Source organism: Papaver somniferum, chromosome 8 (genome assembly GCF_003573695.1).
Source record: "Papaver somniferum cultivar HN1 chromosome 8, ASM357369v1, whole genome shotgun sequence".
NCBI lineage: Eukaryota > Viridiplantae > Streptophyta > Magnoliopsida > Ranunculales > Papaveraceae > Papaver > Papaver somniferum.
The window spans coordinates 43,411,631-43,483,719 of NC_039365.1; the positions used below are offsets into that span (position 1 = coordinate 43,411,631).

Consider the following 72,089-nt stretch of genomic DNA (forward strand, 5'->3'; position numbering starts at 1 on the left):
TGTTTTATTATAATTAAAGTAAATTACACAAACGTTAATTCATATTTACTTGATAAGCAATCCTATTGTGTTTGGTTAAACCCGAACCTTTGTATGAAGTAAACATACTTCGTTGTTGTATTGTCTTGATCTTGTATCTATAGACGATCACACGAAGTGTGAACCGATTAGTTGTATTGTCTCGACTTAGTCCATAGACAATCACTTTCGGAGAAAGGACTTATAGGTAGGAAAAGTTTTAGCTTGAGGTATATTTGGGTACCCTCGCCTTTTCAATTGGTATCAGAGCAGGAAAACACGAAAAGATCTAACAATCTGTGTTTGGTGTGATCCAACCTATAAGAATGAATCCAAAGTCTGATTCAATTAATGTAGTTGCAGGATTTGATTTATTTATAAGATCGTGGTGGAAATCACGTATAAAGTATGTAATACTCCTATTCCTAAATCTGTTAGGAATCATGCTTATGTATGTCTTGAGTGACTTACATGTTCCGGTGATTAACATAGGATTATATATCATTTTGTTGAGTAACAATGATACTAATACCTATTTAACAGGTTGTATCTTGAAAATGCATAAGATTTCTCTTATGATTTGAGTGCACCATGGATATTGTGTTCCTATTAAATCTGGAACCTTAAATATACTTTGGTCGGCCTACCAAAGTATATACGTGTACATTTTCAGATATAATTTTGTCAATGATTCGCCATCTAGGATGTGATATTGGAAAGTATGTATTCCCTCAAGGAATAAGTTTTCAGTTAATAGTTTTATTAACAATGGATTGCTTCATGCACCTCACAACTGTTTTAATGAAGCAAGTGATCTTTTCAAATATTATATGGTTTTTGATTCTGAAGATATTAACAAATATCATATTTTGCTCAACTTTTTCTCTGCATACTCTAGTAAATTCTTGAATAAATCTCAAGTGATATTATCATACTCTGGTAGAGTACACATATGTTTGAACAAAGACATATAATCAACCCAAATTAAATATCCAGTCCATAGAAAACCAGTTTTCCAAAAGAAAGACCTAGATGAAAATCAGAATTGTTTCCTCACAAGTCACGGTTTCCGATTTTGAGTGTATTTCCTAAAACTAGTTATTTCCGATTTTTGTTGACCAATCTTCCTATAAAAGATAATCTCTTGCTATGTATTCGAACATATTGGGGAAGATTGCTCAAAACCGTAACTAGGGTTTCTCATATTTTCGCAAGTATGGGAAAGAGGAAAACAAGAGAAGAGATCTCTGAAATAGACAAGTTTGTCTTGAATCAACTTTTATCTCCTGAAGAAGTTGAGAACATCAAGAATCCACACTTGATCAAAGGAAAGCATGATTTTAAAAACTTTGTAGATAGTACATGCTTTGGAAGATATTAATCCCTGAAGGGAGTTAGCTTCACTGAAGAAAAACGTTTCAATCTGGATGTTTCAGAAACTAGCTATGTGAACTTTGTTCGAAGTCAAATTTGGGGAAATATGTTCGGTTTTGAAAAATACTCTCCTGATACTGTAAGAATATTATATGATAATATTCACAATATAAATCATAAAAATCTTACTTTTAGCACCTTGGTTGGAAGTTCGGTTCTTCATGTTGACAGAAAGATGATATCAGAAGTCATCAACTATAAGGTGAAAGGCCATATGATCACGGGTTCTGAAATTGAGCACGATAACATTTCAAAACTCATTACTGGTAAGAATGTTGAATGGAAAAAGGGAAGAATGATAACCAAAGACGTTCCCTTATACCTAAGGATTTTCGGTAAACTGGTCGTACCAACTCTCTATGCTTTCTCAAGAGATTCTTCTCAATGGAATAGAGATTTTGCTGAATTGGTTTTTTACCTCCTTGAAGGCAAGAAACAAATTGATATCTGTGGAATGATTATCAATCAAATATTTAAAATCATTGAATTTCTCAATGTTACAGGATTCCATAGAAATCTTGGATATCCTTGTCTCATCACCAAGTTGTGTGAAAAAACAATGGGGGAACAACTGTGGAGATGAGAAAGTTATCAAAACTATCTCTCAAGGAGTCATTAACCGGATGTATGGTGCTCAAAAGAAATCGAGTATCTCACATGATCAAATCTACAGTAATGGAGATCTCATGTTTCACATTTTGCGTCTTGAAAGACAATTAGACTGTATTCAGAGACAATTGATGTTTGTATACAGAAATGATCCAGAAACTCTGGAAGGAATCATAGCAATCAATGATGAGTTCCTAAAATAAGAACAAGAAATTGTGTCTGAAGAAGACTCTAATGAGCAAATAAAAGAAGATTAAATCTCTTCTAGAAAAATAGAAAATAGCTTTGATTTACTTCAATAAAGTCTGTTATGAATAAAACTATCTTATTATGAATAAAATTATTTGATTAGTAATTTTTCTTGTGATAGCTTTCGGTTTACATAGCCTGTGCTTAATTGCTTTTACCTTATTGCTATGTATGTTTATGGGATGTTTGATTTCGGTTTTACTACCTTAATATTCGATCTCATATATTGTGAACCCTTATGGTTTGGGTGATTTTTTGATTTAGCGGGATTAAGTTCTATCCCTAGTAGGTAGGATTTATCAAAGGATCATGAGGGGTTATGTTAGAAACAATATGTGAAAAAGTCACAATATGTTGAACCGGTTTTGGTTTAGCATAAAAGCATATGTGTTTCGACGGTTTTCAACTTTTGCTTGCAATTGTTAAAACCAGTTTTCAACCTTTCTCTGGTAAAGGTTGAGGTATGTTGTTATTCTTTTGTTTATGCATAAGGATGACAACGTGGTGATATTTCGATATCAATTCTCCTTGGACGAAGACGCTATCATATTGGAGAATTGGATGCGAAATTTGAGGTAACAATCTTGTTAGTTAATTGTTTTCCTTCACCTGAGTTTATATTATATATATATTTGTTGCTTTTGCTTAACAAAATTTCGGTTCAATTGATATTTATTCCATGATGTGTGTGTGGATGTGTGTTTCAATTGGTTCTGGTTAAGAAAAAATATTGTTATCCTGCTTTATTATATGGTATCAATTTTTTAGGCTTACAAAATTTCGGTACAATTGATGTGTGTGTGATTCAATTGGTCCCGGTTAAGAAAAACCATTGTTATCTTGCTTTTGTATGGTATCAATTGTTTAGGCTTACAAAATTACGGTGCAATTCCGGTGCTTTTATTGTCTATGTAGTTTTAATTGCTTCCGGTTGAGGTGAATAATTATGCAAGTTGATTTATTTTGGTTTGTATGAATTATTTATGGATTAACGAAATAATTTGTGTACGGGATGATTCGTTTAGTCCAATTCGATTCCGGATAAGAAACTAAGTTAATTATGATCTTAGTTTGTCTTATCAAAGTGAGGTTTCGGTTATTCAAGTCTAATCGAATGCCTAAACAAGATATGCTAGTTAACTAACCTAGTACTTGTCTTGTTTAAAACTGAAAGGTCTAAGTTTATGGATAATTAGAAGGGATATTTTGACTTTGGGTCACATAAAAGTGATCACAGTTGTGTTTGGATCACCTGAAAATTTTAATTAGAGTTTGGGTCACAGGACCCTGGTTGACCGTGTTGACCGTTAAGAAACTGGTTAAAATTTTAAATGACAAAATACTATTACGTTTTCAGCTTATTTACTAAATCTTCCTTCCGTTTCTATTTTCCACATGTGTGATTATGTCCAAGAACAAAGGGCGGAGATAAACACACAATCCACCCAAACCTAAATCATTCTCTTCGTTTCTCCTTCCCTGCAACTCTTTCTCTTTTATTCATGTCTAGGCTTCGGTGAATGCATATGATACTGCAAATGGTAGTTCTATTGACTAGGGTACTGAAGCAGGGATCGAGGAAAATTTTGCATTCAATTTTGTTTAGAGAGATTAGAAGAATACAGAACGCGTTTGAGAAATTTTGCGGCTAGGTAGGGTTTCAGTTTGTTTGATCGAGAAGGAATCAGAGAATCTGTGAAGAAGAAGAAGAAGGGGTTTTAAGAGTTGGAAAAACGGGATTTGTTTGCGTTTGGATTACCTGAGTTGGAAGATGCTGATGGTGTTAGGTTAGGGTTGGTTTTCAATGTTTTCTGTTGATGTCGATTGAGGATGAATGAAAGGATTGGTGAAGATTAATGGCGATTTAGGGTTTGTAAAGGATAGCAGAGATGGGGGTTCTGATGAATTTACTTCTAAGAGCAGTTTATGAAGAAAGTATTAATCTGTGTTGAATAATTATGAAATTAGGGTTTGTCTAAAATGAATTCGAGGAAATTGATTGTGTCTGCTTGAATAAGAAACAACAGAAGTTGGTTGAGGATTTGAAGCTGAAGTTAGGGTTTTTCTGGAATTTCTCTGGAATTGAAACAAGTTAAAAGAATGGGTTCGAGATTTGGGTATTCACATTAAGATACAAGTAAGAAGACTGTAAAGAACAGTAAGAGTGGCGGTCTTAGTTGTAATTTGTAAAGCAGATGAAATAGAAATTGGTGGTGACTGGTGTAGATATCTGGCTCTGGGTCAAGTTCATTTAGATGCAGTGGAGGTAGTGGAGTCTGCAGCTGCAGAGAATTGGTTGATTTTTGTTTCGAATTTGGTCCACTAAATCGACTTCGGAATGGAAGTGATGATGTAGATATCTGTTAACATCAACTAACGGAGTTAAATAAATTGAAAGTAATTTAAAAAAAAAATTATTTCCTAACTGTCAAGACGGTCAACCAAGGTCCTGTGACCCAAACTCTAATTAAAATTTTATCGTGACCCAAACGCAACTTTGGTCACTTTTATGTGACTCAAAGTCAAAATATCCATAATTAGAACCTGATGAAAAAAAATGGAGTTTATCTTTATTTTGGTCTTATCGAATCAAGCGGTTGTTTTTGAACAATCGGTTTAGCAAAGGAAATAATGTGCTTAGTTGTTTTTGGTTTGCTAAACTAAATTGGAAAAATTATTTCGGACAATTGTTTCCTTGGTAACTGATAGACACATTTTTGTGACTGAATTGTTCTCAATTTTCAGTATTGTTGGTACTCGATTTTCTACTTATTATGGTGTTTTATGTGTTTGTAGGTATTTTTGGAAAATTCGGCTCGAAAAGTTGGTATAGGTACCCGGAGGACACATGTTATTCGGACTCTCAATTTTGGATAAGGGGAACCCCAGGGAGCCAACTGCTAATCGCACCCCATCACTGGTTAAGGGGACTCCATCTTCTTCCTTGATTTGAAAAGAAAAATTGGCGGGAAATTTGGTGTCAACGGTAAAGGATTTATTATCTTTAAGATAAGAATATCTTCTTGCCTTATAAACATGAAGTTTTAAAGAAAAAGGAAGTTATCTTGTATTAAACAAGAAAGATATCCCTAGAAGATTTTATCTTGGATTTTATTCTGCGAACTAAAGAAGATATGGGTTTAGTAAAGAAATATATAAAATAAAGAGAAGGAAAAATTCTGAAGATATTTTTAACTAAAAAGAAGAAGATTTTGGAGTTATGGAAGAATATATTTGAGTAATGTGTATTTGTGTGTATAAATAGAGAGCTAGAGAGCACATTTGGGGAGGCGGGTATTCCGGAGCCAAGAGCGTTATTTCATTTGGAGTTTAATATTTTAAATTCTATTTTCTACTGTTTCTGATTATTATTATTTTAGAAAAAGAATTGTACGATTTATTGTGAGAACTCCAATGGTGATTAATAAAATAAATTTATTTAATCATATTATCGTCTCTGGTATTATCATGAGGAGCTAGACCCCATTTCTGGGACGACGGAGGAAACCAAATCTCATGAATGCGGTAATTATATTAATTTTATTATAACTATTTGCACTGTTATTTAATTGATTTATGATTTTCGTTGAATGGTTGTCATTTCAATTGATGGGTTATGCTTTCCTAAATGTTTTGATATCCCATGCTTTAGATCTACATCCATTATTTTCGAAATCTACTTTAGGAAATGAATTAGAGTTAATGAATTTTTATGAGCTATTACTGTTTAGAATCGATATTTGAACCACATAAAATTGTTGTTTGGTGAAATCCTGAGTCCCATTGTCCCTCCATCTTGTTACTCATATTTTTTATATTTTTGCTAGTTTTATTATTTTCTTTAATTCAACCTTAAAAATCAATCTCATCAAGTTCGAGTGAACGACAACTCTATTTACCACTATATAAAAATACGATCAGTAACATATCTTGTTACTTGTAGTTTCGGTTTTGATATTGGTTATCAGAAAGTGATGTTTGGAACCCTCGTGCCTAACTCTACGGGTTTGCAAGTCTATTAGATTTGTAAGATTCTTTTCGTGTTGACCTTTATTTTTTTCGTTTCTTTGTCATTTTTGTGACAAAAAGGGGGATAAATATATGGAGTAAACAGGTGATGTCGGCATTGATTTTATATTGATTGGCATTGCTAGGGAAAAGAACATTGGTGCTTGAATGTTTTATCTAACGAAAGAGTGAAAGCACAAACTAAGGGGGAGTAACATGTAATATAAATTGGTATAACAAAGATGTGCGGATTGAATATCTACCTATCTTCCTTAGAGGGGGTATTAAATCTGTTATAATAATGTCAACAACGACATTTTAAGCATTGAATGTAAGCAGTTTTACTGTGCTGTTGAATCGGGAACAAGCGGATTGTAATGAATTATTGTAATTTGTTTATCCATATGATGTAAGAGTTTTGTCACTAAAATTGACAAAGGGGGAGATTGTTATAGCATTGCTCGGTTGAACCCACCAAGCGGTGGTATGTCAAGTTAGGTTTTCATATTTTAGTGAATCAAAACTCATGTTAAGAGTCGCTTGATTATGTACTAGAGTCAACTTCGTATAGGTTAGATTGAAAGTATTAGGATATGAGACATTACAAGTATTGCGAAGTCTTGAAGATGTGAATAAGCAAGTATCTACAACGACAACAATCATCCTCCACTTGAGGTTAGTGATATTTGACTTGAATTGTTTCATTCCTTAACGTATCTTTCAAGTCATGCATATTGAAAACATAACTGCGAAGCATATGTGAACTCTAGATAGACATAGTATTAAGGAATACAATACGAGGTTTATTGCTTAACTATTAAACTTTGTAGATAAGACATCGCCATAATCATTTGGATGCTATTGTGATTATGTATGGCTATGAGGTGAGGATTTCATCCTAGGGAACAATGTTTACATGTGTTCCAAGGAAGTAAGTTCATAAACTTGTTTGTGAACCGAAAAAGAAATTTCTAGGTGTTATTGGTTTTGTTATTCATTGCATATCTTATGAACAACCAATATATGTGATAGAGTATAACCGTTCACAACTTGTTTTGTTCTTGGTAGAACTATTCACAAAGGCCTGACTTATGTATTGGTATAACTTTTATTAGTAAAACCAATCTTAAGTAATCACTTGTGGTATGATCGGATTTTGTATGTCTGACCAATTAAAAGGAACGGGGGAACCGATCCTTGTAAGGGGTGCAGTACATCAAAGGGAACCGATCCTTGTATGGGGTGCAACAAGGTTTATAGCAGAAAGGGGAACCGATCCTATGGACATGTGCAACATGTTTTTAGGCAAAGGGGAACCGATCCTATGGACATGTGAAACACATATAATCTAGATACCATATATATGTGGGGAACCGATCCTAGTACCTATTCAACCGAATTTTTGGAAAGCTAGTGTGACTATGCACAATACTCATATGGAGGTAGAACCGAAACTTGTTTTGGTAGAACCGTAAACCCATGATTGTGATTGAATGTTGGTTTGATCAATCACATAGTTCTTGAAAGTCATATGAACCAATTATAAACTTGTTTGGAAGTGTGGCAAATAGGTTTCAAGGTTGTAAGTGTGAAAGAGGACTTACAAAGTTAAGATGTCGACAAACTTTGAACAAGTGCTGTGAATGTTTATTTCTTTAATTGTTCAAAGATATTCCTTAATGGATAAGGAAAGAGAATCCTAGGATCGAAACATAAGTAAGTTAAGAATCTTTTAATTAAGGTTATTAATTTTATTTTGTAGGGAAATTACAGAATTAGTAATGTGCATTTACTAATTAGATTTTCCGAGAGATTTCGATCGTTATTTTTGGACAGAGCATTTCCAGGAACTATGGAAACCGAATTTGTGATTTAATGAATATCTTGAGAATATTTTCGGTTTTGGAAATTCGTTGGTGTCCAAACTTTCTTGTCTATAAATACTTGAAGTTTGCCTTTTTAGCAAACTAATCCTTCGTAACAACAGATTTACTCTTTTGTTGTTGTTACTGGTGTATCCGCCTATTCGAAGAGGAGAGTAACCTAATTAGGCAAAATCTCTTACGACCGCTCAGTTTAAAGTCTTCTTTGGGATTGAGAAGCTCTAGCGCGACCCGTTGGTGGGAAACTAGATAATTGCGGTTTATCTTTTGTTTTCGATTGATTTGATTGACTAATGGTGGTTGAAATATGATTGCACCTAGTTTGTTTATTCTTGAGAATCTTTTCTTCTGATATAAGATTCACTCAAACTAGTTCAGAGTTTCGACAGGGATCTTTAGATTGTTGTTAGTTCTAAAGACGATCTTGTGATAATCCATTGTTAACAGACTTCGTTCTGTGCATGATTGATCACAAGAGATTACAGTGATTGTGTGCAGGTTTTTATTGAAGATTTAAGAAGATTTGAAGACAAAGAAGATGTTGAAGATCTGTCTTGGGTTTTATAATCTTTGGTGTGCACAATACTTGAAAAAGCGGGGGCCTAACAACACCACCCAATATTTCGCTTAGCAATCTGTATGGACTAACTCCGATATACTTTCTAAAGAATCAACTAGACATTCAGACTCAATCTAGGTAAAAGTATCTCAAGGAGTTAATATCTCTCTCTTGATTTTATTTACTCAAGCTAATAGAAATCAGCGAGTCTTTAATCAAATACAAGGAATAACTTTGATTGTACCAAAGACCAATATCCAAGTGTCAATCAATGTAAATCGACAACCAAAAGGTCGGATATTATAATTTATTGAACTTCAACGCACAACCTATATTATTTCAATTATAAAGATAAATAATATAATGCGGAAATAGAAATAACACAGACACCAGAATTTTGTTAATGAGAAAACCGCAAATGCAGAAAAACCCCGGGACCTAGTCCAGGTTGAATACACACTGTATTAAACCGCTACAGACACTAGCCTACTCCAAGCTAACTTCGGACTGGACTGTAGTTTAACCCTAATCAGTCTCCCACTGATCCAAGGTACAGTTGTACTCCCTACGCCTCTGATCCCAGCAGGATACTACGCACTTGATTCCCTTAGATGATCTCACCCACAACTAAGAGTTGCTACGACCCAAAATCGCAGGCTTTGACAATAAACAAATCTGTCTCCCATAGACAAGTCTATCAAAGGATCAATTTGTCTCTCACAGATAAACCCTAAAGGTTTTGTTCCGTCTTTTGATGATAATCAAGGTGAACAGGAACCAACTGATAATCCGGTCTTATATTCCCGAAGAACAACCTAGAGTTATCAATCACCTCACAACAATCTTAATCGTACGGTAGCGAAAAAAGATGTTGCGGAATCAAAAAAAATGAGGCAAAGATGTTTGTGATTACTTTTTATATCTTGCCTATCGGAGATATCAATCTCAAGCCAAACAATTTGATTGTACTCGTACGATAGAAGATGCAAGATCAGATCACCCAACTACGATAAAAGTAGTATCGGTCTGGCTTCACAATCCCAATAAAGTCTTTAAGTCGTTAACCTGGTTTTAGAAGAAGAAAACCAAAGGTTAAGGAGAAACGACTCTAGCATGCAAATTAGTATCACATGTAAGGTGTGGGGATTAGTTTTGCACAATACTAGATGTCTCCTTTATATAGTCTTTAAATCAGGGTTTGCAATTATGTTACCTTGGTAATAAAGCAATCAATATCCACCGTTAGATGAAAACCTTATTTAATCAAGCTAATATTTCTCAACCGTTAGATCGAAAACTTAGCTTGTTATACACACTTGACAATGCACGCTTCTAGGTTTGTTAACCGTACCCAAACGTATGCACTTGTTGGTTCAACAATAGTTAACCAAAGGTTAGCCATATGAGAATTTCATATCAACCATGTTCTTCTTCACCATAACTAGTTCAAATGACTTCAAATAAACTAGTTAGAGAGTTGTTCAATTGCAAGGAAATCTCATGTACTACACAAGACACAATTGAAGCAAAGATGATTTGATTCACTCGAATCGGTTCATGAACTTTTATAGCCACGGTTTGCAAACTGTATTCCTTAGTCCTTTTAAGTTTAAGTTCATAAATTATCTTCAGATATATAACCTTCTCGAGTTCGCAGACTAGGTTCGCGGACTTAAGTTACCGGGCAGAGTTTACAAACTCCAACAGAAATTCTCGGGTTTGAGAACTTCGCCGGTTCGCGAACTGGGTTCGTGGACTGAGTTCGTGGACTTAGCTTCATGCAAGTAGTTTGTCAACTCCAACAGAAATTCTCGGGTTTGAGAACTTCGACAGTTCGCGGACTTGGCTCATGCCATTCTTCCGGTTCTCTTGATCAACAAAGTTCGCAAACTTTGGTTCAAGGAATAATACTTATACATAAATGTGTTTCCACAACAATGCTTATGTCCACCATTGGTTATATAATCTAAACTCTCATTTCAATCATTGAAACATTATTAGAGGACGTTATATAGTTGCTACACCATTTCTCGTCAAATCAATTTTCAAGATGATTGAAACATATCATGACTTTCGTCACATGGTAAAGATAAACTTGACCGAAGTGAAAAGCTTACCAACACATATTTCGAGATATAGATAGGCAAGGTATAATCGTCTCGCAATACCAAATGTGTATAATCCAAGTCTATATATATATAGCATATGACTTCTTGTCTCAAAGAGTAGGAGATAGAGTAGATATACTTTTGAGTGACAGATAAGTTCAAGTCTTCACATACCTTTTTTCCGAAAAGTTCCACCAGTTCCTTGAGTAGTTCTTCTACTTGTATGATGAATCACCATGAAGTCCTTGAGCTCAACTACACTTTCTATCCTAGTCCGAGACTTATATATAATAGACTAGAAATCAAGACTTATAGTTTTGATCACTAACATTGACAAACATTCTTGAGATAACAACACATGCGAGTTCGACCGAGCAATGCTCTAACAATCTCCCCCTTGTCAATTTTAGTGACAAAACTATCAATACATATGGAATACAAAAAAGATAAAGAAACTTTAGTAGCTCCTATTCCACATGTCTAATCTTCAACATTCCTCGAAATCTTCGTCACTTCCAAGTACTCCAATGATCCCAAAGGTTGTAAGTTTAGCATCACCGCTGTTGAAGATCCGCAGCTATAACAATGAGAAAACATAGTTCTCGATCATTGTTATACAGTGTCATAGTATTATTACACAGTGTCAAAGTCCAATTGTATCACAACTTCAACAATAATACTATGGTGATATGTATCACTCCCCCTTAATAAATACTCCATCTCACATGGAAACCACTCCCTCTTACACAATGATACGAAAACCATATGTATTTGTAGTGTGAACTACATATTAATTCTCCCCCTTTTTGTCAATAAAATTGGCAAAGGTACAAGAACGGGATCATAATGAAAAATTCCAAAATAGATATTTCATAACTAAAAGAAGAAATACATACCAACTAATTTAGATGCAATCATAAAGCCGAAGCTAAATGCATTCATCAAGGAGTTTAGAGATACAAGATAACCCCTCTAAAATTCCACATCCGCACACCCCTCAGTATATGACCATTAAGAACAAGTTCAAAAGAACTCTCCCCCATTTGATGTCATTCCCGAAAGAACAACAACGAGCGACCTTAATTTCAAAAGAAAAGAAGGATTTTATTGGACACTAAAAACCATAAGGAATGATTTTCCATATCCAGAAAAAAAAACTCAATCAAATTGATCACAAGTAAACCCATGATTAGTTTAATCAGAATACACAATCAAATTAAACACAAAAGTGATCAATTTAATTGATTATGCTCGACAAAATTAAACTTACGGAGCTACGACTAAGTTAACCACACGAGAATGATTAGCTTAATCGTCCATATACTCAACACAAGAAAAACTTATGGAGTATTGCAGTATACACATAAAATATGGATCAGGGAAGATCAATACTGCGGAATATACAAGGATTTGTTCTATCTTACATCACTATTTGCATAACGACAATTAATAGACATAATCCTTGTTCACAAAAGATTTTAACCTATCTTCCATCAAGAATTGACATAATAGGCTTAACTTTTGTGTTTGTCAAAATTCCATTCATTCTTTTATCAATATGTGAATATCGACAACATACGACTTTACTTTTTACGAAGTATGGGACAAACATAGTTCACTGACGTAGACACAAATATCCCATAACAAATTGCAATATATAAAATCATAAAGATTAATACTGCAAAAATCAATCTTTGTCCTTAGAAGGTAAAATCAATCTTTTTCTCACGGATTTACACCAATAGTGGTTACCAAAAGCGTATAAAAAGATTTTCTTAACAAAGAAGAACATACAAAGTCATTAAAGACCATGCATCATAGTTCACATAAGATGATTGTGAACATTCAAGAATCCCATAGCAATGCGTACTACTGCCCATTATTGAACTTCCTTCTTTGTGATTCACCAACATCATTCTTGTAAAATCTACAAATGAGCTTAGAATAGAATTACTCCAAGAATCCAAGTGCCCAAGTCCAGTAGAAAAAGTGCGACTAAACAGAGCAAAACACTCAAAAACAAGATACAGGACAAAGACCAACCTCAATTCATTCAAATTTAGGATTTCTCATCACCATTTTGAAAATAATTCAAAGAGGAAGAGAATGCAAAAATAATAAGGTCATTCCGAGTTCGAACGAAGAAGTTACGGCGAAAACAAATTTACCGAATATCGACTTCAAATATGCATACGGTTTTGCAAACGAATTTTCAAGTACGCGAACTTAAACCCCTGGATTTTGATTTTCAAAGATGTTATGCATACCTGGTAGGTGTACCATGAAGTCCAAACATCACGAACTACTATTTTCAAACCTAAACGTTTAAGAACCTTAAACACAGATCAAGTTAGGTAGAAAATAACGATAAGAAAGGTACGTGAATCATTATAAGTTCTCTAAACAAATAAAATCACAAATCTTACTCAAGTTTATAGACATACCTTTTTAAATGAATCCAATTGAATTTTACAGCCTTACCGAACATAATCTGTGTGCCCCAATTTTCGTGTTTCCCTCACCGTATACATAGCAGGGCATTCCTTGGTGAGGATGCACTTACAACACAATCAAGTTGTGTTTGGGTCAAGAATGTCTTATTCACCACAATTGACCTTTGGATTATCATTAAAGGGATCACTTTTAGAGCCTTTCACATCCAATTCCATTTTCCCAAAAAACTTGTTAAGTTCCAACATCATGGATACCGCCTTCTCCATAGTCATGGAATTTTCTGGAAGATCATTCCTTTTCACACTCAAAGCATAATTAGATTTCTTTGCTACCCACTTCTGAGTGCGTTTAGGAAAAACCAGAACCTTCTTCCCATTACTCTCTTCAAGATTTCTCGGAAGAGAATTGGATTGACTATTCTTTTGCAAGTTAGTCTTTCTCCAATTGGGAGCATAGGATCTTGTATTCGTCTTTATGAAGTTATCCTTTTGATAACCATTACGATTATGAAAAGGCTTTGTATAACGTTTATAGGCAAATATAGGTTTATCATAGCAATAATTCCTTTGCCTAAAGGTTGGAAAGTTATAACCTGTAATGTTAAAGGGATTAGCCTTAGCATATGATCTTGGTTTCACAACTTATTGTGATTCCCAAACAAGAATATCAGGAAGTTTCTTATTCCTTATACGAAAACGACATCTCCTTTCCAGGTGACCTTTATTTCCGCAATGGTGGAAAACATAAGGAATGTTCTTACCTCGATCCGTATGCGCTGACTTTGGAGGTTGATATTCTTTGCTCTTTCGAACCTTAATTGCCGGTGAAGGTATTTCACTTTTTCCATCAATGGAAACCTTTTAGTGAGAAGAATCACTAGACTTGACAAATTTTACCTCTTTGCTAATACTTGGAGCATATATTCCCTTATAGCCCAATCCTCGTGTATCACGATAATTTTTACTTGCTCCTAGCATAGTGGTTAATTTGCTTGAACTAGTATTGAACTTTTTCAAGTCATCTTCCAACATCTTGATTTTATCAAGAGCAGCGACTAAATCAGCCTCAAGGCGTTTTTCTCGAGCGAGACAAGCACTTTCTCTGTTATCAAAACTAATTTGTTGAAAGTTAAACCTTGCTTCAGATTCTGCAAGTTTCTCTTCCAACAAAAAGTACTTTTGATAAAGATTATCACATTCATGTGACTTCATACGTAGGTTTTCCTCAGAATCCTTGAGGATCGATTCGTTAGAATGATTCGAAAAATAAACACTTGCGTAACATCTTCTCAATTTCTTGTTTTCTCGACAGAGAGGAGTCAGAAGAGGTGAGACATGAGAAGTTGTAATCTGCTTCATCTTCCACGAATCCAAAAACTTAACATACTCTGAGACTTCCTCATCAACATCTCTATCAATATCTGAATCACCTTCATTAGAAAGTTCGTCCAACTGTGCTTCTAGGAGAGTTTCCCAATAAACAGTTTTTACATCAAGAGAATGTTTAGATATTGACTTAGATGTGATAGTTCTCTCAGGTGAATCCAAGCTTTTAGAATCATCTGGTAATTTCTGAACTGGTACATTATTAGAGATAGACTCGTCCATAACCATATCACTACAAACACAAACTTATAAGGTCTTTAACGTGTTTCCCTTCTCTGATACCAATTGAAAAAGCGGGGGTCTAACAACACCACCCAATATTTCGCTTAGCAATCTGTATGGACTAACTCCTATATATTTTCTATATAATCAACTAGACATTCAGACTCAATCTAGGTAAAAGTATCTCAAGGAGTTAATATCTCTCTCTTGATTTGATTTACTCAAGCTAATAGAAATCAGCGAGTCTTTAATCAAATACAAGGAATAACTTGGATGGTACCAAAGACCAATATCCAAGTGTCAATCAACAACCAAAAGGTCGGATATTCTAATTGATTGAACTTCAACGCACAACCTATATTATTTCAATTATAAAGATAAACAATACAATGCAGAAATAAAAATAACACAGACACCGGAATTTTGTTAACGAGAAAACCGCAAATGCAGAAAACCCCCGGGACCTAGTCCAGATTGAACACATACTGTAGCCGCCACAGACACTAGCCTACTCCAAGCTAACTTCGGACTGGACTGTAGTTGAACCCCAATCAGACTCCCACTGATCCAAGGTACAGTTGTACTACCTACGCCTCTGATCCCAGCAGGATACTGCGCACTTGATTCCCTTAGCTGATCTCACCCACAACTAAGAGTTTCTACGACCCAAAATCGCAGGCTTTGACAATAAACAAATCTGTCTCCCACAGACAAGTCTATCAAAAGATCAATCTGTCTCCCACAGATAAACCCTAAAGGTTTTGTTCCGTCTTTTGATGATAATAAAGGTGAACAGGAACCAATTGATAATCTGGTCTTATATTCCCGAAGAACAACCTAGAGTTATCTATCACCTCACAACAATCTTAATTGTATGGTAGCGAAACAAGATGTTGCGGAATCACAAAAAATGAGATGAAGATGTTTGTCATTACTTTTTATATCTTGCATATCGGATATATCAATCTCAATCCAATCAATCTGATTGTACTTGTACGATAGAAGATGCAAGATCAGATCACACAACTACGATAAAAGTAGTATCGGTCTGGCTTCACAATACCAATGAAGTATTTAAGTCGTTAACCTGGTTTTAGAAGAAGAAAACCAAAGTTTAAAGGAGAAATGACTCAAGCACGCAAACTAGTATCACACGTAAGGTGTGGGGATTAGTTTTGTACAATATTAGATGTCTCCTTTATATAGTCTTTCAAATCAGGGTTTGCAATTAGGTTACCTTGGTAACAAAGCAATCAATATCCACCGTTATATGAAAACCTGATTTAGATTCAAGCTAATATTTCTCAACCGTTAGATCGAAAACTTAGATTGTTATACACACTTTACAATGCACGCTTCTAGGTTTGTTAATCGTACCCAAACGTATGCACTTGTTGGTTCAACAATAGTTAACCAAAGGTTAGCCATATGAGCATTTCATATCAACCATGTGCTTCTTCACCATGACTAGTTCAAATGAATTCAAATAAACTAGTTAGAGAGTTGTTCAATTGCAAGGAAATCTCATGTACTACACAAGACACAATTGAAGCAAAGATGATTTGATTCATTCGAATCGGTTCATGAACTTTTATAGCCACGGTTTGCAAACTGCATTCCTTAGTCTTTTTAAGTTTAAGTTCAGAAATCATCTTCAGATATATAACTTTTTCAAGTTCGCGGACTTAAGTTAGCGGGCATAGTTTACAAACTCCTGCAGAAATTCTCGGGTTTGAGAACTTCGACAGTTCGCGGACTTGGCTCACGCCATTCTTCCGGTTCTCTTGATCAACAAAGTTCGCAAACTTTGGTTCAAGGAATAGGAATTATACATAAATGTGTTTCCACAATAATGCTTATGTCCATCATTGGTTATATAATCTAAACTCTCATTTCAATCACTGAAACATTCTTAGAGGACGTTATATAGTTGTTACGCCATTTCTCGTCAAAGCAATTTTCAAGATGATTGAAACATATCATGACTTTCGTCACATGGTAAAGATAAACTTGATTGAATCGGAAAGCTTACCAACACATATTTCGATATATAGATATGCGAGGTATACTCTGCTCGAAATACCAAATGTTTATAATCCAAGTCTATATATATAGCATACGACTTCTTATCTCAAAGAGTAGGAGATAGAGTAGATATACTTTTGAGTGACAGATAAGTTCAAGTCTTCACATAACTTTTTGTCGAGAAGTTCCACCGGTTCCTTGAGTAGTTCTTATACTTGTATGATGAATCGCAATGAAGTCCTTGAGCTCAACTACACTTTCTATCCTAGTCCGAGACTTAGCTATAATAGACTAGAAATCAAGACTTATAGTTTTGATCACTAACATTGACAAACATGCTTGAGATAGCAACGCATGTGAGTTCGACCGAGCAATGCTCTAACAATACTTGTTTCAGTAAAAGAGGATCCAGTTAATAATCGGTTTATCCTTGTGGTAGATTGGATTGATTAATTGAGTAGATCGGCATCAACACGGTTATTCAGATTAAAGGTGTTGTTGGCTTAATCTTAATCGATTACCTTTGGGTGATTGAACATAAGATAGATCCAAGGACCTGACGAAGGAGTTTATGTTGAGATAAAGGGAAGATCCTTTGTCCGACTCATATCACTTGGTTGAATAGAGTTGATACCAAAAAGATTTGTTGCTCCTTTACTGTTTGGAATACGAACCAAAGGAATTGTTCCAAGTACGTGACTTATTTATAAGTTGGAGGCGTGGGAATACATAAGGAACTAGGTGAAATATAGGTTTAGTTACTTGGTCTCAACTATACGAAGTTAGTATAATTTTGTGTAGCGGCTTAATCCTGAGAGTATTCAATTCTGGACTAGGTCCGGGGTTTTTCTACATTTGCGGTTTCCTCGTTAACAAAATCTTGCTGTATCATTTACTTTTATATTCCGCATTATAATTGTTTTATTATAATTAAAGTAAATTACACAAAATTTAATTCATATTTACTTGATAAGCAATCCTATTGTGTTTGGTTAAGTCCGAACCTTTGTATCAAGTAAATATACTTCGTTGTTGTACTGTCTCGATCTCGTATCCATAGACGATCACATGAAGTGTGAACCGATTAGTTGTATTGTCGACTCAGACCATAGACAATCACTTTCGGAGAAAGGACTTATAGGTAGGAAAAGTTTTAGCTTGAGGTACATTTGGTTACCCTCGCCTTTCCACAGTTAAAGGCTTTTATAAGCTTAATTTTGATGCAGCTTTTTTGAAAGCAAATAACTGTACGGGCATAGGTATGATGGTTTTTTCTGATGCAGAGGAGCCCAATCACCCTCGCGGATAGCTCAAGATGAAGAGCAAGCCGAAGCTCTAGCAGCACTGGCAACAATTAAGTGGGAAAAAGCTTCAGCTGTGGAAAAACTACATTTGGAGGGTGACTGCCAGAATGCAGTAAAAGCTATAAATGGTGATGTAGCAAGTGCTAGATGGACTAATAATAATGTTATTCAAGACTGTCGATGTCTTTTAATAAGTTTTACGGATTGGAAGTGCACTTTTGTGCGTAGAGAATCGAATGAAGTTGCTAATAGCCTAGCTAAGAAAGCTAGGATTGATAGGATAAATCAATGTTGGATTTCTGATTATCTTCCTTGGTTAAAATCTCTAGTCAGAGAAGTGAAAATGCGGGGGTCTAACAACCACACCCAACAATTCTTTTTGGAAATTTGAGAGGACTTACTCCAATACACTTTCTAGAGAATAAACTAGACAGTCAGACTCAATCTAGAATAAAGTATATCAAAGAGTTTAATATCTCTAACTCTTAATTCAATCCGCAATCAGTAAATAGAAATCTGCGAGCCCGATTGAATAAGAGGAGTAACTTGAACGGTACCAAAGACTAATGTTCAAGTATGAATAAATGTAAATCAACAACCCAAGGTTGGATATTCTAATTGATTGATCTTAACGCACAACCTATGATATTTCAATTATATAACAAAATATAATGCGAAAAAGAAATAACAAAGACACCAGAATTTTGTTGACGAGGAAAACGCAAATGCAGAAAAACCCCGGGACCTAGTCCAGAGTGAAAACCACAATGTATTAAGCAGCTACAGACACTAGCCTATTACCAATTAACTTCGGACTGGACTGTAGTTCAACCCTAATCAATATCACACTGATTCAAGGTACAGTTGTGCTCCTTATGTCTCTGATCCCAGCAGGATACTACGCACTTGATTCCCTTAGTTGATCTCACCCATAACTAAGATTTGCTACGGCCCAAAGTCGAAGACTTGATAGACAAATATGTGTCACACAGAAAAGTCTATAGGATTGAATAAATCTGTCTCCCACAGAAATACCCAAGAGTTTTTGTTCCGTCTTTTGATAAATCAAGGTGAACTGTAACCAATTGATAACACGGACTTATATTCCTGAAGAACAACCTAGAATTATCAATCACCTCACAATAAACTTAATGGACTAGCGAAACAAGTTATTGTGGAATCACAAATGATGAGACGAAGGTGTTTGTGATTAATTTTATATCTTGCCTATCGGAGATATAAAATCTCGAGCCAATTATTTCAATTGTACTCAACACGATAGAAACAGTAAGATCAGATCACTCAACTACAAAGATAATAGTTGGGTCTCGCTTCACAATCCCAATGAAGTCTTCAAGTCGTTAACCTACAGGGTGTCTATAAGAAACCTAAGGTTAAAGGAGAATCGACTCTAGTTATGTAACTAGTAACACACAGGAGGTGTAGGGATTAGGTTTCCCAGTTGCTAGTGTTCTCCTTTATATAGTTTTCAAATCAGGGTTTGCAATCCAAGTTACCCTGGTAACAAATCATTCAATATTCACCGTTACATGAAAAACCTGATTCAACCAAGCTAATATCTTTCAACCGTTAGATCGAACTTAGCTTGTTACACACAAATGAAATATACCCTCATTTAGGTTTATGTAACTGTACCTAAATGTGTACATTATGTTGGTTCACAAATAGTTAACCAAGGTTAGCCATATGATTACTCTCATATCAACCTTATTCATCTCAACCATAACTAGTTCAAATAACTCAAATGAAACTAGTTAAAGAGTTGTTCAATTGCTATAGAAAACTCAATTGAAACCGAATCGCTTTTATTCACTTGAATCAATCATGAACATTATAGCCATGGTTTGCAAAGATTGCATTCTTTATGATTTAAATGTTTAAGCTCATGAACTGGCCGATTTGAGAAATTAACCAGCTTAAGTATGCGTACTTAAGCAACCAGATTTGAGTTTGTTTAGTTTCCAAACTCAGCAGAAATTTTCGGTTCTAAAACTTCCGCCAGTATGCGTACGCATGCTTAACCTGTATCCTTCACCAATTTCGTATACACACATATGCATACACTTGGCTCCCGGTTTATGGATTTATACACTAATGTGCGAACACACTATATATGCTTATGTCCAATCATGGTTACATTCTCAACTCTTTATTTCAATCACTGAAACATTCTTCTATAATGACAATAGCCGTTTTCACACACTATTAGCATCAAAGCAATTTTCAAGATATTGAAATAATCATTATCGAAACATTCAAAGCCTACATCAAATGATTGTATCATAGAAACCATGTAAGATGTTACTCGGCAATTTTATCATGATATAAGATGAACTTGGTCGAAGCGAAAGCTTACCAACACATATTTCGAGAAATATGTAAGCGAGATATACTCAGCTCGAAATCTCAAATGTGTATAGAGAAAACTATATCTTAACACGACTTATGTCTCAATATAGGAGATAGTAGAAATAGACTTTCCAAGTGATAGATGAGTTCAAGTCTCCACATACCTTTTATCGAAGAAGTTCCACAAGATCCGCTTAGTAGTTCTTCGTCTTCAAATGATGAACTCTGTGAAATCTAAGCTCAACTACACTATCCATGTCTTAGTCCGAGACATCTATAAATAGGCTAGAAATCAAGACTTATAATTTTGATCACTAACTTTGACAAACATGCTTGAGATAGCAACGCATGCGAGTTCGACCGAGCAGTGCTCTAACAATCTCACCCTTTGTCAATTTTGACAAAACTATCAATACATATGGATTACAAAATAGATAGAAATTGTAGCTTCTCATCCAAATGCTTGATCTCCTTGGCATCTTCAACACGACTCGAAATCTTCGTCACTTCCAAGTACTCCATGATCCTAAAGGTTGTAAGTTCACCATCACAGTTGTTGAAGAGCCGTAGCGACAACAATGAGAAAACAAAATGCTCTCAATCATTGTTATACAGTGTCATAGTATTATCACACAACATCAAAGTCCAATTGTATCATGACTTTGACAACAATACTATGGTGATATGTATCACTTCCCCTTAGTCAATACTTCATCTCAACATGAAAACTACTCCCCCTTACATAATGATCCGTAAACCATATGTACTTGTAGTATCACACTACACATTAATTCTCCCCCTTTTGTCAATATAAATTGGCAAAGGTACGAAAACTAGTGGGATCCTCATGAAATTTTTACAGAGATACTTCATGACCAAAAGAGAATACCATATCAACTTATTTAGATGTCATCATAAAGCCGAAGCTAAATGCATTCATCAGGGAGTTTATAAAGATACAAGATAACCCCTATTATTCCACATCCGCACTCCCCACAAAGATTTGACAATTAAGCACAAGTTCAAAATGAACTCTCCCCCATAAAATGTCATTCCCGAATGAATAAGAAAGGCAACCTTACTTTCACAAGAAAGGAAGGATTTCTTTGGACAAAATAAAATCACATGAAAACATGAATTTGAATCCAAAGTATTCAATTGAATTAACCACAAGAGAACCCGTGATTAATGCAATTGAAAAAATACAACCAAATTAATCACAAGAAAACCCACGATTAATTTAATTGGAATACACAACCAAATCAACCACAACGTGATCAATTCAATTGGTCATGCTAGACATAAGAGAACTTACGAAGCAACAACTAAAATAACCAAAAGAGAATGATCAATTTAGTTGGTCATGCTCAAACATAAGGAACCTTACGGAGCAACACTGTATATGCACAAAGATGTGGATCGGAGATCGACCAATACTGCGGAATAAACAAGGATTCATTCTATTTTCCATCACTATTTGCACATAGGCTTAATCCCTGTAAACACAAGTTTTATCCTTTATTTTATCAAACAATGACATAAAAGGATTTAACTTTTGTAATGTCAAAAGTTCATTCTATCTTCTATCAATACATTCATACTGACATAATAGAGATAACTTTTGAACAAGTATGGGACAGTCACAGGTTCACGGACGTAAACAACATATCCCATAACAGTTTGCAATATATAAAATCATAAAGAATAAAATTGAAAAAATCATCTTCCAAAAACTTAGAATTTAAATAAATAAATCTAAAAACACTGAAGATAAAAATCGTTGGACATAGCTATGTGTACTCACAATAATGGCTATTCCAAACCCTAGTTATTCTTCCAAAAACATAAAGAGAAGATTTACTAGACATTGAGACCTCTGAAGAATTCTTTTATCATCCCCGAACTCCTTGTCGTCAACAGCCATGGGAACATAAGGTTCATGGAGAAAGGAGTCAATTCCAACAAACCTTTTAGGCTGATGATGTCGAACCATGGCCTTCTTAATTTCGAGATTTCTCATAACAAAAGCCTTTATTTGCTGAATCTCCTTCATTGTTTCCTTCAACTCTTCAAGAACATCAGAAAACTTCTGAGAATTTGAAGGAACAACTCTTGGCTTCATCACATTCCTTCTTTTTATTTTCAAAGTTGGAGGTATCAAAGATTTATCTTTTTCCTTCATGATTGATGGCTTAACAATCATATTAACTTCTTTTCTATCAGACCACGTGATGCTTGGAGTTTCCATACGTGTATGGGTTTGTGATAGGAAATCACAATTTGAACTCAACAGGCAGTCTTAAGATGAAAAGAGTTTCAGAGAGGAAAAAGGAATGTAGGGTTACATAACCTTTTAACCACATAGGTTCACGCATACTCAACTCACGACCCTAAAGAGAGTGGAATTGACGAGAATAACCCTCTTTTTATTGAATACACAGGGAAGTCCCTTCCAATATCAATTAGATATGAAAGAATTCTAAAACATACAACAAAACTAAGAAAACAAAAACAAAAAGTTTTTTTTAAGCCTGAGGTGTGCACGGTCTTGTCTCTTTTAATCAGGCACATGAGACAAGATGCACTAAAACAACACAATCAAGTTGTACTGCGATGAACCACAATTTTCCCACCATAACCTCTTTGAAAGGAATTCATAGAGCCCTGTCTATCAAATTGTTTAGACCATACTCTTTTTTCTAGTGGTCTTGATCTATCTTTAGAAACCAACTTCTTTGAAGAGGATAAAATCTTACATACCTCAATGGTTTTTTGAACAAGCTTGAGCTTGTTTGCTAGGAGATTTTCTCTTCGTTGAAGTCTCTTGACATGTCTAATCTTGTGTTTATACTTGTAAAACTTCGAAAGTTCATGACCCTTGAGTGAAAAATAAGAACATGTCCCTGGATAAGATGATTCAGACATACAAGATGTGCAAGCTGCTAGGCACAGAGTGGAACCTGAAAAATCGGACATAGAATTTTCAACAGAAAGGTTAATTTTTTCTTCCAGATTGGTTGAGTCTTCTTCTGGAACAATATCAAGATTGATATATGTAATTCTACAATTATCAAAATCAATATCTCCACAAAGAAGTGAAATACTCGATTTTTCGTCTTCATTGGAATCATAGTGATCAGACATTTCATCAAGAGTTGCAGCAAGACCTTTGTTTCCAGTGTATTTTCTACGATTCAGACATTCATTTGCAAAATGACCAAAACCTTTACACTTAAAGCACTGAGGCATATCCTCGTCATCAGCCTCGTCAGCATCCTTGTTTTTCGGAGGAATGCGGTTGTGAGGTTTAACTGATGACCTGAGTTTGTCTCTATAAAACCGTTTACTTCTCTTCAATAGAAGATCCATAAACTGTATTGTGATCAAATAGACTGATTTGTCAAGATCTTCATCCGATGAATCAGCCTCAAAAAGATCATCCTCAAAGACATAAACACTTTTACTTTTGTCAAGTAATTTAGTGTTCTTTTGTGCTTTCAAGGAAACATCCTTTCCAATTTTGGATGTATGTTCATGATCAAAGATCTTTAGCTTTCTAACCAACGTGTTTCTGGAGAGAGCATCAAGGTTATTTGAAAAGACGAGGGTACCCAAATATACCTCAATCTAAAACTTTTCCACCTATAAGTCCTTTCTCCGAAAGTGATTGTCTATGGACTGAGTCGAGACAATACAACTAATCGGTTCATACTTCCTGTGATCGTCTATGGATACGAGATCGAGATATCACAGTGTGAAAGCTAATTCAGCTGAAGAGTCTGCCCCTAGTAGTTAGTTTGGGTGCCTTACTTATTTTCTGCTGTTATTTGATTTGTTAGTAGTTAGTCAGCCAGATTGTGACACGTGTATCCAATCCGTTGGGCCTTATCCGAGTTCGATCATTGGTATTTATGTTGTAAGAGAAGAGTATTATCTTCTCAGCGTTGTTCGGTCACGGCATGATAGCCACAATCTAAGGAATTTATAGTATTCGGACGTATCCGGACCAAGCGGTTTGGAATTTGTTGGATCAATGTAGGGAAAAATCTAAGGAATAAATGAAAAGAAAATTGAATTAGTTCACAAAATAAATAAATTACTATACTAGTTCCGGCATGCTCGACGACACTTCCGCAAAAATAACCAAAGCCGGAAACAAGTGCCGACCTTCAAGAATAATGTTCCGGCATTTCGTAAATAAACTTGAAAAAGAGGACCTAATTTTAAAAACTACCGGCATTGTATTTTCACGAATATTAATGCCGCAAAAGATAATACCGGCATGCACGATCCACAAGGATTGAAGCCGGAACATGGAGCCGGCATGCTCGATAAATTTAACACCAAGCCGGAAAACTACTACCAAAGTGACTAATTTCTCGATGTTTTTTTAGTGGTACCGGCATTCTTGAATATGTAAGGTCCCAAGCCGGTAGTCATTTCCGGCATGGTACTTAATTTTCAAACCATGCCGGGATTTAGTGCCGGCGTGATCGATAAATTTTATACCACGCAGGTACCTATGTTCAAAATTCAATTAACTCCTGGATGTTTTTCTTGTGGTACCAGAATGGAAAGTTAGGAGAGAACCATGCCGGTTTGAATATTCCAGGGAATATTCGGTGGTAGTTTAAAAGTTAACTGCGTGCCGGCATGGTTTTTTTGGTTGAAGACAATGCCGAAAATTGTTTCAAAATGGGGGATAAGAGGTGCCGGCATGCAAATAGTATGAATACCATGCCGGTTTTGGTAGTTCCGGCGTAGTATTCATACTACGTGTATGCCGACACCAAGCTTTTTCATAGAAAAAATGGCGGTTTCAAAAAAAAAAATCAAATTTTCGACCTCTTAGCAGCATTACCTATGTGTTGGGTTGCTTGTTGTAGATGGTGGATTTTCAACAAAGGGCAAAAACCGTAAAATCATGAGGCATGTTTTTGATACGGCTTTCAGGCATGCAACGATTCATATTTTACGAAGCCATGATGAATATGTTTTCGAAAATCCTCCACCAGCTGAGCGTTCGATCCCTGGCATTTCGTCGTGACCTCTATGCAGAATAAAGTATTTGGGAGGTTCTCCGTAGATTGAGAGCTTAACGCCTTCAGGACGTCGATGATACTCACGGTTCACTGACTGCAGGAGAGAGAACCACCTCCACATAGAAGAATAATTGGGCGGCGGACGCCTTCAGGACGTCGGTGACACTCATCGTTCCCTGATTATGTGGAGAGACTCTGCATAGATTCAGGCGGTTCTCCGTAGTTTTAGAACACTAACGCCTTCAGGTCGTAAACAACATCGTGACTCCCTGACTATGCACCATTCATAATAGATGTGATGCTTTAACTGGCTAATATCTTTTCTGCAATAGATTAATCCTGCCGTGACATTCACTACTGAATTCCCAGAATAATCTATTATTGCTCCTATTCCATGGTCGAATCCACGGCCTGATCCCATGGAATGGCAATAACAATAGCTCATATTCCATGGTCGAATCCATGGCATGATCCCATGGAATGGCAATAACAATTTCTCTTATTCCATCGTCGAATCCACAGCTTGATCTCATAGAATGGCAATAAAACAACTGTGTTATCTCATTACTCCGATTTCATGATCGAATCCACTGATCTCATGAAATGGTAATAGATAATCTTAATTACTCTGATTCTATGGTCGAATCCAAGATCTCATAGGATGGTAATGCTTGTTTTATTATTCTGAATTCGTAGTCGAATCCACAGCTGATCCTTCGAATTAATAATGAACAACTATTTATTTTTATTACTTAGTTTCATGGATTATTCTCCACTGAATTCATAGATTAGTAATAGATACTCAAGAACCGGGCATCTGGACCATCACTGAGTAAGCCCCACAAAAATAGTGCGAGTGTACTCGACAATGATGCACGACTGAGCACCCCGATGCATGAACGATTGTCCAAAAATATGAAATAATGAGGAATCCTTCGAAAAACAGGAGAAAACAATAAATATTAATAAAATAATAAGAGGCTCCAAGGCCGGGCCCACCAGCCGTTCGGTCGGCCGTGCCCTATCCATGGTCGTTCCGTGCCTCTCCCATTATTTTCCTTATTTTTTGTTATTTCGTGAACTTACGAAAACTCCTTGGTTTTAGCAACTTTCCTTGTTCTTGCAAAACCCGTGAATTCTCCATAACTTCGTGGATTCACAGAATAATATTATAAAATAAGGAGAGGTGTGCGGGACCGAGAAGCCTAGCCGACCGGCCATGCCTGAGCCGTGGTCGGTCCCATACCTCACAATCCTTACCTTTCATAATTATTATTCCTTAATCTCACGAAACTACTCTGTTTCAACAAAAACTCATGGATTCTCCATAACTTCAAGGATTCTCCATAACTTCAAGGATTCATGAAAAATAATAAAATAGGGAAAGGTGCGTGGGACCAGACAACCTAGCCGGCCGGCCATGCCCTAGCCATGGTCGGTCCCACACCTTGCAATCCCTAATCTTTCATAATTATTATTTTCCTTAATTCATGAAACTCCTGGGGTTTGAGCAAAATTCATGATTTCTCCATATTTTTTCGAATATTGCTCAAATCACGAAAAATCAAAAGCCAACATAGTCACACGACTGGATAGCCTCTAACGGAAATTTTAAATATTAAAACACTTTTATTTTAATATTCTCAAAATATTGATGAAGTGAGCATACATGCTCATTCCAACAAAAATCGAGAATTCTCAGTCAAGATGAAACTTTTCGGAAAATTCACTATGTTGCTCGAACGCGCATCAGAAAATACTGAAACTCTCAGTATGGAAATAATGACACCACGACAACATGTGCATGCCTTTATGACCGACCAGAGTCATTCCTAGGTCTTGCACAAAGTCGGTCTCATAGGTTTTCATAATTCTGACCTAATTTGCTCAATTGCTCATACTGGGCCCGAACTCTCTCCAACCAACTGGGGGATTCTCCAAATGACGAACAACTGGTCTTGTGACCACCAAGAGCCGGTCCCATGATCTCTTGGTCGGTCGTCATCTCTCATACCTAGGTTTTATCACCTAATGCTGAATCCAGCAATATTTCAATAAATAATGAATCTTGCATTTAATCATCGTTTTTTCACCAACTCTCGAACTGAGAACCCTGGTGCGTGCTCACTCGAGCACTGGGAACCCATGGAATCTCATCATTCCATGTGGTCGGTCTCTCCTCACTCATGACCAATTTTCAGCAATTCACCAATGGATGAAGGATTGATAAAATTAGGGTTTCGAATAAACGCTTCACGAATCACCATTCTGAGCAAGTTCAAACACAAAATAATGTTGATTCAGCAATCAACATCCAAATTAATAATATTTGGTAATTCACCAATACTTTTGATTAATATTTTATTGGGTCACGGCACCAGTAAATAATTCGTCGAATTGAGCAATACTTGCTCAGTTTCTCGAATATTGATCCAACCATCAATGTTCAGTAATTCATCAGTAGTTTGTCGAATTGAGCAACACTTGCTCAATTGCACGTCAAATTATCAATATTCAGTATTTTTGTGAATTGAGCAACACTTGCTCAGTTGCACGCCAAAATTATCAAATTCGTCGAATTGAGCAATAAATTGCTCGACAAACTCTCAATATTCAGCAATTCGTCGAGTTGAGCAATACTTGATCAGTCGCTCTAGTCAGTAATTCATTGACATCTTAGAGAACTACATGTTCAATCCATGAATCACTGAGCATTCACCACTTATGCTCGATTCAAAAAAACTAGACTCACAGTCTAAATCAGTCAACAACTGACTAACTAATACACGTATGCCTTGCAGACTCCACGGTTCGTGAAATATCAATCACGTCACAAATGGGGGGATATCACTTAGGGTTTTGGTCTGGCGGTCTACGGCACGTGGATTCATCCACAACGAGAAATGTGCGTAAGTTGTGTAAACGGTTGAATGAGTTAGCAAAGTAGCGGGTGCACGATCAGTCAAGTCTCTGCACGACATGGAACTGACTTTACCACGATCTCCCACTTTCCCACTCTTTCACTCAAGAAACCGTCACACTTACAGGGATCAGTGGAACATCATTCTTGCAATATAAATAAGTCTAAATCGAGGACATCAGAATATCATCAATCATCGATTATTATCATTATCCGTCAACAACTCGATATAAACTTATTCACAGAACTCAACTTCAGCAGTTCAGCAACATTGCAGAAACCTTCAACACACCCACAATCCTTGATCATCACTGATCCCACACAACTCTCAGCTTCCCTCCTACAGATCAACCCATCTTCCTCTTTGCGACCGAATTGAATCTAGAACGGCCATTGTATTGGTTTAGTCCGGAGTCATACAGATTGATTTCCCGAATCTAAGCACCCCTTTTGCAGCGGTGCATCTGTGTGAGGTTCAGCAGTTTGATCGGTTGAGGAGTCTCGACAGCACGCTCGACTCCCCACTTTCCTATAAAACCATCAAACCGTTTTTCCCCATTTACAAATTGGCGACCACAGTGGGAGATTAATCTCTCGGTTGAAATCTCACATTTTCGCAAAATGATTGATCTTAGGTCAGGTTCTGTTACAAATCCTAACGCGAACATCGCTAGCACTAGCAACAACGGTGGTATTCCAGAAACCATTCCTGCTTACAGCAATAGTGGTGATAATACTCCTCCTCACACCAACAACAAAAATCAACCTCTCTTCGGCCGACGTCCTGAGGAAGTCAGGGAGAATCCACCTACCGTAGCTGATCTCATGAAGGTGCAAGAGACTCTCGCCAAAAATCAGATTGACATGGCCACCACTCAGAAAGATTTGTGCAATTATCTCAAAACTCCCACTGACAAGATGTCAGGGAAAGCTCAGGAGAAAGGAGAATCCAAAGAAACATCTCCGTCCGCTGGTCCTGAAGTCATTCTGATCCATGTAGTAGATGATGATGAAGTACACAAGGCTGCAAATAACCCACCAACAAAGAAACCTGCAGGCTTCATCACTCGTGAGGACATGAAACACTTCATGGAAGATCGAGGAAAAGAAAAGACATCATCTGTCCACCGTCATCAATCTCCATATCCTGCTGCTACTCAAATAATTCCTCTCCCAAAGATCTACACTTCCCCAACGTCCACACTATACAACGGAACAGGGAACGCTCGAGAACATGTGATTCATGGGCACTAGGAGAGCATGAACACATCGGAATAATCCAATCTATAGAGCCTTTATGGAGAATCTGCGATTCCGGACTTTCTCAGAACTCCATGGAGCAGCCAAGCAATCAGCAATACTTTAGTAGAAAGAGCAAAGTCTGCAAGGTCGAGGAATCTCGAAGCATCCGGCGCCTAGTCAATAATCAGTACAATCTCCATCCTTCCACAAATGTTGTTGCAAAAGGAGCAAACATAAATTCGAATCACAGCGCAAGCACGCTTCTCTAGCTCCTCCGAAATCACCAAAAAAGGGGTAGTCAAATCCGGGATGCACAAGCTCCAACTCAAAATGCAGATCCAGCAGAACCTGATTTCCCTTTCTCCATCGAAGAGGTGATCGAACTACTGGATGTCTGGATCCAGGATGGTGCAATCAAGCTGCCATATGTCAGAAAAGAACCAACTGAAGAAGAAATGGAGAACCCTCGGTACTGCGGTTTCCATAGGTTCGTCAATCATCCCACCAGAGATTGCAGGATCTTGAAACGCATACTCAAGGAAAAAGTCGGATCTGGGGAACTTAACTTTGGGACTGAAAGAGTACACAAAGACTCTCTTCCAGTCAGAACTTTCACAATCTCTGAACAACCAGTCAAAGAAGCAGTTCAGTCAGGCATGTATGCGAATTTCTTTATCTGTCAAAGGCTCAAAAGGGAGACATGTTCACGTCTTTGAACCATATTCTAGAAGTGCCTCCAGAACCTCCCGCCACAGACAAGGAGATGCATGATTGGGGACTTCTTACCACAGCCCATCTTAGAAGAAATGAATTCAGAAGAATGTTGATCGATGCTGACACCGCCATCAACATCATTCCACTAAAATCCCTCAGAATCACAGGCATCAGTCGACAAGAAGCTACTCATGCACCCATCTCAATCGGAGACCATGAGGGAATGCTAAGAGATGCTTATGTCTACATCACTCTCTAGGTGAAAATACGTTCAACCTGAACATATAACAAGTTTCACATAATCAGGAAAATCCAAGATATGACGCGATAGCATGGACCCATGCTGAAAACATGACTACAAATAAAGCGTCTTTTGTTGCACATCTCTCCAACAAAGAAATTTTTGATCTAGAAGATTTGGCGGACGTTCCATCATCAGAGCACTTGGAGAAAATCCGCACTCTGACGAGGTTGAAACAAAAACCTGCAAATGATACATAGAAATTCATCAAGAGGTTTCGCATTCAGGCAAGTCTCATTCTTTCCATGTTTATGTCTTTAATTCCCTTACATGTTATTCTAGCATGGGGACTCAATTCATCTAGCATCTCTGCTATTACAAGACGCTATGAGTGGGTAATATCACTCCAGCAATATTTTACCAAGTGGTTGAACCTGACACCGCTTCGAATCGAGCATCTCACCGTGACATTAACCACTGAGAGATGACGGAAGCATGGCCAAGAACACTTTGGGAATTTATCCATAGACTTGCAGGAATGTCCACGAGTGCCACGAAATCAGAAATCTCTGATGTTTGCACAAGTGTTGAATCCCTCGCAGCGGAATGCTGAATCGACAGAAGATACACGGAGCCGAGATGATCAAGCATAATACATTCGACGCTTCAGCGCTCAAGCACATAAGAAGCCTTCGAATTGTACGCCCAATCAAAGAGTACACCTTCAATAATAACGCCTCTAGCTTCAGCACAATATCTCGACGTGACACACCGGTTCAACACCGACACGAACAAAGTATAGATGAATTACAATCGATAAGCCTTCATTATCCCATGATAAGACTTCTGAAGTAGATGCAACACCGTTCATCAATGGATGCTACAAACTCCTTCAACTCTGTAAGTGAATGAGGGATGCACTGGGGACTTGATTTTATTGGAAATATCAATTCAATATATTTCAAAAAATGTTATCCACATAAGAAGTCATTGCAACCTAATGTGATTCCATGAAACGTCGTCAAACGGAACCTCTCTACATCGAAAGCCCCTGCACGACTGGGGAACTTCCTCTCTTCACCAATCATATCCAGAATGAATATTGCTGCTGCTATCTACCGCGAAACAACATCGATTCCATGATGAATCCATTTCACAGTAAAGTCATAACAAGAGGATTTAGGTTGAAATCCTAATACACCTTCATCTTAGGAATGCTCAACTCACCAATTAGTTCGTGCATGCTCACTGGACGGGAGAGCAAAGACTATCATCTTCGGTCTCTGTATCAACTCCAATCATAGTATCGGCATCAGCATGTGGAGGAACTCTATTCATGGTCTCAGCATCAACAAGAATTTATGGAGAACTTCTAGTTGTAATCTCAACATCACTCTGGGCGCAACATCCGGCTTCATCAACTATCCATTCTCTATGGATCATACTTCTTCAATCCCTAATGATTCATATCAAGATGTGTAAACATGAAAACATGCTAACATGAGCGTCTTCCCAAAGCTTTCCCGGCAGACGGGCACAAAACCAAAATCTTCTACAAGATGTTCTCATCGCCTCTACAAGTGAGATACGACATGCTCCAGGCCATGGGTTTACAAAAACGTACCAATGGGTGAGGAATGGGATAATACTTCCTCAACTAAATATATTCTTCTATGTTTCTTCTACAACATACGAAAAGGGCGCATCAATCGGGCATACGAGCTGAAAGATATGGCCTTTACCGTCAGGTCTACGACATCTGAAAAATTTGTACGGGATTACAAATTACAAATGTGCACGCTTAGTTGGATGACCTCTGCAACTCCAAATTGAGTGATTATTTTCACATGTGATAACTCAGTCTCTTATCTTCAAAATTTGGGGTCAAGCATCGAATTTCGACGTCGTATGAGGTTCCTACAGCTTCCAGAGCATACAACATGCAAGCAGCAATTCTTAGACGGGATTCATAACCTCCACAGTCGATCGATTTCCACCAGGTCCTTCCGCTAAATCCTTCATCAAGGTACCTCCAACTTCGACCACCTAGGTCTTTACATCAATTTTTCTACCTGGGTCCTCTATCTAGGTCTCACCAGAAGAAGGGAAAACGAAAGTGAGAGACTTAACAAAATACTGGGGACTGGCGGTCTTATGGTCAAGACGATCGATTTCACAATCCAAAACCAATCAAGAAATCAAAACCAAAATAAAACCTCGCATCTCTCAGAAGTCCAAGGTTCAAGATATCATGGAAAGAAAACTAAATAAAGTCAGCAAAATAGAATTTCTGCTTTTCTGCATCCTCCAAGACTTGCAAAGCAGCTTTCTCCGCCTCCAGCTTCTTGGTCAGCTCAGCAGTTTCATCCATCTTCTTCAACACGGCATCACTGGTGGTGAAAGGAGTGTCACCTTCCACTGCTTTCCTGATAGCATCAATCTTTTGATGATGCCACTTCAGATTGAAGCCAAGTTCTTCAGCTTTCTTCAAGTTGTACTCCCAATCAAAGAGTACATCCCGGGTGACAGTATTTCTAGTTGTGATACGGATATCATTTATAACACGCAAGATGACTTCTACTTGCCTCGTCAAGAAATAGCTATGCTCTGGATCCTTGGTAACAACGATGTGCCCATACATCTTCCACGATTTCTTGTACATAGCAGCATATCCAATGGGAACGCTAAATCCACCAAGAAACCTATGATATGGGAGTATCTCACCAAATGGAGGAGTAAAAGAAGTCCCTCCGTTGGGATACTCATGCACCATTATCCGGTTCTCAGTCGCTGGAACATCATCAACAATCATAGGAACAACTTCGGTTGGAGCAGCTTCTTCCATTCTCGATTCGGATTCCACCATCTCACACACAATTGGAGTTTCGGTCACCTCCACGGCATCAACAACAAGTGTTACATGACCTTGAGGTACAGGGATGGAGGTCTCATGTTGGATCCATTATTCCTAACTTCAGCATTTGGCACCTAATGTGAAGATTACATGGGATTAGAATGATTCAAGCGTGGAAACCCAACACAACTATAAAATCCAGCATGTAAGTGAACTAACATCATCTAAGTTCTTTACTATTCATCTAAAACATGAGAAAATAGTGTAGAAGCCATGAAACACACGTTTTTCAGACAAGCTCATCTGAAGAGACTCTACACTGCCCTATATTAAACGACGAATTGGGAGCAATTTGTAAGGAATTTAAGGTTGGGTCATATACAATTCTCTTCATATTTATGTTGACTACAACATATAAAAATTTCATAGCAATCGGATGAACGAGCTAACAGATATGGCCAAAACATCGGACAACATGCAACCTGGAAAAATTCTGAAGGTCTCCTGGAAGTTCACTATTTCGCCTTTTTCAGGCTATAAAAATGCTCAAAATTCAAAAATCTTCTTTGATAAAGCTTGGAAATTTCCTGGTCTTGAAGATACATAAGCAGACCGCGAAAATGCGACTTCGGACGAGGATTCTACAGCGTTTCTAGTAAAATCTGAAGTTTGAAAATTTCTGGTGACGTATTTCGGCAAAGTTATCCATAAATTTACATGGATTCTCATTCATTCATTCACAAATCAACAATTTCATACTTCTATGAAGAAATTACAGGATATATACTTACTAAGGGAGTCTCTAAATTATTTGAAGGCTCGGCAATACCGGGATCTCCATTGGCAACGCCGTTATCTCCATTCGGTTCGGGATTTCGGGAATTCTCCATATTCCCATGTCCCAAAGAAGAGCACGCTTCATCAACATGCTGCTTATCTACAATGATTTCTTCCCGGATTCATCAACAACAATTATTATTATTTCATTCAAGGAGATGCGCACAAAAAATATACTTACATCGACTTCTTCAGCAGTGCTGGATTCCTGAATTTTGCCCGGGAACAAGTTGAAGACCGTCAATCGATGGAGCAAAAGTCTGAAAAGAAATAACAAACCTTGGTCTCGTGATCCTAATTGCACGGTCAAATTCATGACACAAGAAGCGCTAACAACTCACCAAAGAAACGGCTGGGGACTGCACGTCATTTGCTAACCTCTTGTAGTCCTTACTTCTGGGTTCTCTGCTCCCGTAGACTTTCTTCCATTTTCGTGGAGTCTACATTGATCCAGGATTTCACTATAAGATCATCCTGCGGTAAAGCTAATAAAATAACCAGAAGTACAATTCGGTATGAAGGATATCTCACCATCACTCAGAGGTCCCAGGAGTACCATTTCTTAAAGTTTCATCCGTAGAGATGTCATCCCTGGAAACATCGTCTTTCAAAGTGTCATCATGGGAATCAGTCATTCTTGCAAAGTGGCTGTGACAGATGCATAACATTCAGCGCATCATTCATACAAAGCGCAGGATTCAACAAAACAATGAATCATGGAATAGAGATGCTCACATCAGCGTCTGCAAAAATGGTAATCCCCAACTCTTACCTATTTTATGATTTCACTAGACTTTAGTGATGACACGAAACTTCGATACTTTCTCACTCCTTCAAACCTGCGAAGACGAGCAAAACTTATCATTCTAGAGTCAACACTGACTTTTCACAAAACTATGAATAGTACACATAACCTTTCATGTGAACATTCGCTGATTTTCTACATGTGTGCATACACTATAAAATCACCAAACTCATACATACATTATTTCATCACATATACAATTGTTTTCTTTCAGCAATTGCTCAAAAATCATAAATTGATTTTGATAAAACCGTGAACAACCCACGTAAATTTTACTGTGTGAACATCCACTAATTTTCCAAAATTGGACAAACGTCCATTATATAATTGTGAAAACTCAGACATTATTTCACCATGTATGATTCTCTACTTTCAACAAGTTTTTCAAAATCAAAACATTGATTTTACATAAAATATTTTTAACGTGAAACTAACGTAAATTTGAAAAAATATATTTTTCTCCCTTGTGCGGGCATCCGTCTTTGAAACAAGAGCATATTTTCAAAAATAAAAAATTTCATGAAAGCTCATAGACAAAATTTTATGTCATTAGACTCAGGTCTATTTTGTTTGTTTCTTAAACTAACGAACGAACGTCTGTTCCTAAAACAAGGATTTCCTTTTTTTGGCCGAGCCCATAAACGCTAGACTGACCAAAACTGGAATTTCAACAGACCAAATCATCGATGCTTCATCTCCGTACTCACGGAATCACACTCTATCATACCATCAGGGTCCTCACCCAAACATTTGCTCGTACATGACACCATTGGAGCAAATCGAGGATTCTGACGATACCTTTGTAGACCGAGTTCAACCACTGATCTTGTCGATTGAAAATCACTATTTAATGCTTACGGCGGAACATGACTTTTCCTCACTAAGCAGGGGACTTAATGTAGATGGTGGATTTTCAACAAAGGGCAAAAATCGTAAAATCATGAGGCATGTTTTTGACACGGCTTTCAGGCATGCAACGATTCATATTTTACGAAGCCATGATTAATATGTTTTCGAAAAGCCTCCACCAGCCGAGCATTCGATCCCTGGCATTTCGTCGTGACCTCTATGCAGAATAAAGTATTTGGGAGGTTCTCCGTAGATTGAGAGCTTAACGCCTTCAGGACGTCGGTGATACTCACTGTTCCCTGACTGCAGGAGAGAGACCCACCTCCACATAGAAGAATAGTTGGGCGGCGGATGCCTTCAGGACGTCGGTGACACTCACCGTTCCCTGATTATGTAGAGAGACTGTGCACAGATTCAGGAGGTTCTCCGTAGATTGAGAACACTAGCGCCTTCAGGTCGTAAACAACATCGTGACTCCCTGAATATGCACCATTCAGAATAGATGTGACGCTTTAACTGGCTAATATCTTTTCTCTAATAGGTTAATCCTGTCGTGACATTCACTACTGAATTCCCAGAATAATCTATTATTGCTCCTATTCCATGGTCGAATCCATGGCCTGATCCCATGGAATGGCAATAACAATTGCTCATATTCCATGGTCAAATCCACGGCCTGATACCATGGAATGGCAATAACAATTGCTCCTATTCCATCGTCGAATGCACGGCTTGATCTCATAGAATGGCAATAAAACAACTGTGCTATATCATTACTCCAATTTCATGATCGAATCCACTGATCTCATGAAATGGTAATAAATAATCTTAATTACTCCGATTATATGGTCGAATCCACGATCCCATAGGAAGGTAATGCTTGTTTTATTATTCTGAATTCGTAGTCGAATCCACAGCTGATCCTGCGAATTAATAATGAACAACTATTCATTTTTATTACTCAGTTTCATGGATTATTCTCCACTGAATTCATAGATTAGTAATAGATACTAAAAAACCGGGCATCTGGACCATCACTGAGTAAGCCCCACAAAAATGGTACGAGTGTACTCGACAATGATGCACGACTGAGCACCCGGATGCATGAACGAGTGTCCAAAAATATGAAATAATAAGGAATCCTTCGCAAAACAGGAGAAAACAATAAATATTAATAAAATAAGAAGAGGCGCCCAAGGCCGTTCCCACCGTCCGGCCGGCCGGCCGTGCCCTAGCCATGGTCGGTCCGTGCCTCTCCCATTATTTTCCTTATTTTTTGTTATTTCGTGAACTCACGAAAACTCCTTGGTTTTAGCAACTTTCCTTGTTTTTGCAAAACCCGTGAATTCTCCATAACTTCGTGGATTCACGAAATAATATTATAAAATAAGGAGAGGTGTGCAGGACCGGGAAACCCAGCCGGTCGGCCATGCCGAGCCGTGGTCGGTCCCACACTTCACAATCCTTAGCTTTCATAATTATTATTTCCTGATCTCACGAAACTCCTCTGTTTCAACAAAAACTCATGGATTCTCCATAACTTCAAGGATTCTCCATAACTTCAAGGATTCATGAAAACTAATAAAGTATGGAAAGGTGCGTGGGACCGAACAACCTAGCCGGCCGGCCATGCCCTAGTCATGGTCGGTCCCACATCTTTCAATCCCTAATCTTTCATAATTATTATTTTCCTTAATTCATGAAACTCCTGGGGTTTGAGCAAAATTCATGATTTCTCCATATTTTCTCGAATATTGCTCAAATCACGAAAAATCAAAAGCCAACATAGTCATACGACTGGCTAGACTCTCACGGAAATGTTAAATATTAAAACACTTTTATTTTAATATTCTCAAAATATTGATGAATTGAGCATACATGCTCATTCCAACAAAATCGAGAATTCTCAGTGAAGATGAAACTTTTCTGAAAATTCACTATGTTTCTCGAACGCGCATCAGAAAAATAGTGAAACTCTCAGTATGGAAACACGGACACCACGGAAACATTTGCAGGCCTTCATGACCGACCATAGTCATTTCTAGGTTTTTCACAAAGCCGGTCTCACAGTTTTTCGTAATTCTGACCTAATTTGCTCAATTGCTCATACTGGGCCCGAACTCTCTCCAACCAACTGGGGGATTCTCCAAATGACCAACAACTGGTCCCGTGACCACCAAGAGCCGGTCCCGTGCTCTCTTGGTCGGTCCTCATCTCTCATTCCTAGGTTTTATCACCTAATGCTAAATCCAGCAATATTTCAATAAATAATGAATCCTACATTTAATCATCCTTTTTTCACCAACTCTCAAACTGAGAACCATGGTGCGTGCTCACTCGAGCACTGGGCACCCATGGACGCTCATCATTCCATGTGGCCGGTCCCTCCTCACTCATGACCAATTTTCAGCAATTCACCAATTGATGAAGGATTAATAAAATTAGAGTTTCGAATAAACGCTCCACGAATCACCATTCTGAGCAAGTTCAAACACAAAATAATGTTGATTCAGCAATCAACATCCAATCTAATAACATTCGGTAATTCACCAATATTTTTGATTAATATTTTATTGGGTCACAGTACCAGTAAATAATTCGTCGAATTGAGCAATACTTGCTCAGTTGCTCGAATATTGATCCAACCATCAATGTTCAGTAATTCATCAGTAGTTTGTCGAATTGAACAACACTTGCTCAATTGCACGTCAAATTATCAATATTCAGTATTTTGTTGAATTGAGCAACATTTTCTCGGTTGCACGCCAAAATTATCAAATTCGTCGAATTGAGCAATACTTGCTCAATTGCTCGACAAACTCTCAATATTCAGCAATTCGTCGAGTTGAGCAATACTTGCTCAGTCGCTCTAGTCAGTAATTCATTGACATCTCAGAGAACTACATGTTCAATCCATGAATCACTGAGCATTCACTACTTATGCTCGATTCAACAAAACTAGACTCACAGTCTAAATCAGTCAACAACTGACTAACTAATACACGTATGCCTTGCAGACTCCACGATTCGTGAAATATCAATCACGTCACAAATGGGGGGATATCACTTAGGGTTTTGGTCTGGCGGTCTACGGCACGTGGATTCATCCACAATGAGAAATGTGCGTAAGTTGTGTAAACGGTTGAATGAGTTAGCAAAGTAGTGGGTGCACGATCAGTCAAGTCTCCGCACGACATGGAACTAACTTTACCACGATCTCCCATTTTCCCACTCTTTCACTCAAGAAACCGTCACACTTACAGGGATCAGTGGTACATCATTCTTGCAATATAAATAAGTCTAAATCGAGGACATCAGAATATCATCAATCATCGATTATCATCATTATCCGTCAAAAACTCGATATAAACTTATTCACAGAACTCAACTTCAGCAGTTCAGCAACATTGCAGAAACCTTCAACACACCCACAATCCTTGATCATCACTGATCCCACACAACTCTCAGCTTCCCTCCTACAGATCAACCCATCTCCCTTTTTTCGACCGAATTGACTCTGGAACGGCCATTGTCTTGGTTTAGGCCGGAGTCATACAGATTGATTTCCCGAATCTAAGCACCCCCTTTGCAGCGGTGCATCTGTGTGAGGTTTAGCAGTTCACTCGGTTGAGGAGTCTCGACAGCACGCTCGACTCTACACTTTCCTAGAAAACCAACAAAATGTTTTCCCCATCTACACTTGTATGTTGAATATGTTTACTTTATTGGGTTGGTTCTTCAAAAAACACTTCATGCTCACGAAAATCATGATCCTAAGGTGTTGGTTCATCATATAACTCCAATTATGAGTTGTTATCATTAACCGAAGATTGCAGATATGATTGTTGTTGTAGTTGAGATAAAGATTCAGCAGATGCAATTCTCTCCTCACAATCATCTTCCATTTTCACAAAAAAATATCCACCCAAAAATAATTTTCCCTCCTTCTACTCTCACCTCACTCACACAAATTCAAATAAAAATACACACTAATCTATCCCCCAAATATTTAAGATTCTACTAATTATTATTAACCACTAACGTTATTAGTGAGGGCTAGATTAGGAATTTAAAAAGTAATTACATAAGGGGTGACCCAGATTTGACATTAGGATCCCTATTTTGTCATGTAGCCATATCCTCTAATTAGTTTCCATATTAAATGTGTATTCATTATGCAAACCACCATAAAGGATACATAATACTTTATGTAGCCATATTTTGGTTTATGCATCAACTAATTTTCTGTTGTAACTAATGAAACGATATACTCCCTCCGTTTCGAGAAAAGTGATACTTTCATTTTAGGCACAATTCTCGAAAATTGAATGCATAGCCATTATGCAAACCACCACAAAGGATGCATAACACTTCATGCAACCATATTTTGGTGTATGGATCGACTAATTTTCCGTTTCAGAAAAAACTAATACTTTCACATTCCGTTTCAGGAAAAGTGATACTTTCTCCCCATTTCGGGAAAAGTGATACTTTCGCACCGTTTAGGGAAAAGTGATACTTTCGCTCTGTTTTGGGAAAAGTGATACTTTCGATCTGTTCCATAAAAAGTGATACTTTTTCTGGAACAAAGCGAAAGCATCACTTTTTCTGAAACGGGGCAAAAGTATCACTTTTTCTGAGACGAGGCGAAAGTATCACTTTTTGTGAAACGGGATGAAAGTATCACTTTTCTGAAACGGGGAGAAAGAATCATTTTTCTTGAAACAGAATGTGAAACTAGTCGCACACAAACCCCATCTTCAGATTCTTCTTTGGTCGGCCCTCCCACCGTGGCAACGGTTGTACTAGTAACAATACTCCTACATTCTTCATTGTAATTAGCAATACCCAAAATTCAGAACATCTTGTCTTGTCTTGATCCCTAGTTTCTGATAAATTTCGTATTCGACTCGTAAACCATGACAATCCCAACCAAATCATCGAGTCACATGATGCCCTCTCATGGTTTGATAACGAGTAACAATATCTTTGATCGTACCGGCAAGTATGTGACCGTAATGTGGTAAACCAGTTGCAAACAGTGGACCATCGTAGAACACGAATTCTGGTAGATTTTCTGTTCGTTTTAATTGATTTTGGAATGCTTCGATATCTGACCAGTACTTTAAGATGTTCTCTTCTTGTTTGGCAACGAGAAATCTTCTCCTTCCTTCACATCTTCCATGGTTGATTGAAACTAGACCTGAAGAGGAGTAATGGACAACTGAATATTAGAAGAATCTGCAGAGATTTGAAGAGAAAACGAGATTCTAAAGAAGAATAATACAAACAGAAGATTGTTTAGCAAGAAAGGTAAGAAGATGTCTGAAACACGACTCAATGGCCTGTATATATATAGGCACCAGGACTTCTAAAATACAGCTAGAATCTAAAAAAAGAAGAACCTTGTTTTAGGGCATACGTGAATCTATTAGGGCATACAAATATAATACCATCTAGGGGGGCCTTATAAGGGGTAACTCTTGGGTAGGTCAATTACCTATATACCCTCTAACCGTTTTAATTACTAATCTTCCCTCACCCCTAATATAAAAACCTAAAATCAGTTTTAAGAAAATCAAAACATCAGTTTCTATTTCTTCATCTTCTCCTCTAACCGAACCTTCATCTCCCTCGCGAGAATTTTTTTTTCATCGCCGTGATTAATCGACGATTTGCAAAAATTTGATCGACGATTAAACTAGACTACATAATGGTTCGAACAAAGGAAAATGCAACTGGGAGGCATTCTAAATCGTCTTTAAATCCCTCAATTGAGCAAGAAGAAGCCATTGAAGAAGAAGAAGAATATGAACCCACTGAAAGAACTGAAATTCGACCACCAAATCAACCAATCGAAGCACCAACTTCTCAAATGAGGATTAGAAGGTAAGTTCCAAAACCCAATCTTTTATTTGCTGTTTTTAATCGATTCAGTGGGGAAAATTCAAAAAAAAAAAAAAGGGTTTTCGTCGGTAGCAGTGTCATGTTCGGCGCATATTTTTGTTGTTTTTTGTGCCGAACTATTCTTCAAAATTGCAGCATGAAAGTGTAGAAGAACAGTTCGGCGTGAAATAGAATAGGAAATATACGCTGAATCTATTATATCGTAGGAGTACACACAAGGTTCGGCTAATTCGATAGTTTTAAATTTGAGCCGAACCCTGTTCGTCTAGTTTGCATTGAGCATAGATGTAGGTTCGGCTTGTATTACATTTATCGGGTTAGCCGAACCTTATAGTTAGTGGGTTAGGCTTGTTTGGATTATTGCGTAATAAGCCGAACATTTACCGGTTTGACAATCTGTTTGATTGGGTTTCTTACACAATCCTAGACTTGAATTGTAATAGAAAGTTTTAAAATTGTTTTAGGAATAATGAAGCTAAAAAGAGGAGGAGGATAGAGGTTACACCTTCTACTTCCAAAACACCCGTTCCTCGAGGAGGAGGTAGCAAAAAATTGGGAGCTGAAGTTAGAGGAGTTGACAAAGCCGCAGCATTAGTAATTCGTGAACCACTTCCAGAGATACGAAGAGAAGAACAAGAAGTTGATGGTGGTCATGTTAATGAAGAACCTCAACATCAACCGAAAGAGAAGCATGTTGCTGAACGCCGGGTTAAAGGTTTGCACATTCCTGATGAGTATAACATAATCAAAGCTCGAGATGATGGTTTGCCCCATGGACTTCCGGAATATTGAAGAAGGGTGTTGATCGCTTACGCAGAATCTTGGGCAAAGAGAATATATGAGACTCCCAATCACAATGATGCAGTCCGGGTGTTGAGACACCAAAGGGCGGAGGAATGGAAGTTGTCTAAAGAGGTTCCCGAGGTAATTGCTTAGTCCAATCCTATGATCTATGGCATGTCATTCAATATGGACATAAGTAATATGATAGTGTGACGTCCTTCGCTTTCTCCGATAGATTTTGTCCAGAGACTTATACGTTTCATATACCCTTTGGGGAGATGACAATCACTCCTGATGAAGCAAACAAGATTACAGGACTTAAAGTGCGGGGTACAAGCGTGAATGATGACTATTATGATATGAGTTGGGAGGAGCTATATAATTTGTACAGGGAATGTCTTGGTTGGGATAATTATAAGACCGAACTCGAGTTTTGTCGTTCCGTTAAAGATGTAAATTCTGTTCACTTTGAAGGTGGTTCAAATAAGAATCTCAAGAAGGTGAAGCTTACTAATTTGAAAAAGGAATTTGAGAATACAGACGAGAAAGAAAAGAATGGGCAGTTGGTAATGGACGAGATCAAAGTGAAGCAAACCGCAACCGCCTATTTGCTTTATACTCTTGGCAGAGATGTCTTCCCAGACCTATCTGGAAACAAGGTGAATGCCAATTATCTAATATTGGTAAAGGATCTTGAAACCATTAACAAATACGCTTGTGGTACCGCCACTCTAGCTTACCTTCTCGATCAAATTGCAACCTCCTCTAGGTTGACAAGTACAAACATTGGAGGGAACTTCACTTTGTTTCAGGTAATTCTCGACTAAATTCCATTATTTATTCAACAATGGAACTGTTTCTTTATTCAGTGTATGGTTCGGCACATATGGGATAGCCATTATAAGCTGAACCTTACCAAAAAATTTAGGTTCGGCTAGTTTGGGAAATAAATATCAAGCTGAACTTTGAGTTATTTTCGTTCGGCTTATATTTAAATTACAATACGAGCCGAACCTTACAATGTATGTTATAGAATTAAATGTTTGCATATCATTTCTTATGAACTTTTTTATTTTAATTTTGGATGTAGGTATGGGTATATGACAATTTCTCGACTTTGAAGTTGTGCAAAACACTTGAAAAGGATGTCGATTGGGTTGATACACTTCCAATAGTGGCAGGTACAAGTTTGAGGAGGAGATGGCAAGGAATAAAGAGCAGTTGGTGGAAAACTTGAGAGAGAGGTTAGACTCTTTGGAGATCAAATATGTCGATTTTGATCTATGCCAAGCCGGTGGAAATTGAACGTGATGAAGTTTCTGATGGCATCATCCCGGTGGGTATGTACTATGGACCATTGTTTTATCCCGGTGGTTGTGTAATTTTTGATCCTCGGCGAGTACTACGTCAAAGAGGAGCTGTCCAAAAGGTCCCATTGTTTGAAGATAAATTCACGTTGATGCCAAAGAGTTATAATGGAACTAAAAGCACCACTTCTTCATGGACTCCAAAGTATGATCCCGAGCCGAGCAAAGAGCATTGGAAGAATTTAGATACCAACATATTAAATATGAATTTGATAGCAACCGTGCCTGATGATCCCCGTGAAGCTGATCCGGGCAACATGGATTGGTACAACCAAATTTCTCATCCTTTTATTATCAATAAGGAAAGTCATAAGATGGTTGATAAATCGAAGGGAAGCAAAAGGCGACCATCTCCAAAAATCCCACTTATGAAGAACTATTAAAGGCTTACAAAACAATGGTAATAATTCATTATTCTTTACTATTGAATTTGTTATAACATAATTACGATATTATATAAGTTACTCATAATTAGAAGTTGTTGACAAATGAAATTAGGTTGCGGCGGATAAGGGGATGGTGAAGAAAATGAAGAAGAAAGCTAGTTGCAAAGAAGTCTTGACGGTTCAAGAACAACATCATTTCATCGACGAGTGGAATGCTATTATAACCCAAGGAAGAGGACCCCAGGTACCATCCAAAAGGACGAAGAAGAAGAGGGATCGAGCAGCTGGCGAAGGCACAAGCGGAGGTAGTAGCAGCGAACCAACTGGTGATGACAGCACGGCGGAAGATGAACGTGGAGGTCCCAGAACAAGAGGCCGTGGAAGTGGTCATGGAAAGGGCCGTGGTTATTGAACTTTTATGTTTTCTATGTTTGCTTAAGTACAATTTTGTCTTGGATATTTTAACTTTGTTATCGACAACTCCACTTTGTTGGTATTTTCTAGTTTATTTTGTGTTATCGACAATTTCAATTTCGATCCTATTAATCGTGTTATAGATAGTTTCAGTATTCACAAGTTCAGTGTCAGGATGTAACTATAAATACAAGCCGAACCTGACAAAAATTATAGCCGTTACTTACCAAGGTTCGGCTTATGTTCAAAACGTAATACTAGTCGAACCCTGAAAATATTTCACATATTCCTAGGAAAGGCTCTTTTTTTTTTTGAAAAATATAGCCATTGAAAAACTGTATTCTTTATATATCTACATGTTGTTTCATATTCTAAAGCACATATGATCAGAAAATGGCATCCCCAACTCCTAAGTTTACTCTAGAAGAATATTTGTCTCTTTTCACTAATTACGTAGCATACTATCCAAAGAAGGGTGAAGAACGACGAGTGAACGGTTTTATGAGTATGTACTACTTGGTTAGAATTCATGAAGCTTTCTGCACGGAAACAGGTAATCCTCATAACCGGAATAGGGCGTCTTTGTTTTGCCGAATTCAAACTGTAAAAAAAAAGTCGGAGATTTTATAGCTTTAGTTCGGATAGTTAGCCGATATCGACTCAAGGATGAAACAGACTCTGAGATTGTAGTGTGAGCTCTATAGGAATGGTGAAGATGAAAAGGAAAGAATTTCAAGTACGAAGATCAGTACAACATCTTTAGGAGGTTTCTCATTACCCGTTTGGGATATTAGGATATTTATTGCAAGGCTGCTATGTTGAAGCTGGTATGTAACAAGGATATAATCAACAACTTCTTTGAATGAAAAAACTCTATTTTGAACGATAGTTGGGTGAAATTTCAGTACCAGGTTCGGCTCATTTTAAAACCAAGATTATAAGCCGAACCTGGCAAAAGACTCTGAAATTTTATTTTGCCAGGTTCGGCTCATATTAAACCAAGGTTATAAGCCGAACCTGGCAAAAAACCCTGGATTTTTTTAATTTTCCAGGTTCAGCACATATAAAACCCAGATTATAAGCCGAACCTGTCAACTCCTCTGATTTCGGATGGTATATTGTTAGCGGAACCATATCTTGTGTTATTGGTTACTAACATTGTAAAAAACGATACATTTCATTACAAAAAGTAAACCATTCAAATATTTTGTTTTGAGGGTAATTGCAATTCTAATGTTGTATCATCCTCATCATACACTAAAACCAAAAGACAAAAGATAGATTGAATACGCTATTAAATACAAAGAACATTTTTTTATGGAGATCCTAAACGAATCGCATCCTCTTCACTAACATCTGTCTTATCATCTTCACTAACCTATTTTTCGTCATCTTCATCACTTGAAAACTCAATTACTTGTCCACTTGGGGGATGCACATTCAAAGAATTCCAAGGATCCATTTCCGTCGTATAATTTGCACACCAATCCATCGAATAATTATTTTCAAATCTAGGCCAAAAGGATGCACTCATCAAGGGTGGTAACGGGCAACCGGGTTTAAGTTTGAGGCCGAACACTTTATGAAACGTACAAAGAAAGTTGAAAGCATCCGGAAATACCTTATTAATAGCATACATCGACGATGAATCTTGATCGGATACGAACACTTTCGGAAGAGCACCCTCCAGGAAGATTAACTTCAATTGTTCTAACGCCCAAACATAACTCTCTTTCTTCTCGTTTTTAATGAAACAAAAAGCCACGGTGAACGGTGCCTTTGTCGATGTATGCCCAATAATGTTTATCAATGGCATCTCATATTTGTTGGTTTTGTACATGCAATCCAATATAATAACTTGTGGGAAGCAGAGAGCCAATTGGACGCATTCCGATTGGGCAAGAAAAAGGTGTGTCACTTGACCAAATTCATCCTACTTCTTTTGGCAAGCGTAGTTATGCTTCACCCCTAACCACATCACTTGTTGCATCACCATCCTACCTTGAAAATTGAGTCTTCTAATCTTATTTCTTGCGTTGTAGATAGTTTGCATAGTCGACTTGTTATTATTGTCGTCCTCCTTCAATTTACTAAGAATCCTAGATGGTGTCATACGTGCTCGTGTCAATTTATCCACTTCTAGCATTTCGTTGGGTTTGAGTCGCGCTACTTTCGCATGTCCATGAAAGTCACGTGGACGTGCGTGGTTATGACGACAATCCATATCTTTATTCATAACCCAATATTCATCATCTTTGTTCAAGGACTTATTCTTGTTCTTGACGTTGAAAACGATCTTGAAAGGGAAATTTCGTTTCTTCGTCTTTGTCCTATTCTTTCTCCCGGTCTCTCCAACATATACAAAACCCTTTTTAGTCTTGCTATCGCCGGTTCCACTTCCCTCACAAACCAATTCAAACCGATCCCCTTGGATTTGTCTTCCTTTAACTAGTACGCAATTTTATCTTCATCGCGTGTTCCTCAGCCCAAGCCAGTACTTCGGGTTTAGTTTTCCATCTCTACGTTCATTCAAACACAAATAATTAGTAAGCAAAACTTCGGAATATTCCGACAACATTAAGGTAAACAACAATTTCTTACATACCAAATCATTTTGAAAGTGATCCTTAGTATCTTCGTGAATTATGTCTACAGGATCAGGTTGATTTTCCATCGGTACAGTTCCATCAAGCACGATCTACAAAAAATAACACAAGGTAAGATAATACAATGCAAAATTCATGGTCAGGTTCAGCTAGTACGATAATCTAAATACGTGCCGAACAAAACACATTTACAAAGTTCGGCTGGTACAATAATCTAAAAACGTGTCGAACCTATCCCACTCACTAAGTTCGGCTGGTGCGATATTCATTATATATGCCGAACCTATTCAAATTTTTAAACGCAAGAATTCCAGTGTATGGTTCGGCGTATTGTAACTATTCAAAACAAGCCGAACTAAGGTCTTCAAACTAGGTTCGTCTCATAATCATAACAATTTCAGCTAGCCGAACTGTTCATCCAGACTCACCGAACCTTAGTGAAAAAACCCAAACTTTTGATGATTTTAAGCTACAAAAGTGAGATTGTTTAAGATAGAAGTGTACTTGTGTATTAGAAGCATTGGGTTCCTCATATAAGTATTCATCATCTAGATTTGGCTCATAAAAATCATCATCTTGAGTTTGTGTAAAATCATTCTCATAATCTAAGAAATCAGCCATTTAGGAATCATTGTTGTAGTTGATGTGTATTTTCCTAAGTTTTTTTTTTTTTGGTGAAGATTGACCCTAGAGGTGGCAACGGGCCGGGTTAGGGCTGACCCGTCGCGGGTTGGGAGTGCGTAACCCTAGCCCGGACCGTTTTACTCCACGGGTTAAGGTATGCCAACCCTAACCTAGACGGGTCAGCTCTGCGGGTTGGCGAGTTGGCTCTGCTTGTATAGTTGGAATTAAATTAGTGAACAAATCTAGTTCCAAAAAGTAAAAGGGGTTGGAGAGAATCGATCCCTGAACCATAAGTTCATAACATAATGACAGTACCACCACACTGTTTTGGTCTGTCGTGCTATTAACCTTACACAGCTACTATTATATGATGAATATCAATTATCATTAGAAATAAATATACGAAGCTGCGAACAGAGCGTCTTCACTTCAGATCTCTTATTTTACTCATCTAATCACCGCCATCCACCTCTCTGTCCTCTTCATCTCTCAAATTTATGTACGAGCAATTTGCATCTCTGTCCTCTTCATCTTTCAAGTCTTTATTTCTTATGCTAAGATTAATTTTTATTTTTAGTAAATCTGATTGATTGATTAATTGATTAATCTCTAAAATTTGATCTTTCTGTTCATATTTTGACATGGGTATTCATAATATTTGAAGACGACGAAGTAATTGATGAATCATACTAGCAAGAAAATGATCATGGATTGGTAATTTGTTTTAGTATGTCATTTTTTTTCTTTGTGTGGATGTTAAATAATTATTAAGAGTTTGAAGAGTTTAAGAAGATAATGAGTTGATGACTGATAATATGGTGTGAATCAACAAGAAAATAAGATGATCTGAAAATTGCAGAATTGAAACCCTGGATTTTTCTAAATTGTTTTTTTTTTATTCTGTTGATTTCTTGTTATTAATCATAACATTTATGTTTCCTGATTCTACTATTTTAGGTCTCTAATGGGTTTATATAAGATTTTGATTCAATTCTATTTTTGATATATGAATTTGGGTTTTCATTAGATTACATTACATTGTATGAGACATGATAATATTGATGATTCCAAGTGACACAGGAAATCAGTTGTAAAATTCACAATACAGAGGGATTTGGCGGGTTCTGCGGGCCAACCCCCGGTTAGGCTGGTCAACCCGTTTGACCCGCGGGTCCTAAAAGATGAACCCTATCTCGGACCTATTAACAACCGAGCCGGGTTAGGGTCGGGTTTAGGCGGGTCGGTTAGGGTTGACCCGCGGTCTTTGATCCTAATTGCCAGGTCTAAATTGATCCTCCTCATCCATTGAATCAAAATACAAGCTTTTTTCTCACTTTCCCCTTCCCCTCCAAAAAAAAACCTAACTTTTTTTTTCTTCCTCAAAAGTTTTCATCTACTCAGACATATATAACTAAATTATCTTAATCACTAATCATTACTCACTAATCAGAATTATTATAACTAACCATTTATTAACACTAATCCTAAAAAGGTAGATTTGTCATTACAAAAAATATTTGGCTAAGGGTTATTGAATTTGATATTTACATCCCTATTTCGTCTTCATTCAGTATACCCTAAAACATTTATGTATGCCCTAAAACAGGGTTCAAAAAGAAACCTTTTTCAGTTTGTATTTTGGGCTCTTGAACCGAACTTTTATGTTGATGGGAAAAAGGCCCAGTTTAGTTTTTGAATTCCTGAAGAAAAAAAAAGTGAAAGGGAGCGCCATTTTGTTTCCTGGGAACCGGTATTCTCTTTCTATATACAGAGTGCTGCTTAAAACTCTTTTAAAAAGCTAAAATTGAGAAAAGGGGAGAAAGGAGGAAGCTATAAAAGATACTTGATACTGATCATATCTCTGAAAAATGAAGCTCAATAAATTAGAAATTATCATTCATTCAGACGCCCAAAAAATTGGAGGAAGCTTGTTTGAATTCTGCAAGAAAGAAAATAATGGAGAGGGGGTGGAAGTGGGTAATGGTGCCTCTTATCTTCAAACTTTTAGAAATCAAAATTTACAGAAGGGAGAGCTCTCCAGCAGGAACGGTTCTCTTGACAAGTTTAGCCCAAGCTTCATTGGTCTCAGTTATGACCTTCAGAGCATAATCCTAAACCATCAAATTACAAAGGATTAGGGACGAAAATTATAATGCAGCTGAAAAGGAATCATAGAGTAAATTAGTGGGAAGAAAAATCCTAGGTTTTGGTTTTGAAGCATATTTAGATTACTGGTTTATAACAGATGTATGTAAAGTTTATCTTCTTCTTTTCAGCTAATGTAAATATCCAACACGGGCTAATGCAAAAGGGATGGTAAGCAAGTTGTTATGTCTAGTCTGTGTTGGATATTTACTTGCAACTTTTGTGATGCAAAAGGAATGATAAGCAGGTGGATTTCTATTCAAGTAATAGCTTAAGTATCTTAGCCAACTATAACATCATAATTTTAGAACTCTAGTAGATTAAATATAGCAGTTACCTTGTTGGCTGCTTTGTTCCCAAGTCCAAACTTATTGGCAGGCTTTCCATCTGGGATCTTGTAGTCTCTGAACCAATCTCTTATAGCAGTTAGAGTGCCCTGTAAATTATACCAAATTAAATGAATCTCTTGTTGTCCTCATGCTAAAACCTTGTGGCTTGGAGTTAATATTAATGTCGGTAATGTTCTTAATATGCATGGAGATTCGTTACACTGGATAATAACTTGGTTTGATGCAGGTCACTCTCAGGGTAATGTATCTCAATCTGATAGAGAATATAAATTACACTTGCTTATGATTATTTTATGGTCTATCTGGAAGGATAGGTGTGCTGCTCTTTTTCAGAATGCTAAGCCAAATAGATTGTTATCCTTGAGTACTATTTCAACTCTGGTGGAGAACTGCAAGACTAAGACGAATAATAATGACATTACTGGTGTTAGTTTACAAGTACAGGCTCACAAATGGGATCCTCCAGATAGTGATTATGTAAAAATTAATGTTGATGCATCTTTTGATAAGTTATCTTATACAGGAGGAACTGGACTGATAGTGAGAACTTCTGCAGGTCAATGCCTTGGAGCAAAAGGGTGCTTCTTCGATGGAGGAATGATAGAAGATCAGGAAGTGGAGCAGCTGGAATGTTTGGCCATGAAGCAGGCAGTAGATTGGGCAATTGCTGGAGGCTACTCTAAAGTTATATTTGAGTCTGATAATGGAGTAGTAGTGAGGTCAATAAATGACCAAAATTCTTATGTTCATTGGAGGAATCAAGGAACTATCCTTGACATTAAGTTTCTTTTACAAAACTATGGTTTTAATTCCTGTAAGTCAGTAGTTAAAAACTTTTTAGCAGATAAAGCAGCTAAAAAAGCCAGAGTTAATAGGCTAGATTTTGATTATGCTGATAATCTCCCACAAGACATCTTAGCTTGGGCAAGGGAAGATTTCACTCTCTGTAACAACCATATTTAATCAATGCATAACTATTTTGGATCAAAAAATAAATGACTCGGTAGACTGTTTCATAGTAAGTGCACATTACTGGTACTTCATCTTCTGAAAGCGGATTATATAATTCAGCAGACATCAAACCAAGACTATCATTCTTTTAAGTTTTAAGTCTCTCACCAAATCCGCCAAATGACCAAGAAAGATGTGAAATAGTATCTCTTTTACAATATTACCACTCATTTTCTTTGTCCTGATAATCAGTATTCAAGTGCTCAACACATAAAAAGATGAAAGTTAGATTTTAACTTAAGTCGAAACGGTAGTCTAGTGTTTGGCCTAGATCTTTTTATCACATTTCTAGTTTCTATCATAAACTTCAAATTTAAGTTAGCATGTAAAATTCAGAAATTTGACCAAAGATATTCTAGCATGCATAGAAAACCCCATTTTAAAAAGTATGAGCAAGAAAATTACCGGGAAATGTTTCTCAACATCACTAACATCATTGACGAGTGAAGCTCTTGGGTCATCCAACGAAATAGCAACAATTTTCCAGTCAAGTTCTCCCTCGTCGATCATAGCCAGAGCACCTAAAGGCTTGACTTTAAGAATCTCGCCAATTTTTCCTTGCCTATCCCCAATTTCAACAACTTCAACTGCAAATTAGAGGACATGTCAAACAGATGTTTCGCAAGACGCTCCAAATATTCACATGTGCGAAACTTTTTGTTAATATTAAGCTCGAGCTAACAAAGTAAACCAAAGATGTTGCAGTAGCATACCTGGATCATTATCTCCAAATGCCCCGTCAACTTCTGAATTAGCTACTGTTGGGTCCTCCCAAGTCTGTGGGAGCAATCCATAGTTCCAATTGATGTTGAAGCTGAAAGTAAAAACATTGGATTATTGCCTCTGAATATCATTTTTAGATAAAGCATAATACTAGCGAAAGAAAATTATGCATTTGTGCAACTCATAATTCACGAAATGCCTGAATCAAATGGCCTTGAAGAATGTTTTCAGCGCCTGCTGGAAATAGACACCAATCCTCAACTTGTCAACTTAGAAAGCAATAACTCTAGAACTGTAACAAGTGACTATGCAAAAACAAAAAGTGAATCTTACGGGTAGAATCTAAGTTTCCCCTTCTTGGTATCCTGTTTAATGGGAGTGTATGGCTCATCAGTCGCAACTTCCATCTTTGCACTAGTCTCTTTTGGTATTTCCACGATGGAATTGAACACTCCATCACCCAATTGCAATGGTACATCATGCCAAGGTGAAAGCTGCACATCAATTTCTCAAATAATTAAATCAAAACCCTAAATCATTTAATCTCCAAAACACAATGCACCATTGCACTGAAATGCGAAAGAAAAAAAATCAACAAAACCCCACAAATTTAAATGAATGCTAACCAATAAAAAACAAACCTTTTTGCCAGAATTATCTTGGAAGAAGACTCTGTAATCTAGGGTTTCAGGTTGACCTTCTGGTTTGATCTGGATTTCAGGTTTGTAAACAGATTTGCAAGTAAAGGCTCTTTTGGATGAAGCTCTTCTACTGAAATTGATATTTTGATGTTTAATAGGTAAGATGAAAGAGGATCGTCTTAGAAAAAAAGCACTGTGAGTGTTGCATTCATGCAACATACTAGTAGCTATAACTCTAGCAGTAGCCATTTTGATTGATATTCTAGAAAATACCCAAAATCCAAAACCTGATCTTCCTAAGTCTGCTTCTGCTCTAACTTCAGACTGTTGGGAGTGTACAGAATGTTTTCTGTCAGTCACGCGAAAGTTTTTGGGATACCAAAAGTGAACGAGGACAGGAAGTGAAAAATTGGCTGATTTCTGTGCTTTTTGGTTGATTTTATTACAGCCGCTGTGTCTGTTCTCTGTTTCGAATTCGTTTTTTTTATTTTGTGGTTTTCTGCACTGGTAAGAACTGCAAAATACTGAAAAGTGGGATGCCGAACGGTTGAGGGGAAAATGAAGAACAGGAAACAAGATTTTTCCGTCATTTCGAACACTGATAGAAACGGAGATATCAGCCTCAATAAATCATAATCAAATGTTTCTTAATCACAATATGTACCTTTTTTTTTACAGAAGACAGAAGTAAAATGTGGTTAGTGGATGGTTTTCCCTTAACCAAACAAATATGTTAAACCAATGAATTAATCAAAAATGATAATTCAAATGATTACTGTACATATAAAATTAACAATTGATTTTCATTCGCCCCACTTCCGCACAAACTTATACCAAGCAGTGCTCTTCTTGCTCATTGCTGACATTGACCTTCGGGGTTTAGTTTTCTATTTAGACAGTGGCACATAATGAAACATAAATGAACAATGTGTCTTGCTTCTTAAAGTTCCTTCTCTTCTGTCGGTCCTTGAGGTGCCGAGCGAAAATAGGACAACACCCACATCCTAATGACATCAGACCAGAAAATCCCAAGTTAAGTGCTTGCAATTTGTTAGACATCTTTCATCAATTGAAGTTTATGAAAACTAGCGAACCAGATCTGCAAGAGAAATTAACCCCAGCAGCTGCTAAAGATAACCACAGCTCTAACATCTATGGATCAGTTTACCTCTAATCTATAAAGGCCAATCAGCCACATTATTGCTTAAACTTGTGCCATCTATTAATTCCCCCAACTCTTAACTTTTCAGCAATTGTTAGGGTTATCAGCACTTAATCTGATATGATTACAAAGTACTAACCTATGAATTAATTAAGTACTCAAATAATTTGTAGAAGCTTAAAAAGATCAGAAAATTATGATAATTTACTGGAAATCATCAAACATTATCACAGTCTAAAGTGAAAGAGTTGAATAAATGCTTACGATAATCAAATAATTTGTAGAAGCTTAAAAAGATCAGAAAATTATGATAATTTACTGGAAGTCATCAAACATTATCACAGTCTAAAGTGAAGGAGTTGAATAAATGCTTACGATAATCTATCAGCTGCATAGAATATTGGAAGCCTTCCTAGCCCGACACCCATCCACTTCTTTCTTTGACAGTTTATACCTTGATCTGCTTCAGAGCCTGTTGCTGTCAATACAAACTGGAGACAGCAAATCGTTAAGTCTACTTTCTAGTACAAACGGCAAACAACCAGGAGTAGTAGATGCATTCAAGAAAAAAGAAATATAACTATACGCGGTCAAATTGAAATGATGTAACATCTATTCTCATTAGGTGTTCATGACTTTCTGAAAGTGATCTATGATGCGAGACACTAAATGCTCCAACAGCTGATTTAGGCCAGAAGGTCTGCCACAATGTTAACAAGTCAAAGAAACCTTCTTAGGAGTCTGTTGAACTTTATAATTTCAGATAGAACAGAGAATCGACTAAACATGAGACATCAATTATGCAGAAGCAAAAAGAATGTTGGACACTGTACTTATTCAAGTTTGACTTGATAACTTAGACTGAATTGGTAACTTGATATTTTCTTCACAATCGGTCAGCTCATGACTGTTGCTGAAAAGAATTAGCTTTAAAATTTTCTACTCTGCTGCATCCACCACAACCAATGATTCAAACTCATTCACCTAAAGGTACTAACTGCTAAATTCGCTGGATTGTCTATGCAAGAATAAGAAATAAAAGTAAATCGAATGTCCTTGCAACAAGTCAGTCCACTTGCGAGATAATTCTTTGCATGAATCTAGGATGTGCAAGTTGTAAAGGCTGGGTAAATAGACACAACTAGTGCTGAAAGAGTCTTCCCAACACTCGAGAAAAAAATGACAGAGAGATGTAGGACATACCAAAGGAAAGAGTATAGCCAGGACTCCACTGCCCACAAGACGAGAATAAAAGAAAATTGGAAGAACACATGGGCTTCCTGAAACAATCAAACACAAGGAAAAGGTAAAAATTTGCCACCTCCACAATTTAAAAGGGAAAAGAAGAGAGAAAGAAAAACCCTGGGTATAAGAGAACCAATCACCCAGGGTATAAGATCACTGAATGAAAAACACCAATAGAGCTCAAATACATGCTAACTGAATTGGATGCGACGTAAATCGCAAGTGCATGAGACTCCTCCATTAGTTTTTCGTCCCAGAAATATGAAAAGTAGTTGAAAAAGAGAAAATATCATTACCGAACCCTGCAAAAAAGGCCCAGTTTGATTCAAAAAAGTCTAGCCTTTTCTCCAAGCTCACTTCAGCCAGACTCCATTTGTACCTAGAAAAAAGAAAAACAAAAAAAAAGAACATGATGAGCCTTTTGCCGAGTAATTTTCAGTTCAACATGAAGGAAATACACGTGCAAGCATGCATACTTACTCAAAACAATAATATGCATACATCCATGAAAGAAGTAAGAAACTGAGCATCTTTCCAACATACGGTATGTAACCCACGGCATAGACCTACTTCATGTTCCAACAGTAATAAATGTTAGCCAAACAGCTCAAACACACATATAAAAGCCTATCCCACTAGTAAGATTGATTTGAGACTGGACATAACGGGAAGAAAGAAACACAAAATTCATAGAAGGTTTAATGTATAAACAGCTGCACCTCTAGAAAAAAGAAGCCCAGCAAAAGCATAGAGAAGACCGTTTCTCCAAATCCAATCATAAACCTAACAAGGAATGGAAAAGAAGAAAATGGATCTTTTGAGCAAACCTTCTGGTAAGTATTAATGTACCGATAGCAAAGGCTCTACTTCTAGACGGAAAAGCAAAGGTTAGATAATTACCCGCCAACTCCAGCCGGCTTATTTTGTGCATCACCCAACTCCTTTTTGCTTGATGGCTCTGCCCTTCCCACGGCAGCATAAGCATTCTTAGCAATGTCAGTGTACCTGAATTAAGTATCAGGATTTAATATACCATACCTTAGACCACACACATTAGGAGTACACTAGAAAGGTTTTAAGACTAAGATATCTAAGATATCATTTATTGATGGGCAAGACAATGGTAATTTTGTCCATAACGATATTCAGTTCTAATACTGCATCTTAGAAACTCAAACACAAATAAATGCAATTTTATTGGTACGTTAAATTCTTTTTCTTCAATGTTTTCATATTGATTGAAACATAATGTTTAACGTTTTAAAGTTAGTAGCACCAAAAGCGAAGTGGATTTATGGCCAGAATCCAGGATACATTCTAATCGGCAATATCTTGACATCTTGACTAGGATGACTACAAGATATCAAATTGCTACACTATCCTCTCTAAATGACATGTATATGAGAGATAACAAGTCAACTTTCACGTGTGTCACGGAACTGAAAACCATCAAAATTTCGCACTGGATCATTTTCTTTATGCACCACTTGGAACTCCATGAACAGTTCATCTTGGGTCAATGGAAGTGCACAAGCGGTAAAAATTTTGGAATTTTTTGAGAGTGGTTTAAATGACATAAAACAGGACTAAAGTAGTCTAGGAGGATGTGATTCTTCCAGAACACATGCACGCTTCATGCTTGGTTGTCACGAATGTGCCCATTTGCCTCCATATAAAACATGTTAAATATGATCAGTTAATCACCCATTCCTAGTGACAGCCAGTAAATTGGTCACTCCCCGAGGAGTTCCAGTGAGAAGGAGTCTGAACAATGTAACATTATTAGCTGACTAGATCAGGCAATCATGCAGTGTGCCATTATCATCAAATATACTTGCTGGTAGTTTGAAACTAGTTTGAAACTAGAAAACTTCAAAGAACCAAGAAAGTAACAGAGAGGAAATCTGAGATATATCATGTTAATTGCTTGGAAGGTTTAAATAATACCAGATATTACTCAGTAGAATGCAGAGAACATAAAGAGGATAAAACCATAGCATCTGCGACGAAACCATCACAAAATAAGATCACAGGGAAGCTGAAATAATATCCATTCAAATAATCTAGATAGATAGATAGATAGATAGATAGATAGATAGATAGATAGATAGATAGATAGATAGATAGATAGATAGATAGATAGATAGATAGATAGATAGATAGATAGATAGATAGATAGATAGATAGATAGATAGATAGATAGATAGATAGATAGATAGATAGATAGATAGATAGATAGATAGATAGATAGATAGATAGATAGATAGATAGATAGATAGATAGATAGATAGATAGATAGATAGATAGATAGATAGATGGATGTGAGTCATGTGACATCATGTGCTGTGAGACATGTTAAAGAACAGCATATTCTTAAATGAGTAAGGTAGAGATCAGAATGTCTAAAAGAACACCATGGAAAGACTGGCAACAGTCAACATCTTCACCTAGATGTTGCCCCTCTAAATTGCCGTCCATACATAATAAGTTTCGGCGACTACAAAAATAATTTACCGGAAGGAAGAGTTTTACTTGAATAGTGATTTAGGAGTTGAACATTACTTACCAAAATGAACATCCAAATGGAACATGTTAATCATGTTGAACAAGTAATCAAAGCCATTTATGCCACGAAAACTATATTCGCAAAGGTCCATTCTAGAAGGGCAGTTTTCCTACTACGTTAGTAATTATAAGTCCCATTCTAATGTAAGATACAAAATCCCCAGACCAACATAATGCACCACATTCAGTCTATTACACTTGAGGCATCATATAAGAAACAAATCACGGAATAGCTAACAACAATACTAAACGCATACCGCATACGTACATAGAAAAGCTGTACGAGTCCACGATGCAGAAAGGAATAGAATTTCAAAATCCCTCCAAAGGAACATGAATCTTGAGTACCAAACTGTTGACATTGGTTAGGTAATATCCATTCCAGTGTTGGAATTACTAGTGACTTTAAAATAAACATGCTGCAAAAGATAAAAGACAATAAGAAATCTAACAACTAAATTGGACAATTTATCATTCTGACAAAAAAAAAATTGACCTAAATTGAGAAATATTACCTTCCTAAGAAGATAAAACCATTCAATATAAAACACTGTGCAGTTCGAATCGAAAGCTTCTTCGACCTGGAAGACCAAAACACGGTTATAAATCAAAATCAAATTTGGATTGAATTTATCAAATAAGAAAAAAGAGAAGAGTAAAAAACAAAAACCTAAAACAGAAAAAGATGACCCTATGAAGACAGCAAGCTTCTCTAAAACCTTCCAAGTAGAGGATTAATGCTTGCTTAAGTTTACTTCTTATATCATTATTTGTTGATTCAGCCATTAAACTCAGTTGCTCGGACTCTCTTTTTCAATGGAGCTGCTTTTACAGAGAGAGAGAGAATACCAAAACAAGGGTTTCCTTTTCTGTGTGACTAAAATAAAAGAGAATATGAAAATTTCAGAATATACAACGGAAAGTCAGAATTTTTGATCGGATGAACGATTCGTATTGTTGGTTTCCGATTCGATTCGGTTTGGGACAATTTTAATTTTTATCTTGGTAAATAATTCTACCTTATCTTGGACACATCTCTTGTGGGACCCACACAACTCACTTAACTACGACACACAAGCATCGACGTGTCTAATGTACAAGGATAATTATCCCTTGTTTAGTCGGCTAATCCCATCTCCATTTAAACTTCACCTGTATATATACATGTATATACAACTTCGAGTATCAAGATGAAATAAAACAAAACGCTCCCACGTTCTCTTCTCGTCTATCTTTTCATTTTCATTTTCATTATCTTGTATTACACCAACAGTTCTAGCTTGGTGAAATGATACACATGCTCCTTACTGTATTGAGAGATGAGTCGGTAATAATCTGGGAAAGCAGTCGGTAATAATACAACACGTTATCAGCATGAATAGCTCGATGTCGCCAATTGATAAACCAGTGTTCGACGATGTTTATGCCGAGCTGACGGGGATGATACCCACAAAGCCATATAATCAACTTCACAATTTATATTTGTGTTTTGAGTTAAATTTGTGTTTTTGATTATATATGTGAATAATAGTACTGACTCTGTTGTTTTTATTGATCAGGGTAGTAACAATATTAATGAAGGAAAATTGTTCTACAAGTATTGTAAACTTGTATGGATGTTTTTGGGTAAGTGCGGGAAGGTGAGAACCACGTCTCCGTAAACTTTAATAATTTTCCGCTATATTATTTTTGTTATGATACTTGCGGTTTTAATACCGGCGAAGCGAGAAATTGTCTTATCCCTAAAGGATAAGATAAATTTAATTTCTCTTGCTCTAAATAATCTCCAGAGATTTTGAAATAATTCCACCAGAAGCTGGAATTTCGTCTAGCATAGTATGGATGCGAAAGGCACGGTCCGCTAGCCGTTCGGTCCCAGAAGTGACCCGTTATAAAAGTGCTAGTCGTTCCTATTGGTGGTCCCTGAAGTGAGCAACTAGGAAGCTTTTCCATAAAGAATGTATCCATTTGTACACTTGTAAATTAATATTTCGTTGGCTATGAAGGTGACAAAATTGGAGATTTGTTGATATTGTATTAGTGCCATATTTGTTTGGATGTTTATCCTTTGTTTTAAGTTTTGTCTATTTTCTTTGCTTATTTTTGTTAGTAATGGATTCCAGAAGCAATCCATGAGATGTTGTCGGCTCCATAAGCAGTCCAACATATATTTTGTGCCTTCCTATAATAATCCAAAATTTATGGGTTCCAGCAGTAATCCATAAAGTAGACTCCAGAAGTGGTCTACCGAAATAGTTGGATTCCAGGAATTAACCACGAATTCTTGGGTTCCCGAAGTAGCCCATGGTTACGTAATGATATTGTTAATGCTTATTAATGTATGTCTCTCGTCCAACTGTGACATCAAATATGGATTCCTGAAGTAATCTACCCATTTTAAATAGACGATAGAGATATTTGTCTCTAAACAAGGGAACAACAAACACAAATTTTTTCGAACCATTTCTGTAACCTTGTAGAGGTTTTGGGAAATGTGAAATGACATTTCGGGTTCGAATAATATGATAGACGGCTCCGGAAGAGCGTGTATCATTTTGGTGGTATAACAGTCATCTTTATTAACGCCTTATAATATTCCGGATTCCTGAATAATCTATTGAGTTTTTGAGAATATTTGGCGTTACCACCTTGAAACGACAAACGAGCATTTTTATGGAGTATTTTGTTACATCATTTGTTTTTGTGCCAGAAGCACATCGTAAAGAAACGTAAGGCTTTCTTTTATGGGGTGTGCCATAGGAGAATTCCAATAGTCGAGTTCCATGTTGTCATTAGCCAGAAGTTTAATGACCCTTGAATTATTCATGCTCAGGCATGATCAGTATGGACACCAAAGTTCTACTAAGATGAGTAGACGATTCAAAATGCTCATGGACATCCTTTACAGAACCTGAAGCTTCTATTAGATAAGGATGTAAATTGTGTTATTGGTCCCTGAGACAATTAGGTGTTAAATTGCATTATCATTAACATTATGGTAACCCATTACTGAATCACCAACATTAACTCCTAGAAACGATTCAAGGTGGAAATTGCAGGACTTATTTACCCTGCAATATGGACAATTATTTCAGTACCTTAATGTATTGATAGACACATCTACTAGATGGTCTCTTCTTATATTAACACGTAATGTTAGATTTTGCCGAACTGTTTGTGCAAATCTAGTGGTTGCGTATCAATTTTTTGAACTTTCCACTTAAGTCCATTTATCTTGGTGGTAAATTCAGAGGCTTTTGATGCTTTTCCTTCAGTTGGTATTATGTCGAGCACTAAATTGCACATGTGCATACTCAACCCGATATAGTTGAGTCCTTTATTTAAGCATCTTTAGTTGATTTATCGACCAACTATTTACCATCAATATTGTTTTGGAAGCAACCTTATATTTCGTGTTTTTTCTATAGCGTCACCTAATTATATATGTTGGCTCCAGTTCATAAGACATTTAAAACCCTGAGCTGGTAATGTCTTATTGAAGATGAGACTGTATTCCCGCCGTTAGGGGGAGGAAGTAAGCCGTTACAAGGAACGGCGTGTAATGGATCATCTTTTGTCGAGCCTGCAGTTGTATTTGGGATACCTATTGTGTAGTTAAATTAAAACCCAAAAACTATCATGAGCAGAATTGTCTTTGAAAATAAGAAATTATGGAACCAAAGGCTTTCAGAAATAAGATAGTAATGTTTCCGCCATGATCAGGAAAACAAAAATGCCACCAGAAGTTGGCATGACAACCCGCCACCAGAAGTTTGGCAAGAGTAGGGTTGATAACCTTTTAAGGTTCTCCCACTTTAGTCAGGGGGAGAAACGCCACCATAAAAGGATGGTGCAAATTATGATAACCTAAAAGGTTTTCCCGCCTTAACCAGGGGGAGAAAAACTGCCACCTGAATATGGCACGTATTATGTCGACAAATTTAAGGGATTTTCCCTTGAAGTCATAGAGATGACAGACACCACCTAAAGGTTGCAGTAAGCAATTTCGACAATTCAATAGGTTATCTGATTAAGTGTTTATCCTGATCAAAGAAAGTATGGCTGCCACTAGAACTGGCGTGAGACATCTTCTTTGTTTTCTCACACCAAGATATTGGATGTAATTGAGGTGTTAGAGATTACTCATGATTAGAACACATAGCTACAGTAGCTTTTGAAAAATATTCTCTGTCACTTGTTTGAGAATGCAGATACGAGAAGTTGTCACAGCAGGTTGAATCATGCATCTCGCAGTGATCAAGTCGTGTGTTAAAACACGTGTGAGGCCTGAATAACCGCCTCATATATGCCTCTTAAAAGAAATTCCAATCACTTTTCTGATATGTAGTGCTCTTGAAGAGAGATACAGATAGTTCTCGTGGAGACTATCAAAATATGATCCACATTCTCTAAGTTTGAAACTCCTTATTGAAGATGAGGATATGATAAAGCCCCTGAAGTGGCGCTGGTACCAGTCTGTAAAATTTTCTTGAATATGCACCAGAGAATGTGCTAAATCATATATGATTGTCGATTACTGTTTACAATAATGGTTGTGTAACCCTCTGTAGAGGAACATCGACATTGTGATTGGTAGGCATATGACATGTTACCTCAAACTAAGGTAGAAGATGGAATCTCTCGAAAAAGCGCAATGTTCGGATCCGACTCACACCGTAAAATTGTGAGGCCTGAAAATTACAGGTTGGTGTTTGAGATTAAGCGCAGAGGATTGGTTCTGTAAAACGAAAAATATTCTCCTAATATAGATGCAATTTAGCGTGGTAGTCACTGAAGGACTCATATTGCATCTTTTTATGACTAGTAATTGTAATGAATCCCTGAAGGATTCTAGGTTCTCTGACTCAGGCAGCCATCCACCCGACGTTGTGAATTATGTCAGGCTTGAAATTTAGTCATAATCACCATTTTGAATAGGAGAATCTTATGAACAATCCTTTGTGTATTTTATATTTTTGGTATAAGGTTAAAATCCGGATGAAATGATGATATCATTTTTGACTTCTGAAAGAACCCTTCGTAGCGCTAAAATCCACGCTTGAACTAGATTTTTGAGATCTCACTGAAATCAAAATATTTGCTCGACCTGAAGTTCGAGGACATGCTAGCATAATAAAACTCGCCTGTATATACCAGAGTATCTAGTTTTGATACTCGTATACTTATCGTGCTTTTAAATTAGCACAATTACTGGGAAGTGATCGATCTATCTGATACGTACGTTAAATTTATGGTCCAGAAGTACCATACATGGATATAATGCATGCATTATCTTGTGTTTTCTAACTTTTATTTTGCAGGTTACACTTTTAGATGCTGAAATTGATTCTACGGTATTTATGAGTTTACAAAAGTCCTTTCATTGTTATGCCTGAAGTTAAAGCGGAAAATAAATTGGTGTGCAATTTACTGAGGATTTAAATGCGAGGTGTACAATGGCAGTTGTGCACCCGGCTCAATACATGCAGTCAATCCTCCATAAACTGCAAATGGTAAAGCGGTTTTTTGAAGGCTATATAATGTTTGCACCACCAGCCGCTTTAAGAAGTCATGCTTTAGGGGGATTAAGCTCGTAGAATCTTTGGCTGGACTAAAATGCATTGTACTCTTTTTCCTTCACTAAGGTTTTGTCCAAATGGGTTTTCCTTGTGAAGGTTTTAACGAGGCAACATATGCGTATGCAGTACTGTTATTGGGCGACGTCCGTTGTACTCTTTTCCTTTGGTCTGGTTTTATTCCACGTGGTTTTCCAGACGAGGTTTTTAATGAGGCAACATTTGCATCAACGTCGACATTATCTTGAATTCTAGGCGCTCAGGTTTTGTCCCAAGTGGTTTTCTTGACGCAGGCGTGTAGGTTTTGTCCCAAGTGGTTTTCCTAACGCATATCTGTCGGAGGAAGTATTTCCTGGCACTCAGGTTTTTGTCCCAAGTGGTTTTTTCCTGATGCAATTCTGACGGAAGTCATGGCGATGACCAAACCCACTCCAAGTTCAGGTTTTTCCTAAATGGTTTTCCTGACACAGTTTCGAGGACAGGAGAAAATGTGTGACTACCATCATCACTTTAAAGCTACCGATGTTGTACTCTTTTTCCTTCGACCAGTTTTTATCCAAGTTGGATTTTTCTGGCAAGGTTTTGACAAGGCAACAAATTTTTGTTTGGGTTTTGTCTCATCGGGTTTTACCAACGAAGCTTTAACAAGACAATGTTCATAGGATGGTGGTCTAAGGGGGAGTTTTACGTGAATATGTTGTTTTAACAAAGGGAAAAATTTTGCGAAGACAATCGTCACCTCAAAGTAACCAGTTACTTTTGGAACAACAGTCATTGAAGTAAGAACATTAATTCAAGTTGGAGTTTTCAGAACAGTGGATCATCCAAGGGGGAGTGTTGCGTAAAGATTGTTCTAAGTGGCTGACCCACCGGTGGACACATCCCTTGTAGGACCCACACAACTCACTTAACTACGACACACAAGCATCGACGTGTCTAATGTACAAGGATAATTATCCCTTGTTTAGTCGGCTAATACCATCTCCATTTAAACTTCACCTGTATATATACATGTATATACAACTTCGAGTATCAAGATGAAATAAAACAAAACGCTCCCACGTTCTCTTCTCGTCTATCTTTTCATTTTCATTATCTTGTATTACACCAACAGTTCTAGCTTGGTGAAATGATACACATGCTCCTTACTGTATTGAGAGATGAGTCGGTAATAATCTGGGCAAGCAGTCGGTAATAATACAACAGATTCTTGTTTCCAATTTTCATACTGCCACTAAAAATTGATGAAGACACTGGAGACCTTTGGCTTAGACTAATTAGAAACGTCGAAATTTCTAGACTCCCGAAACTCATATGTGTGGCCCAAATCATAAGATCCACGGTTAATATTAACAATTTTATATATAATTTGTATTTTCACATTTTCATCAGGACTAGATTACCCTTATTTAATTTATTATTGTTAACAAAATATAATTATTTAGCACTTTTCACGATCAATTCGGGTATGGCATTTGTTAGTACCTGCGGCCAACTAGGTACCATTTTTTTACGGTTACCGCTTTATAGTTATTCGAGGGCGGAAGTTTCTCCTTTTGAAAAACCTTTTACGCTTACCACTTTATCACCAACAGGCAAGGTACTTCAGCGAATTTCCCTACACACATCTACATATGGAAGTTGATAATTGTGATTTTCATCGATTTGCACGAGCCTCATACGATGCTTATTTTAAACTGACAAATATATAGATGCCAAAGTGTTGATATCAAAGGGGAGAAGGAATATTCTAGACAATGAGGGGGAGTTTATATCCTACATAAGATGGGTTGGAAACCAGTGTATTCGGCTATTCAGCTTTCTCTAAAAGCAGTCTAGGGTGTAAAATTAGATTTAATGCAACCCTTAAATCACTACGGATCATGAATTTGGCTTGTAATTGGACCTCAGTCCATAGATACTATAGCTTATGAGTATCTAGCATTTTGTTCCTTGACAGTCGATTCAGTTTAGAACTAGAGATAGAATCATAATTACATAATTAGAGCTTCCAACTCACAAACCAAAGTGAGAATATGATGTACAAGTTATATTATTGTTGGTCTATGATATACAAGTTGTCATTGAAGTGTAAGTTATAGACTGAATCATCCATTTTCAATGTGAAAAAATAAATTGTCACATTAGAATTATCATGAGATAAATCCATTTATCACATATATCCTTGTTTTTAACTCATAATCAATTCAAGGTAATATAATCAGTGAATGGCCAAGGTAGCCAGCCATTTATTCACTTATGGATATTATGCAACACCATCTGGGGATACTTAAAATGAACTCAAGCAGGGGCGGAGGCAGCCCATTGCAAGGGGTTGCAACTGCACCCCCTTGATTTTCAAAATTTTAACCAAATCTTCCATTTCTCAAGCTAAAAAAATATATATATACACATTTGCACCCCCTAAAAAGTCCAATATATGCACCCCCATCCCAAGCTAAAGCCCAAAAGCAAACACGTTAACCAAACTCTTTTTCTCCCATAAACACAAATCACAGGAGACTACACAGGAGACTTGCAAGTGTGTTGATACCTAGTTTTTTCAGATTTTTTTTTCTTGCACCCCCTCTCGTAAAATCCTAGCTCCACCCCTGAACTCAAGGAGATCTTTTTTAATACCAGTTGCACCTGTTAATTGCACATGAACCTGAATAAAAAAAGTATATGTATTATTAAAGAGATAAAATTGTCTTCCAAAGACATAAAACATCCTTCCATATGTAATTAATCAAACCGTTAATCACATGGGAAAAAATGAATATATACCATTAAAGATATAAATAACTAAACAGGTGATAATGGTCAAGATCAGATCACGCAACTACAGAGAAAATAGTTGGGTCTGGCTTCACAATCCCAATGAAGTCTTCAAGTCGTTAACTTACAGGGTCTCGAGAGAAACCTAAGGTTAAAGGAGAATCGACTCTAGTTATGCAACTAGTAACACACAGAAGTGTGGGGATTAGGTTTCCCAGTTGTTAGAGTTCTCCTTTATATAATTTTTCAAATCAGGGTTTGAAATCTTAGTTACCTTGGTAACAAAGCATTAAATATACACCGTTAGATGAAAAACCTGATTCAACCAAGCTAATATCTTTCAACCGTTAGATCAAACTTAGCTTGTTACACACAAATGAAATGTACCCTCATTTAGGTTTATGTAACCGTACCTAAACGTGTATACCATGTTGGTTCAATAATAGTTAACTGAGGTTAGCCATATGAATACTCTCATACCGACCTTGTTCATCTTAACCATAACTAGTTCAAATGACTCAAATGAAACTAGTTAAAGAATTGTTCAATTGCTATATTCTCATAAAATTATACATGAACACAGTTGAAGCAAAATCGTTTTTCACTCGAATCAATTCATGAACATTATAGCCACGGTTTGCAAAGATTGCATTCCTTATTATATAAATGTTTATGTTCATGTACTTAACTGATTTTAGAACTTTAACCTTAAACAGGTACGCATACTTGAAATACCCCGACCAAAATTGGGTTTCGCCAGTACGAAACGGGTACGTGAACTTCCAATTCCAACAAAAATATTCGGATATGAACCTTACGCCAGTACGTGAACGGGTGCGCATACTTAGGTTCCCGGATTTCTCAAGCCAATAGGTACGCGTACGGGTACATATACTATGGTTCCAGGACATGGATTACATATGTGCAAAAGTACACAACATGACATATCCAACAATGGTTAATTGTTCTAAACTCTTTATTCAATCATTGAAACTTTCTTAGAGGATGACAATAACCGTTTTCACACACTATTAGCATCAAAGCAATTTTCAAGTTATTAAAATAATCATAACGAAACATTCAAAGTTTACATCAAATGATTGTATCACACAAACCATGTATGATGTTGCACGGTAATTTTCACATGATCATCTTTGGATTTGCGTCAAGAATATAAGATGAACTTGGTCTAAGCGAAAGCTTGACAACACATATTCCGAGAAATATGTAAGCGAGTTAAACTCAGCTCGAAATCTCAAATGTGTATACTAGAAAACTATACCGTAACACGACTTATGTTTCAATATAAGAGATAGAGTAGAAATAGACTTTCCAAGTGATAGATGAGTTTCAATCTCCACATACCTTTTGTAGATGAAATTCCACAAGCTCTCCTTAGTAGTTCTTCGTCTTTAAATGATGAACGTCTTGAAGTCTAAAGCTCAACTACACAATCTATGTCCTAGTCCGAGACATCTATAAGTAGACTAGAAATCAAGACTTATATTTTTGATCACTAACATTGATAAACTTGCTTGAGATAGCAACGCACGCGAGTTCGACCGAGCAGTGCTCTAACACTAATCTTGGGCATAAAAGTAAAAACTTAGGGTGAACGACAACGAGTTGTTCGCTCTTACGAGGAGCGGTGTTGCTCTAAGTTATGTTCATAAGTATCTTAACATTAATGACACATAAGCTCTAGTTTCATATGATATCAGTTTCACCTTGTATTTACAAAAGCTTTGAATTCAAAAAGGATCAAGGAATTTTAGGTAATTTATGATCGAGTTGTCCCTCACAAAAACACCTTAGTTTCGTAAGAAATTTAGGGGTAAATAATACCGAACAGTGGAGGTTGTAGAAGACAGGAAGCTATAACAGGGCTACTATATAATTTCTTTAATATAATATTAATAATAAAATTTCTAGTCCCGATTTGGGCCTGTAATAATAAAAATAATAAATTCAGTAATATTATAATATAATATATTTCAAAAGTTCCCTTTAAATAGAAGTAGGTCCCAAATATTATATAAAATAAAACAAATATCATATTTTCTCAAAACATAATTCAATATTGATTTATTTTTCTTTGAATTTCAAATCAATATATATATTTCATCCATAATAGTTTATAATACAATCAAGAGATTGGGAGTCACCTTATTATACTGCAATACATTAGTCAATTGTTAAGAGATTTAGGTGCGTTTTTGCTATATGATTAAGATATTAACAGCTGAATGACAGTTTATCTTATGTGGCAGACTGATATGTATTTCAGGTCATGTATTTCTCTCATATTCGATTTTTAAACACTCCGAATAGCAACAGACAATTTGCACTGTTTGCTTGGAAATTTTCAAAATATCAATTTAAAAAAAAATAGTTTGTGAACAATAAGTTTTTCTAACTAAGATTGCTAAAGATCTGCGAACACCCATGATGGACACATTTATGTGTCTAATATGTCTCAATTGTATGTATTGTTAGTACTCGATTTTCTATTTATTTTGTTATTTTATGTCTTTATAGGTATTTTTAGAGAAATAAGCTCTTGCGGCAAAAATTGGCTCAAAAAGTGGTGTTTTACACCCTAGGATAAAGTACTAAAGACACTCCAGAAATGCACCGGAAGAACCCCAGAAATGTCCCGGAGGAACCCCAGAAAAATTACTGTTTCAGCCCCAAAAATTACTATTTCCACCCCAATTGCTAAAGGGACCCCATGAATGGATTAGGGGGGTCACTTTCTTCCCAGAATTTGAAAATATTTTTGGCGGGAAAATTATTTCATACACTGGAAGATTTTACGGGCATGATTTGAAAGGGTTATGAGTAGACTAAAGAGCTGAAATTCAAGGGATAGACTCCTTACGGGTATATGAATATATTTTGAGTGTTGGAATGGCCTGAGTTGGGCCCAATCGCCGGATATTTCTCACAACAGTTAAAAAGGAAAAATAGGGTTTCAAGTTGATTTATGGAAATTAAAGGAGACTAAAGGCAAGAAAAATAATTCTGAGGATTCATATACATATTTAGAAGATATTGGAATGATCGAAACATCTCAGAAACGCGTGGAGAAAGAAAATATAGAAATTATTGCCCGTGGAAAATATTTGTGTTCAATGAAGATTATTTGGAGTTATGACGAGATTCAATGCGTGATATGGGTATAAATAGTCTCTTAGGGTGATATAGAAGCGGTGTCGAGAGTTGGGAGGAGAAGAGAGGAAGCTGCAGAGGAAGAATCACGAATTCTCCCTGCTGCTGCTGCTGCTGTTCGTGATGAAGATGACGAACATGAAGAACGGACCTGCAACAACAGTCGTTTTTCAACAGTGAAATATACTCACAGACGTGGGTCGTAGGTGTGGGTCTTAGAGCTACAGTAACAATAGCACTTCTTCTTTGTCGTTTATTTTGGACGCTTTCTGTGGGTCACACATTCACTGTTTTATTATTTCATCTCCATTTTCATCCTTGTAAACACCCTTTGAGCAATCAATACATATTTTGAGCGTGTTTTTATCATGATGAGCTAAACCCAACACTGGGACGACGGAGGAGGTCGAATTTCATCCATGTGGTAATTTCATTAATTCGTTTATTTACTTTTTGCACTAATTTTAATTGAATTAAGATTTGAAATTAATTACTTGTGATTTCATTTGATGGAGTATGCTTAGTCCTAGGGATTTTTGATATGCCATGCTTAAGAAATACAAGTAATATTTTATAAAATCTATCTTGGCAATAAACTAGAGTTAATATTTGTTTTGTTTTGAACTATAATCGCCTATAATTAAATTTTGAACCACTTGAAAATGAAAAATGGCCGAATATTTAGTCCTAGTTTCTCGCACCAGTGTTAATATTTTTATTGTATGTATTTATATTTTTTATTAATTTTAAAAAATTATCCTTCACAAGTCCGAGAGTTTGAACCTCATTACTACAACCCCAGAAAAAACATATAAACCCATTGCTTGAATCAAAAAAATTTCTTTGCAATAATAAGTTTATTAATGCCATATGACAACATCTCATAAGATAGAATAGTAGATGTATTAAATAATTAGGATAGGCTAGTCTTCACATGCATTTTTTTGATAAATTTTATAGCAGATGTTTTTATTGTTCTTCAGTCTCCAATCTTCGAGGATATTCGGTGATATCTAATACTCAATTACGATACTCTAATCCTAATCCGAGACTTGATTTTAGTGGACTAGAAATCAAGATATAGTTTTTTACATCCAACATTGACAATAAGCTTGAGATATCAAAACTTGTGCATTCGATCTGGCGATGCTCTAAAATACTTTCCTCTGCGGGTGTCCTCATTCGTGCAAGCATAGAATTGGTGTTTTCACGTAAATATGTACTAGTTCCTGAACTAAGGAGAATTCATAGTATTCCGCTGGGAATATCCATGAATTAACCCAATGATCAATTCAATCCAACAAATATATAATCGATGAACAAACTTCAAGTATTGAAGGTGTATGTATATAACACCACTGCCATCAGAAGCCTCCTTAGAATTCATATCTACATTTTCATATTCAATACTCTTGCTACCTATTGTAGAAAGAGTCTTCCGTTGTTCCTTTTGATTCCTAGTTACCCATTTTCTCTTCCTTATCCTTGTGCAATTCTTAGATGAGTGTCCAAAATATCCGCAATTCTCGCACTTTAAGGGTCTCCATTGATACTCAACAGGGAGTTCCATGGCTATTTTTCCATCAATCAACAATGGAGAACTCTCTAGTACTTGAAATCAACATTTATTTCAACACAAACCCTAGCATAAGCTAGTCTAGTTTTGTTGCGTATATAATCATCAGCCAAAAGAGGGTTTCCTATGTAACTTGAAATCAAGCTAAGACCCACATATGAAGTGGAACACCATAAATCAGAATCCAAATAGAGACAGTCTTAATATCAGAGAGAGATTTTCAATTAAGGGTGTCCAAGGTCTCAGTGTAAACAATGTTTTTGAGATGCAGAAAGAACCTAGTTCTAGCACTCTTTTTCGATCCTCATTAATTGAAAATTCAAATATAAAGGCACAATTTCCATGTAGTTTGATGCTTACCTCTCCCTTCAGTTCTCATGTCTTGTTCACTGTATCCTTGACAAAAAATCCCACCACTAACTCTTCACATTCCTTGATCTTCCCTGAAAAATCTTTAGAAGATGCTGCAACTATTAGCTTGCCATTAACTTCAGAGAGAGGTTGTGGTTCAATTTAGACTCAATGATTCTAGTTTTAGGTATAGGAAAGGGGTCATCCAATTCAAATCATAATTAGGTTTGGGGTATGAAATTGAGGGCTCAATTCCACCAATCGAAGGAGCAATAGATGACTTAGTAGAAAAGAGAGGAGGTGGAGAAGATGGAGAAAAAATATTCTCCACAACCAAATTACGAAGAAAATTTTAGGAATCGCCTGAAAATCACCGCTCACGTCATCACTCTTTCTCTCACTATACTACTAATTTGTTTATATTATCAAAGGCTTTTGTTGCTCGGGAGTATATGTATGATGCAAATTTTGAAACAATGGATTTAATGGAAAATGAGTGAAGAAGAAAGCATGGAATTTTTTTACCAAAAAAAAACACATGCATGCATAGAATTCAAATCCAATTCATATCTACAT

The 72,089-nt window shown here is 36.8% G+C and overlaps 3 protein-coding genes across 6 annotated transcripts; 1 reads left to right on the forward strand and 2 right to left on the reverse strand.

The window, feature by feature from the left end:
- The first annotated feature begins 48,671 nt into the window (after positions 1-48,671).
- Positions 48,672-51,662, forward strand: LOC113302065. Of its 2 annotated transcripts, none has more exons than XR_003336632.1 (2): positions 48,672-48,933; positions 51,271-51,662. XR_003336632.1 is itself a non-coding variant. In XM_026550909.1 (2 exons), exons 1-2 carry the CDS (start codon positions 50,895-50,897, stop codon positions 51,313-51,315), a joined length of 342 nt encoding a protein of 113 aa, XP_026406694.1. In that variant the 5' UTR covers positions 50,809-50,894; the 3' UTR covers positions 51,316-51,662. The 2 variants fall into 2 exon arrangements, 1 of the variants encoding a protein (XP_026406694.1); XM_026550909.1 differs by lacking the exon at positions 48,672-48,933 and adding an exon at positions 50,809-51,191.
- On the reverse strand, positions 50,076-53,613 carry LOC113302064 (soluble inorganic pyrophosphatase 6, chloroplastic-like). Its single transcript, XM_026550908.1, has 6 exons — positions 53,090-53,613; positions 52,782-52,942; positions 52,439-52,539; positions 52,131-52,312; positions 50,702-50,800; positions 50,076-50,330 (listed from the first exon to the last, which is right to left on the reverse strand). Exons 1-6 carry the CDS (start codon positions 53,336-53,338, stop codon positions 50,238-50,240), a joined length of 885 nt encoding a protein of 294 aa, XP_026406693.1. The 5' UTR covers positions 53,339-53,613; the 3' UTR covers positions 50,076-50,237.
- A 78-nt stretch (positions 53,614-53,691) lies between these two features.
- LOC113302201 (protein EI24 homolog) lies at positions 53,692-58,950 on the reverse strand. 3 transcript variants are annotated; one of them, XR_003336695.1, is made up of 11 exons: positions 58,732-58,950; positions 58,577-58,642; positions 58,330-58,480; positions 57,444-57,496; positions 56,397-56,501; positions 56,216-56,279; positions 55,977-56,062; positions 55,793-55,875; positions 55,455-55,531; positions 54,627-54,729; positions 53,692-54,093 (listed from the first exon to the last, which is right to left on the reverse strand). XR_003336695.1 is itself a non-coding variant. In XM_026551064.1 (11 exons), the coding sequence occupies exons 1-11, from the start codon at positions 58,845-58,847 to the stop codon at positions 54,030-54,032; spliced, it is 981 nt and encodes a 326-aa protein (XP_026406849.1). In that variant the 5' UTR covers positions 58,848-58,949; the 3' UTR covers positions 53,692-54,029. The 3 variants fall into 3 exon arrangements, 2 of the variants coding, with proteins under 2 accessions (XP_026406849.1, XP_026406850.1); XM_026551064.1 differs by having other exon boundaries at positions 54,627-54,742; positions 58,732-58,949; XM_026551065.1 differs by lacking the exon at positions 57,444-57,496 and having other exon boundaries at positions 54,627-54,742; positions 58,319-58,480; positions 58,732-58,949.
- Positions 58,951-72,089: the final 13,139 nt, after the last annotated feature.

Coding starts and splice junctions, on each gene's coding strand:
- LOC113302065 (XM_026550909.1), top strand. CDS start 50,895: ATGCATGGAGATTCGTTACACTGGATAATAACTTGGTTTGATGCAGGT. Junction 51,192..51,270: donor ATCCTCCAGATAGTGATTAT/GTAAAAATTAAT, acceptor GAACTTCTGCAG/GTCAATGCCTTGGAGCAAAA.
- LOC113302064 (XM_026550908.1), bottom strand. CDS start 53,338: ATGGCTACTGCTAGAGTTATAGCTACTAGTATGTTGCATGAATGCAAC. Junction 52,943..53,089: donor AAGATAATTCTGGCAAAAAG/GTTTGTTTTTTA, acceptor ATTGATGTGCAG/CTTTCACCTTGGCATGATGT. Junction 52,540..52,781: donor GGGAAACTTAGATTCTACCC/GTAAGATTCACT, acceptor TTTTACTTTCAG/CTTCAACATCAATTGGAACT.
- LOC113302201 (XM_026551064.1), bottom strand. CDS start 58,847: ATGGCTGAATCAACAAATAATGATATAAGAAGTAAACTTAAGCAAGCA. Junction 56,063..56,215: donor TGGGCTTCTTTTTTCTAGAG/GTGCAGCTGTTT, acceptor AACATGAAGTAG/GTCTATGCCGTGGGTTACAT. Junction 55,876..55,976: donor TATGCATATTATTGTTTTGA/GTAAGTATGCAT, acceptor TCTTTTTTCTAG/GTACAAATGGAGTCTGGCTG.